Consider the following 72089-nt stretch of genomic DNA (forward strand, 5'->3'; position numbering starts at 1 on the left):
AATTACATTATCATGTTTTATAGAAAAGAGATTCGGAAGAAAATAATAATAAAATGCCAAAGCATTAAAAATATTATTTTCCTTATAGCAAACTCTACTCTAATGTATATACGTGGTAGTATAAGAGTTTTCAAAACTTAGGGTTAAAATTACTGTGTGAGTTGTAAAATAAATAGGATATTTTGACATTTCAAATTAAAAGTAATTTAGGTAATGATTAATTTAAAATATTTTAAATAACTAGTTTCTTTTTATCCCTAGGTAATAATTAGGTTTTTCTGTTTATACATGCAATGCATGTGTAAATTAAAATATATTAATTATTTTATATTTTAATAAAATTTATGAATAATATGAATAAATTTTGTAATTGTATTCTTAATTATTTAAAATATTGCTTTTATGTTTTAAAAATTTAATAGTATTTTATTTTTATTTTTATTTTTATTTTTAAACCTGTAAGCAAATATTTTAATTTTAAATTTTTAAGTGTTATAATATGTGTTTTAACAATAGTTTTAAAACTATTTTTAACTTTTAAATTTTTAAAGTTGATTGCTATTTTTATTTTGCAATTCCAGAAGTAGTTTATATTAGTTTAAAGAATTATTTACTTTGAAATTTAATTAATTTATAAATTTTAATATTATTTTAAAATTATGTTTTTAATTTCTTTATAGTTTTATAACATATTTAAATACATTTAACAATATTTTTATACCCATTTTTTAAAATTGATAATGTTATTAGTTTAATATTTACATAAATATTTTAATAATAATTCTAGTTTAAAATATATTTCATTAACAAATATTTACATATATACATGTTTTGATGCCACTCAATGGGCAAATTATATCAAGAATTATATAATTTCCTGATTTTTCTTAATCAAGAAAATGTTCTTTTCAATAACATCATATTTGTTATTAGATCTAAGGTAAGTCTTGTCTCTTCTCTTCTCATATTAATCAAGCTAAGTTTATAAGATTTTAGTAAATGTATATGTTGACGCTGTTTGCTGAATAGTTATATTTGTTACATTTGTACTTGTAACTGCCCGAGTTTTATAATTTGTTGATAATCTTTTAATTCGAAATAATTGGACCATCACTTAGTTGATATTGTGGATGTATGTTGGCTCATATATACATATCGCTTTTATGAAGATTGGATTGATCTGGATCAAACAAATTGAATTCTCCATTTTGTGGAGATTGGCTTAAAGACATATTTTGAAGATTTTAGATTTATCCTAGACTTTACTAGGATATTGATAGTCCTATTTTATTGGTTATTTCAGTGAGGATTAATATCGTGATCGAGTTATATATCAACAAGTCAAAAAATGTTTATAAATTTCAGACTTGTATAAGTTAAAGGTAATGAGAGTTTTAACATTTAATCTATTGGGAACCTGGTTTAGAGAATGCATTTTTGTAAGTAAAACAAATGTAACAGACCAATTTTCAGAGGTGTCGGAAACAGTGGTTCGAGACCACTAAACCCGACGAGTGAGTTTAAAAATTTTATTATTTATTATTTATTATTTATGAGTTCAATATGAATTTAGGAAAATTTTTGAATTAATGATTTGTGTTTTCGAAAGAATTATTAAGTTAAATGATTTCGAAAACGAGGTATCGATACCTCGATTTCATAAATCGAGCCGTAAATATTTTTATAAATATTTAAGGAGTGTCATTGAGTTAGTATTAAATTTTTGTTAAAAAATTTTAACATTTTGATAGTTAATTAATTAAAAAGAACTAAATTGAAAAAGGTGCAAATTTTGCTAAAGTGATAAAATAGCCTAAATGTTAGATGAGGGAGGATTTAAAAGGTAAATTAGCCCAAATATGATGGCTAAAGGGGCATTAGCAAGAAAAAAAATCAGGAAATTAGGTGAAATAAAGGTTAAATTAGAAATTTTGTAAACTTTAATAAATAAAACAACAATTAAAAGAAATCTAGACAATTATTCATGAATTTTCAGCCAAAAAAGCCATAGAAGAGTCCCTCTAAGCTGGTTTTTCATATTTTTGCTACAAGTGAGTTCAGTTCTTGCCTTTTTCTTGTAATTTTTGTGCTTTTAAGACTTTTACAATTAGGTCCAACTAGTTATTTCATTAGTTTTTGATTCTATGGGTAATTTTGAAAGTTATCATTGATGAGTTCTGGATGTTTATGATGAATCAACATTGGATTTGAAGCTTTAATTTTATTATATGACGATTTTATCAAGAAATTTCAATAGAAATTGATTTTTAGGACCTAATTTAAAAAAGATTAAATATTAGGGTTTGGCATTAAGTTTTGTTTATCAAAGGCTGTGAAATAGCTTAGAATACTTAAATAAATTGTCAATTGTGAAAAATTAGCTCAATTGATAGGATATTTGGTGAGGGATTAAACTGTAAAAATTGTAAAAGTTGGCTAATTGTGTAATTTTGAAAAATTGAGGGGTATTAATTTTGAATTAAATTGAAATTGAAATATATGCTAATGAATGAATAATTTTACATTATAAATCAAGAGTCCGTAGATCAACGAGAAAAAGAGAAATTAGCATAATTGTCCTTAACTACTACAAACTTACAATTCAACCCAAGTAAGTTCCTAAGGTTAAAATTTCATGATTATTTATTAATTTATGAATGATATAATTTATTTATTCATATTTTTATTATTTAAATTTAAATTACTTGTTAAAATATGAAATATGAAATGAATGTTTAAAACAAGTAGAACGCATGATAGAGTACAATCGTTTTATAGCAAAGGATGAATTGACGGATAAGACCATGGTTGAACCATGGCAGTGTTTATATGTAAGACCATAGTTGGGCTATAGCATTAATGTAAAGGATGAATTGACGAATAAGACCATAACTAGGTTATGGCATTATGAATGTAAGACCATGGTTAGACCATGACAATGTTTATATGTAAGACCATAGCTGGGCTATGACACGCTAATAATAAAACCATAACTGGGTTATAGCACTAGAATGTAAGACCATGGCTGGACCATGACAATGCATGTGTAAGACAATAATTGGACTATGACACAAAGAAAACAATGTACTTATATCCGTAAGTCGTTCCTCGATTTAGTAAGAATTGGTCAAAGACCTATGTGAATGAATTGAAAGATATATTGATTATTAATGATATTGATTTGAAGGAAGTGTGTTCATTGACTTATGTTGTATTTGACAAGGAGAATATATATTTTTTTACAATTTAGTTTATTGTATTAAGTTCGGTAAGATCAATGTTTAACCTATTGAACTTACTAAGCTTCAATAAGCTTACTTGTGTGTTTAATATTCTTGTAGATTAACGTGTGGTCAGAAGATCGGATCAACACATCAAGCCACACTATCTAAATTAATCCGGTAGTTTTTGAAACGTAAATTTTGGTTTATATGGCATGTATAGGGTTGGATTGAAAAAGAACTAAATTGAAGTATGGTTGAGAATGGTATATATATAATTGTATGCAAGTAAATAGTAGTAGATTTTGGTAAATTAATTAAATGAGTTATATTGGTAAGTTTCGGTAAATGAGTTTTGTAATGTTATGTTATGTATAAAACATGATTTTGGCTTGTGTTGATTGCTTGTTTAAAGCTATTTGATGTATTGAAATATTGTGTATAGGTTGATATTAAAAATGGTGAGAAAAGTGACCTTAAAATGCCCTATTTTCATTCACACGGGCAGAAACACGGGCGTGTGTCTCAGCCATGTGTGACACATAGCCTGGCACATAGGCTTGTGGTCTGGCCGTGTGTCTCCTACACCTTAAAATTTTAAAACAGAATGCCTAGGTTTTTACACACGGCCTAGCACATAGGTGTGTAGCTTGGCATGTAACCCCTACACATTGCACACAGCTTAGCACACGAACGTATGATTAGCTGTGTGACCCAAGTCAAAGAGTTACACAGGTAAGGACTCAGGCTGGGACATGGCTGTGTGCCTCTCATTGAATGCCCACACAGCCTAAGACACGAGCGTATATTGGGCCTGGGTATTCGGTTTAGTTCCAATTCACTTGTAAGGTGTATATTAGGCCTCGAGAGCCCATCTTAGGGACAATATGAGCATTATATAATTGAATTTTGACATGTATAGTAAAAGTTGTGAAATGTCGGTATTTAATTTGTAAAGTTCGATAATGCTTTGTAACCCTGTTCTGGTGACGGATAAAGGTTAGGGGTGTTACATTTATTGGTATCAAAGCTTCGGTTTAGTCGATTCCCAGAATGAACGTAATGTGTAAAGTGTCAAGAAACACATGCCATATAAATCTGTGATAGTGTGATGTGTATAATCTAATTTAACCCTTATTTTTCTTATAGATTGTAAAGATGTCAGATAGATCTGAACATGCTGAACATGATAAGGCTAATAGTAGAGCGCAGACTTTTGAGTACGGGACAAGTAATAACATCCCAATTTCTCCAATGCAAGAACAAGAACTTAAAAATTTATTCTATAGGTTTATGAACCAATGGTTTAATGAATTTATGCAAGAAAGAAATCAGACTTAGCAACCTCCTCCCCCTACTATACCACCCGAACTGCCTCTAGCTGCACTTCCACCTCTTCCGGTAACTGAATCTAGTAAGTGTACTCCTATCAAAAACTCAGAAAGTTTGAGGCCAAAGAATTTTGGGGTAGGTCAAATGATGATCCAGTTGAAGCCAAATATTGGCTTCGGAATACAGAAAGAGTTTTTGAAAAAACAGCTTCTTCCCCAGATGATTATTTGGGATGTTGTTTCCTTACTGAAAGAGGAAGCATGTAGTTGGTGGATGATTATAGTGGCTGTGGTGCCGAAAGAGAAAATCACTTGGAAATTCTTTCAGAAGAATTTAAAAAGAAATATGTTGGCAAGAGGTATCTAGACAAAAAGAAAAGGGAATTTCTTGACCTGCGCCAAGGAAACAGATCGGTAGTTGAGTACGAAAGAGAATTTGTATACATTAATAAATATGCCCAGAAAATTGTACCAACTGAAGAAGAAATGTGTATTCGATTTTAAGAAGGACTGAATGATGAAATTAGAATGATGATTGCGGGTACGAAAATATGAGAATTTGTTGTTCTATCAGATCGTGCCCAGAAAATGGAAGAGGTGTACAAGAGAAAAATGCAGAGAGATAAACGGAATAGAGAATCTTATAAAAAGAAGCTCCTCCAAATCATTTTCAGCATTTCCAGTTAAAAAGTCGAGAGATGATTTTAGTCGAGCCATTCCAATGCCGGAACAATCAAATAAAAATAAAGTAACTCAACCTGATCATGGGATATCTACTAGACCTACAGCTTGTGTGGGTAGTGTGCAAAATATTCCTAAGCCCAAATGTAAATATTGTGGGAAAAATCACATCGGTAAATGTAGAGGTAAGGCAGGAGCTTGTTACAAATTCGGGGCCACTGACCATTTTATTTGAAATTGTCCTCAGCTACAAAAAGAGGAGGAAGAACAAAAAGAAAAACAAATAGCCACTTCCCAAAGAAGTAAACATTCAAGTTAAAGCAGTGCTACTAGGGCTACTCGTTCAAATATGAGAGATAAGACTGCTCGGTTAAAGACTAAAGTGCTGACATGTACTTATGCTATCCGAACAAGGGAAGAAGCTACAGGTCCAGACGTAATTGTTGGTACATTCTATCTTTTTGATGTTACTGTATATGCATTGATTGACACTGGGTCTACACATTCTTATGTTTGCACTACATTAGCATCAGAAAATACATTGTCTGTTAAACCTACTGATTATGATGTTCAAGTCATTAATCCATTGGGCCAAAGTGTAATAGTTAATTTAGCGTGTCATGATTGTTCACTAAAAATAAAAGGTTTTAAATTCCCTATTGATTTGATGTTGTTACCCTTTCAGGAATTTGATGTTATTCTGGGAATAGATTGGTTGACAAAGTATGATGCTGTAGTAAATTGTAGAGAAAAATTGATTAATCTGAAATGTCAGACAGATGAAATGATTACTGTTGAGTTTGAGAATCCAAAAGAAATTGTTAGAATTATTTCAACTTTTTCAACTCAGAGACTAATGTGCAAAGGTAATAATGCTTTTTTAGCCTACATTCTTGATACCTAGGATTCTGAATCAAAGCTAGAACAGTTACCAGTTGTTAATGAGTTTACTGATGTGTTTCCTGAGAAATTACCGGGTTAACCACCTGATCATGAAATTGAATTTGTAATTGATGTAATTCCGAGGATAGCTCCGATATCAGTAACCCCATACAAAATGGCACCAGTTGAGTTAAAGGAATTAAAGACACAGTTGCAAGAGTGATTAGACAAAGGGTTCATCAGGCCCAGTATGTCTCCTTGGGGTGCACCTGTCTTATTTGTGAAAAAGAAAGATGGTTCTTTAAGGTTATGTATAGACTACAGACAACTAAACAAGGTCACAATTAAAAATAAATATCCTTTGCCCCGTATCGACGACTTATTTGATGTGCTGCAGTATTTTTGAAGATAGACCTCAGATCTGGGTATTATTAGTTGAAGTTCAAAGAGTGTGATGTACCAAAGACAGCTTTTAGAACTCGATATGGTCACTATGGGCTTCTGGTAATGCCATTTGGTTTGACTAATGCTCCTGCTACTTTCATGGATTTAATGAATCAGATTTTTCAACCTTATTTGGATAGATTTGTGGTTGTGTTTATTGATGATATACTGATTTATTCCAAGACAAAATCTGAGCATGCACAACACTTGAGAATTGTGCTACAGACTTTGAGGGAGAAACAGTTGTATGCAAAGTTTAATAAATGTGAATTCTGGCTTCATGAGGTTGGATTTCTGGGTCATATTATGTCAGCTGAAGGGATTCGAGTGGATTCGAGCAAAGTAGCTGCAGTGGTGAATTGGAAAACTCCAAAGAATATAACATAAGTACGAATTTTTCTGGGTTTAGCAGGATATTACCGCCGATTTGTCAAGAAATTTTCGATGATTGCTTCGTTGATGACTCGATTACTACAGAAAAATATTGAGTGTTTGTGGTTTGATGAGTGTCAATAGAGGTTTGATCAGTTGAAGAAAATGTTAACAGAAGCTCCAGTATTGACTCAACCAAAATCGGGTGTACCGTATGTTGTATATAGTGATGTGTCTTTTATTGGACTGGGTTGTATACTAATGCAGTCGGGAAAAGTAGTGGCCTATGCTTGTAAGCTCAATTAAGATTCAGATTGATTGTGTATTTTAATATTTAAGTATTTATGATATGATTGGATATTTGAATGATTTATTTATGGTATCCTTGATCATAATTACTTGTAAAAAGTTAGAAAAAGGTCCCTATTTAATCTCGGGCTGACTCTAAAGCATTCATATACTTGTATAAGACCCGAGAAAAAATGTTCATGTTATTTAATGTTGTATTATTGATAAGATTGCATGATTGATGAAGTGATATGATGTTTTTTCTGTGAATTTATTTGTAGTTGCTCCGACAACGAATGTGACACTTTGTTATTTAGACCCGACGATCGGATCGAGTAAGGGGCAATGTACTATTAATTCAATAACACAACAAAGTAATATTGATGCTATTGATGTTGTCCACAGTTCAATTGTTGATATTGCGAACATTGTCGGAGCCTAATGATAGCCTTGCTAATCCTGCTTGTGATTATTTTATTAGTATTGTTGAGAATGAGTTCAATCTGTTAGTACTAATTTTGTTGAGGGAACTGACTTACTTTCTACTAAGGCCACTCAAGAAGTTGAGGATGAGGTTGCGATGACCGCAGTTACAATTGCAGCTATCATGACTCTTGTTGAAAGAAGAAGAAAACGATCTGCTACTGCCAAAGAAATCAAAGAAGCCTATACTTCTAAAAGGAACACCATTTTTTTTATTTTTATATATGTTTCAAATCATTACTTTTATATATATATATATATTAAAATTAGTATCAAATTGCGATTATTTATTAATTTTAATGGTTAACTTTAAATATTTATGACAAAATCGACACAATATATAAAATTTGAAGGTTAAATTTATTATTATATCGATTTTTAATTGTCACGCTACCCTCTCGTCGAACACTTAATAACGCTTAACGAAAATAGATAAAAAAAAATTCGACTAATTGAATGAATATTTTAAAATTTTAGAAATTAAGTGAAAAAAAATTCAATGTATAATTAAATGACCTACAATGTATACGCAATAAAAAATAAACACCTAAAAGATAAATATATTTATAAATGTTTTGATGTCTGATTATATCGAGAATCATACAAATTCCTGATTTTTTTAAAAATTAAGAATCAGCGTCCTTAATTGTGATGAGAATAAAATCTCTTTTCCTTATTTAAAAATATCTTTTCTTTTATTTAAAAGGAATAAAGAGAAACTCAATGTTTGTTATTGAATCGAGAGGGAGGCAGTGAAGGTAAGTGTCTTCTCTTCTCCTATCTTTATAGTTTGATTATCGTTTTGCCTTTTATTGTTTTTTTCTCCTTGTTTATTACAGTTAATTAATATGATTTTGGTGAAAAAAAAACCATGAACATTCATGCTTCACTTGATTTAGTTTGGTGGGAAAAAAAAAAACAGATTTAACAGACCATAATCAAAGATGAATCCGATTTGTTTTTTCCACTTTAGTTACCGATTAGGTTTAATGCTCGAACAACAATGTCATGTTAGAAAACATGAAGATTCATGGTTTACAGTGTCTTAATATGCATGTTTCTCTTGATTTTTTTTTTTTAAATTTCTTGGTTCCTGTTTAGATATGGCTCGTAGAAAACTGAAAATGAAACTTATAGAGAAGGAGAAGGCTCGAGCTGCAACGCTTAAGAAGCGATTGCAGAGCTTGAAAAAAAAGGCTCATGAATTCTCCACCCTTTGTGATGTGGAGGCATGCATGATCGTCTTCGAACCCGAATTGAAGGACAGTCCTTCTAGGGTTGAAGTTTGGCCTTCGGATCCTGTTCAAGTTGAGACCATCATTGGCAGATACAACACTATGGCTGCTTCGGGTTCCCAAAAGAAGACTTTTAGTATTTCCAATTTCTTCGACATGTGCCGGAGACAAGCTCGTGACGAAGTCGCACAAGTCTGCAAGGCTAATTTCAAGGCCAAGTTTCCAACATGGGATGATCGTATCGACAATTTCTCCCCTGAGCATATTGCGTCGTGTCTTACTAAACTTGATTCGAACATTGAAGTTGTTAAGAGGAAGATCATGTTGATGAAGGGAGATGATGAGCAGAAGTTGTTGCGATCTGAATCGAGGACGCTAGGTGGTTTTGGTGCTCGATCGACACTGAGTTCTTCTGATAATTACATCCCTGCTGCAGCCTTACATCTTTGGAATCGAAACCTTTTGGATAATAACATTCAAACTCATACCCCTTTGGAGATTGTTAACCATTTTGATCACATCCAAGACATTCCTCGAAAGAACTCGGAGTTCGGAGTTATCAGAGATCAGCCGCCTCTTCCTACTAGACCTCTTGACATGCAACTACCTTCCTTTTCCCCTGCTGATGAGGCATTGGTGAAGCTTTCCCTCAGCTTGAATCCCATTGAGAAATCATTAAGGATGTCGATGATGAATGATCTTGGTTTTGGAGTTCGATCAGGAATTGCATCTAGCAGCAAAAACAGTTTTCCGAACAATGCTATGTACAATCCTCCGCCATCGTATTCCATATGTCACGATCCAAGATTCGGGATGCCAAGCAATGATGTAATGTTCGATTCAGCATCAATTCCGGTTCTTCATGATCCGAGGTCAAATGGCATGCAAAACAATGTGATGTTGAAGGAGCCTAAGTCAGCATCGGAAACTTGCTTTTATGCTCCATCGATGCGACCCGAGGTAGCTACGTATAACCAGCAACAGTTGATGATGCCGCATGTGTTTTCGCAAATGCCTCCTCCTGAGTTCACTGATTTCTACCATGACATCAATCAGCATGAGATGATCAACAAGAAACAAAGGTTCTAGCCCTAGGGCTTTTTTTTTAAGTGTTCCGAGTAATTTAGAATCATTAGAATCGTTACAAACTTAGGCGTTTAGACTTGGGCTTTACTCTTCTTCTTTTTTTCATTCGGACTTCTCTCTATTTGGACTGTTTTATTTGGTTTTATAAATAAAATAGACATTGGAAAATAATGACTTTTTTCACTAGATATGTTGAATAGTCGAGTTATCTTTTGAAATCCACACAAAATTTGGAAGAGTTTGACAAAAACATTAGATTCGAAAAACATGTTTGGACTTATTATATATGGCTGAAACATTCAAGACTTCCAACATTACTCAACTTAGTTGATTTTTAATTATGGAATATATTATTTCATTTTATTTTTAGGATTAATTATGAATTTCGTTTCTGAATTTGAGAAGTTAATTCATTTTAATTTATCAAGATTAGTCAACAGTTTAGCAAGTTATTAGTTTTCATAAAATAGCTAGGGCTAAATTTTACAAATTGAAACAGCTAACTTCTCAGGTTTGATAAAGCAGTGCATCACATAAATTAAATATATGAAAATAGGTAGAGTTGTAATCGGCCCTAACTCAAGTCCTAGATTAGGGCTTAAGTAAGTTGGGCCATGTTGCCCATCAATGCAATTTTCTCTTGGTAATTGGTGGAGATTAAGTTGTTTAATTCTTGATATGACCACTACAAAATTATAATCTCCCTGCAAATCCTCAGTAGGACAAATATTATATAATCCAGTTTGACCTTGTCGGTTTTCTGAAACCTATAATCCACGAAACTCAAAATTAATAAAATAATTAAAAGAGATGGAGCCTTAACGGTCACTGCAATTCATTATGCATTTCTCAATGTTGTTATTCCCATATTCTAATGGATATGAATCCTAGAAAAACATATAAATTTAATTTCATTTCCACGTCTATCACTTTTCCCTGTTACCCATTCCCATCTGCTCAAGAAATTTTGGGGTCTTTTGTCATCATCTACATTTATCGGCTTCAGCTTCTTTTTTTCCTCCATTGCCATGACTTGAACGTTTGAAAATCCCCCACGTGGAGATAGAACCCACCTTTAAAAGGAAAAAAACTACAATCGACTGAGCTTCCCACACACCAAAACCCAATGTGCAAAAAAGGAAATAAAAAAGCAAAACCAGGTTTTTCTTTTTTCTTTTTTTTTTTTACAGAGTGTACATCTCGGGGTCTACAATTTGAACGGCTATATTTTTCAATGAGCCACGTGACGTGAAGAATCCAGGGCAGAACCTTGGCGCCAAACACCCATGTGGGTCCCCAACGGTTGTTGTCGTGTTTCGGACCTCTTCAACTCCGGTTTTGGCTGCTTCTGGTTTTTATTTTCCCTAAATCCACCTGAATTGGACATAGATCTGATCAGAATCAATTTGTGTTGACTAGTCTTGACGTTGGGACAATTTTTTTAGATCTGAGCCGAGTTGCACTAGTTTTTCGAGTTGATTCCATCAATTTAATTTTGAATTGTTTCAAGTTGACATCAAATGTGATTCAAAGTTAATCCAAATTTCGAGTTCAAAAAATTGATTGGAAAGAAATAGTAGCAAAACTTGTGAAAGTAGGAAGAATTTAACTGAACAAAAGAAAATTCACCTTGCTTTTACATTTTTCTCTCTGAAACTGAAAAAATGGATAAAAGTTTTCATGAGACAGGAAAAAGTAACGAAAAAAAGAGAAATCGGAATTGGGTGGTGTTTATGCCGGTGAAGGTTTAGAGGTGGGATCCGCTGATGAAGGAATATCAGGGCCCACACGACAACCTTCAAGCATGAACACAACATCGGACATGGCTGGTCGATCAAGAGGATCTGGAGCAGTGCAAAGTAACCCTACTTTGATCCCTAGCAGAAATTCTTCCCATTCTGATGATTCTGGGTCAAGCTCAAGCAACCCTGGTTCTAAAAGTTCAGCTATTTGGCCTCTTTGAAGCTGCTTCTTCACCCATTTAACAATGTCTTCATCCTCTGTGAACATAAGTGCTCTCTTCCCTGTGAGTAGTTCAAGCATCACAATGCCAAAGCTGTAGACATCTGACTCTTTGGTGGCTTCCCCTCTTAGAACAGCCTCTGGGGATACATAACCCAATGTGCCAACCGATGTTGAAGTGGAAGCTTCGGCTGGGGTTGTTATTGTGAGTCGGTCCAAGCCGAAATCCGACAAGTGTGCTTCGAAATCGGCATCGAACAGCACGTTTTGGGGCTTGACATCTCCATGAACCATGTTGGATGCGTGTAGGAAGGCTAAACCGCGGGCAATGCCTAGAGCAATTAGGTGGCGCATTGGCCAATTTAGGACATGACCATCTTGGTGGGATGCCTCTTGGAGGAGTGTTGCAAGGTTGCCATTAGGCATGTAATCGTATACCAGCAGCCTTAAGTCTGGTGGCCCTGCGTAGTAGCCACGGAGAACAGTCAAGTTTCGGTGCTTCACTTTGCCTACAAATTCAGCTTCTTTTCTAAACATGTTTTCATCAAGCGATCCATCTGGTAGGCGACGAATAGAAAGCACCATTCCGTCATTGTAACAAGCCTTGAAAACTAACCCATACCGGCTTCTGCTGAGCACATTCTCTTCAGCAAATTGCCTAGTTGCTTCAATCGTTTCCGCTAGTGTGATCTTGTTATTGAACATAACAAGCTTTGGCCCTCCATTGTCAGTGCTGCCACGGCCCCTACTTGATCCTGAACTTGCCCTTGCAGGGCTCCGTTTCTTCTCCCCAGCAGCTGCTTTGAGCTTCTTGCGCCATCTAAATAGACTGAAGACATAGAAACAACAACATAATAACAAGAGACAAGCAGCACATACTACCACCACAATCACCACAATCAACCTTTTCCTCTTGCCCTTATCGTTTACATCCCCACACTCTCGATCCAATGGCTTCCCACATAAGTCGCGGTTTTCAGCAAATACTGATGGATTGTCAAATCTAAAACCCAGAGTAACTGGAACCTCCCCTGATAGGTCATTCCTCGAGACATTGAAGTAGATCAATGCCGAAATAAGACCGAGATTAGAAGGAATCCCTCCACTCAAGTTATTAGAAGAAAGATCAAGCATGGTGAGATTCGATAACTTGGAAAGAGAATCCGGTATGCTACCCGAAAGCTGATTAGCATCCAGTAACAAAGTGGTCAATGATGAGCATTTGGAAATTTCCTCTGGGATTTGTCCTGTTAAGTTATTACCACCCAAATCTAGCAAATTCAACTGCGATAGCCGAGAGAAATCAGTAGGAATGTGACCTGTCAAAGAATTTGATCCAAGCTCAAGAACTTCGAGCCCGGTGCAGTTTCCAATCTCGGGTGGGATCACCCCAGTTATGTGATTATTAGACAATGAAAGAACAACCAATGAATGAAGAAAGCTTAAAGTTTCTGGTATCTGACCGGAAAATGAATTGGAACTAAGATTCACATAACGCAAACTCGTCAAGCTACCAAACCCTTCAGGAACATCCCCAGATAACATATTTTCTTGCAAAGCAATGACTTGAAGATTAGGTAAACCCGAAAGCTCAATTGGCAACTTGCCAGAGAGGTTCTGCTTGCTTAAATCAAGTGTAGTTAGCTTGAACAAATTGCCGAAACTTGCCGGCATCTTCCCTGAAAACCCGTTAGCACTTAGATTCAAAACAGCAATCCTACTCAAGTTCCCAATGCTTGCAGGAATCTCACCATAAAACTTGTTCCCACTTAAGTCCAACGTACTCAAATTGCTCAACCCCATGATCTCCTCTGGCAAGCTTCCAGTCAAGTTATTATGTCCCAAATTCAAGGTTTCAAGCTCCGTAAAATTACCAAAACTCCCCGGAACCGAACCTGAAAACAGGTTTCCCCCAAGAGAAAGCACTTTTAAACCAGTCATATCACCTAAAAAAGCAGGAATATCACCAGAAAAACGATTTCCTCCAAGATCAAGAACATGCAATGAACCACATTGCCTAATCTCAATGGGAACCGTCCCAGTAAAAGAATTATTAGCCATTTTCAGCTCTTCCAATCTAGACAAATTCCCAACATGGACTGGAATCTCACCTGAAAACAAGTTATCAGAAACATCCAACACCGATAATGTCGTCAGACGAGTAAGCCATAGAGGAAATACCCCACCAATCTGATTCCCGGAAAGATCCAAAACCCGTAAAACGCTATAGCATTTCTCTGATTCAGGACCAACAACATGCGTAAACAAATTAAACCCCAGTTGAACAATCCGAATGGAAGGCGGATAAACAGTAATGTTACAGAACAACGAAACCGGCACCGTTCCTGACAGATTGTTATGAGAAAGCGAAACAACTTGAAGCTTAGGAAGAGCTCCAATGGCTGCTGGGATAACCCCACCAAGCAAATTGCCCTCAGCACTAAAATGGACAAGTGAAGAGCAGTTGGCTAAAGCAGAAGGTAAAGTCCCTTGTAAAAGATTATAATCAAGCCAGAGATACTGAAGCTGTTGAAGCTCACCAAAGGTAGCGGGAATCTGACCGGAAAAATGGTTATACGAGAGGTTAATAAGTTGAAGCTGTGATAAATTAGCGATGCTAGTAGGAATTGAACCGGAAAATGAGTTGGAAGAAAGATCAAGATACTTGATATTCCGTGGGAGATCTCCTGAGATTTCACCCGATAAATGGTTTTGAGCTAAATTTAAAACGGCTAAATCAGTGAGATTACTTAACCCGGAGGGCAGCGTCCCGGTGAGTGAGTTGTACTGCAAGAAAACAGCGCGTAGAAGCTTGCATTGCGAGAGAGTAGAAGGTATGGTGCCGTTGAAGGAGTTGGAACGAAGGCTGAGTCTGGTGAGGAACTTGAGGTCAGAGAGACGGTCAGTGAGTCTTCCACTGAGTTGAAGCTGAGGTAGACGTAGCTCGGTGACTCGGTTGTTGGAACATGCAACTCCCTGCCAGTCGCAGGGAGCTGCAGGAGTTGATGGATCCCACCAGTTCAAAGCTCCAAGCGGGTCATAGAGATTAAGCTTGAAAGATGTTAAGGCTTGGATCTCAACTTGGTTCGTTTCGGCTTGGGACAAAAACGGTGAGCAAAGAAGCAATGAAAGGAAAAAAATGAGACCTTTAGTCATTGGCTAACAATGGCAAAGCTTGGTTTTTTTTTTTTTTTGCCCCCAAAAAGAAGAAAAAAAACTGAGTCTTCAACTAAAGGGTGTAAAGGTGTAGTAAGAAACCAAAGAAGGGAGCGTCTATTACTATTAACAAAGGTGTTGGTTTCGCCATATGATTTGTGGCAGAGAGCAGAGTGTGTTTGCAGGAGGAGCAGTCAGCAGCAGCTGAGAGAGAGCCACGCGAGAAGAAAGAACATAGATACTTATGCTGATGCCCTCTCTTTCTCTAAGAAGGGGGAATATGGGTTCCCCAAAACACTTTGAATAAGCACTTTTTTTGAAACATCAAGTGGTGGGGGTTAGTAAAAAAAGGGGGGGGGGGTTTACCCTTTTGAACCTCATATTGATATGATGTTGGACAAAATCATTGAGCCCTGTGTGATCTTATCTTTGCACTGTTGTAATCTTCCTTTTATTTTGTCATGTATCAAACTGTTATTTTAATAGGTCTTCTTTTATGGAATTTCAGAATTTATTTCCCATTTTGCAAAAATCTGTTGTATCAAATAGGAATGTTCTCAAAACTAAGAATTTTAACTGTACTGGTTGTATATGACTTTCAGCTTTGCTCTTTTATCTATTGTAGATTTGTTTCCAGATGCCTTTGAAGCCTTTTTAATCCTTTCATCGACTCCTCTCCTTTTCTTTCTTCTCCTTTGACATTTTGCTGTTACCTTTACTCCAATTTTTTTTTTCATTTTCAGCTTTAGCCTTTCACTTTTCACTGTTTGATTCAAAGGTGAAGATGTTAAAATGGGATTGGCATATTTCTAAGTGTCACGCATGCTTTTCAATTGGAATAGGAAGCTAAGTACGCGTTGTGTGTAAATTTGAGAAGAAAGTAAAAGTTAAGCCCACCAGACAAAAAAAGGCTATCACCACTGTGGGCCACATCCTTTGGCAGTCCCCCGCATTAATTGCATGATGAAAAAAAGTAGGCTATTGATTGGCCGAAAGAACTTGGAATGTGGGCAATATGAGAATATTTTGGTGCCAAATTTGAATTAATTTTTTGTTTAGGAGGGAGCTGGTTTAAAAGCCTAATGCCCTAACAAGGACTTGTTTAAAAGCTTCACATGTCAAGGAAAGAGAAAAATATGATGGAACCCATTGTTTAATCTCCTTTATTTATCAAAATCACTTTACTATATGATATTCAACATGCTAAAAAGTTCGAATTCCAATCATATTTATGATGTGCTTTCTTCATCTCCATATTCAATTTACTTCTGCAATCAATGGTGAGAGGTGCACCAGAAAGCTGCTGTGGGCATTTTTACCACTATCTGCCAAATAAATGACTTGTTTTTTTTATCTTCCTAACCCAACAAATTTGAAGTGGTGTATCAACAGCCACACTTAATGAGATTTGTACCTATTATTCCATCCCATAATAACCCATCAGGTCCACTGATGAACTTGTGAGTTTTGCCTTGCCTGCTTATTATTGGAACATCACAAGTGATTGCTTATTGGATAACCATTGTTTGATTGTATTCGGTCACAACACCTATAAGATAGACATAGCACTGCATTTCAAACCATAGGATCTCTTGTTGGTACATTTTCCTGGTGTAAAGTTGAGGCCAAGCATTTCCTTAAAGGTCTTCTCCGGGTCTGTAAGGCCAACCAGCTTTGCAACAATGGCAGCGCTCTCAGTAATGTGATCCATGTCTTTACTGTCAAACCACAGGCAGTGAGCCAACTGCAGCCTCCTATGTTTAGTGTTCAATCCAATGCCCCATTTGAGAAAGAGATTCTTTCTTTCTGCTTTGGAGAATCTCTTGTTCATCTGCCGGCTCAGCATATGCCTTTCTCGACGTAGAGCCTTCAAGCTGTTTAGAACATATATGTAGAGATAATTAAGTTGTTTTGGATTAGAAGCATGTTGACAATGCACAAAAAGATTCTATGAACTTGTAGTTGGATACAATAAGCACATACGTATACCTTGCAGCACGGGTAAGGACTCGTCCGTTTTCAACTGTTTGATTACCATGGGAAATTACATTGTTGAGGAAGGACAGCCTTCGATGTTCCACCTCCATGTATATATAATCTTTTGGATCTCCCTTAAATAGCATTAAAAAGTAGGTCCGGTGGACCAGTGTCACATTGCAAGCATGCCAAAGTTCAATGATCTCTCTTTGAAGCCTCGTAAATTCTGAAGACCATGTTCTAGGGCTCCCATAATAATCTGAAATTGGGTCCAACCCAATGTCTGTAACAGTCTTTCCATGTAAAACGGGCTCCGTCACCTGTACCTGTCATGCATGAACAATATCACATTCAGAATGCAATTCTAAACAAGTTTGCTTGATAAGTACCCTTAATTATTAATATATAAAAAAATAATGGTTAATATTAGCACCAATGTCCCATTTCGATCATGTAAACAGGGATTGATAAACGAAATCGAACACTCACCGCCTGATTAGCAAGTTTCTTCTCATGCTTAAGATTAGACGTTTCATCTGTAGCACTTGTCAAAGAACTTTGAGATTCATTTATTGATATCTGGGCTTTAACCTTGTACACACTAGTACTCGTTGCAGAAGTTTGCGACCCATTTCTAGACAAACCTTTGTTCTGAAGATCATACTTCAATGCAGAGAGTTTCCTCCGGATACTCTCTGGTCTTCCAGTGAAATATTTCTCATTTCCTATTGGAGGTGTGCTCTCATCCTTTTCTACCCTCTCAATCCACTTGGAGGTCAAATCAGTCATGAGACGTGCTTTACAACTTCTATTCCTAGTTAATTGTAAGCTTCTATGGCTAGATATTTCTTCTTGCTGACGCCATAAGCATGGTTTTTCAGGAGATGGAATAGCAACATCCAGATGGTTGCTACTGTTTTTCCAGTGCAGTGAACTGGATTCTCGCTTTAATCTAGCTTCATTGCCTACATCAATCAATCCTGAAATAGCTGAGTTTTCCCTTGGAGATGACATATTATAATTTTGATAAATCTTTTGGCTAGATACCGATAAATTTGAGTTTGAATATGTATTCGTACTTGATCTTCCCGAGTCAATGCAACGGACTTCCTTGCAAACTGCCTCCGAGTTTTCATCGACATGGTAACCATTCTCCTCCAGGCGATGATTAATTGCAACAAAATTAGGAATTTTAGGTGACAACCGTGGTGAAGAACTATGATGCGGTATTTTCAGTTTGAAGTCAGGAAGCTGGAGGAAGCTCTCTTCAGAACTATAGCTTTGTCTATCTGGAGGGCTGGACCTAAGACCAACAGCCAAAGCATGTCTTGCCATGATTGAACTTTCATAGTCCCATGAATTTTGCACTTGCAGTTTGGGGTACTGAGGATCTGGATCTGCGGCCTGGTGAAAGGAAGGTTGGAACTAAAGTTTCAATTCCAAAATGAACTTAAAGAGGCATTAATTGGTTTAATAATCTACACATACCCATATTGTCACTGGCCTTTCATCTGCAGGACTTCCATTGTTAACCATTTGCCGTAGATCCTCAACCTCAGACTGAGCATAGTCTATTTGCTGAGTCAGTAGGATTACCTGTTTCTTTAGCTGCATGAAACATGTAGGAAAAGTGAATGATTTATGGACTAAGCTAAAGGGTTGAAAAGACATGTTAATTCAGAATTATTCATCACCTTTTCAATCTCAAGGTCTTTCTCTCTCAGCAGCACAGCAGAATCGAAGGAAATAGAAGCTGTTCCTGCACTTTTCAACTCGTTCTCTAATCTAGCCAATTCCCTTTGCAATTGCTTCACTAATGCTTTATCGGACATGACCACGTTGACTTGTGCATTGGTAGTCACTTCTTTGGCACAACTTGCAAACAAGAGGGTGTTTCTTGATTGTTCAACATGGCTTCGTGCTGGACTCATGGTACAAATTATAGCAGTTCTAGCATTGCCTCCTAGTGAAGACTGAAGAATACGTGTCAGCTTTGAATCTCGGAAAGGAATGTGCCCATTTCTTCCCTTGCTGCAAATTTATAAGAATATATGCCAATTATTACCTGTTTCATGCTTGAGGTTCAATATGTAATATAAACATTAAGAAGGGTAAAACTGAGGATAGGAGAACCAGAATCGGAATTCATAAACAACAGGCACATGCATGCAGAGATGAAAAGAAAAGAAAGCACGTGGTGTGTATTTGTAAGCTTTCTGATATATATTAGATGCTATTTTTGGCTCAATGTTGTGAAAAATGATCAGTTACATCAAACTGATCATGTATGGTCAAACCGAAGGATAGAAACCGATGAAATTTATTGGCTTTCCACAAAACATGATGTCATCAAAAAGCTAACCTCAGCTTACGGATAACAGTTCCAAGTGTTAATAAACTGCGATTTATATGGCAACCTTCTTTCAACCTTGCACCAGCTGATAATGACTGAGACGCACGCTCACTTCCAGCGAGATCAACAAAACTCTAGACAAAATAGAATGAAAACGTCAGTTGCCTCTCCAATATCTTTCAACAAATAAATCTTTGACTGAAAAGATAAAGTATATTGTTTCATACCACAGTGGCTGCAAGCATGCTTGACTTGTCATTGCCTAAACACTCTCGTGCAGAACTTTCTATTGTCTGATGGGAGGCACATAGGCATATGATATTTTAAAAAAATTGATAATTAAAAATAAACATCATATCATTGTGAAGTGAAGAGAAGTGAACAATATATAAAAAGTCTAGCAATGAAACACAAAGCTTACCACTCTCAGAATTTGATGGGACCTAGAGCTTGCCTCATTCAGAGAAGTCTCTCCAATTTGTCTTTGAGCTGCCAATGTACACCAACAATTGCTTAACTATGCAGTCATCAGATACTGAAACGAAGGTCGGTTAAAATAATTCTTTCACCTTCACACACAGATAGAAGCCCTTTAAAGTGATTCCAGTCCCGCAGAGTTTCTTCAGTGAGTTTCTCAACAACTATCCCTCTCTATCAAATTTGCCGGTGTTAGTAAAATAGTCCATAAGATAACCAGTTCCTCATTAAAAAAAGGATGTAACTCACTTCAGGATCATCTAGAAGTCTAAGAGGAGTGCTATCTGCACTAAGGAGGTCCCTGACAGATTCATTGTAAATCTCAATAGCAGAAAACTTCAGGACGAACTCTCTTTCCTTGTGCTGCATGGAAGTACAGTTCGCTTTTTTGTCAAAAATGGAATACAAAGGAAAAGCATAACCCCTAGTTAGCAACAAGAACCACTGTGCCTTCATTACCCTTTGTATGTAGTCATATATATCTGCCATTGCATACTCAGTAATTCCAGTCATCGTATATGTCTTTCCGCTGCTTGTTTGCCCATATGCAAAAACACTTGCTGAAAAAGTAGTTTATGTTAAGGAAATTAAACAAGGGACTAGGAAGTTATGTGGAGAAACAAAAGAGCTTACAAGAAGTATACAAAAGGAAATGAAAAGAAACGAAAAGCACTCACAGTTTATACCACTGACAACTGAAAGAACAACCTCCTTTGCTCCTGTTTCATAAACTTGCCTATTGGGGCAATCGGAGCCAAAAACATTGTCTAAAATCCGCAAGCAGACCCGTGAATTGAGAAGAAAAAAAAAATTAGAAGACTATATGAAGCTGTTGATGTCAATTCCATACATGATAACATAGTAAAACAAATATTGTCTATCATCCTGACAAGAATCAAGCCTTCATAGTAACAAACGCCAAGTTCACCTTACTTTCATTCATAAGAAAGCCAAGCAATCTTGCTATAGCCACTCTTGAGACATTGCAATTACAGCCTGAAACCTTAAAGTGGTGATACAATATCATCATAGCAGACTGGTAGTCAGTGACAAATATCATAAAGGAATTGCAAACATTGTTTTCTCAGACCTAACCTCTCATTTTGGGGGTTGGTGCCACTCAAGGGCTTCTGAACTAAAACTGAAGAAATTTGGTTCTAATGCAATCAAATTTATCATAGAGCAGCTAATATTAACCTTAAACATGATTAACAGCAACTGCAGAAGTTTGGTTCCAAATGTTAGTGACTTCCTCAGATATTTCAAGAAATTAAGAGACATTTTCAAAATATGTTTTCCCATAGGACTAAGGACAGGCTGAGTAAAGCAATAAAATTTACATAAAACTGAAATCTAAAGCCTTACCAAATGTATAAGCGGTAGGGTACATGGATCTCTCAGAAACCGACAGTTTGCTCCTGTATATGATAGTGTTATCATTGATGCATTCCCAGTCTGATACATCATGCCTAACAATTTCCTTCTCACTGAGCGGCCGCAGTCGAACTGAAACAAAAATTCTCTCTTGACACTCTGTTGGCTCTTGCATTTGCTCCTCCTCTCCACCATCCACCCCCATCTCTCACCTTCCCACTCCAAAATATGCTAAAAAGTAATACCATGAAATGGAAAAGTTCAATACATTGAGACTTCCATCAATGCCTCTTTACTTCAGCTCTCTACCACATATTCTACTGAGCCATCATTTTCTGCAATCAAAAGACTAAATCATCGGTTAGTGCTAAAAATTCACCCAAATTTTTGCTCAGAATCAAGTCTCAACCCAGAAACTAAACCGCCCCATTTCTTTATCTGCCTCTTTTTGGTTCAAAAATATCAAAGTAGACACAGATTCTATCCTTAATAGTTGGCTACAGCAACAATTCCTTTAAGACAAGAAAAATACAACCATTTTACTTAATTAGTTAATTTGGGTTTTAATTTAATTAATACAAAAATTTGGACTTTTCTGAGATGGTCCCCTTGTACAGCCAGTCAAAGTCGATATTCTCATGTTTACGCGATTTAAATACAGAATATTTTTGGAGGTAAGTAAAAAAACACAAACAAACATGAAGTTAAAAGTAAATATTTTGAGAAACAATTAAGTTTTTTTACATTGAGAAATCGTGGTCTTTTCCAAGAAATGTTTGATCTTTCCTCCCAAATTTGGTAACTTCATTAAATATCACCATTTTTTTTTTCTCTTCTCTGCCTGTTCCGGTTTTGTCTGTATTTAACCCTGTCAGAAAACAACAAAATCCAGTAGTAACTTAATCCAAGTTCCAAATAAGGAGCACAATAAACAAAAATTAATATTGTGGAAACCATCCCTCCATTTAAAAATATTTAAAAAAAAAGGAAATCAACTTTTTGAAAAACAAAACACGGAGTCGCCACTGATTTTTTGTTTTGGTGTGATCGGATCACCTAAAAATGAGGTTAGTTTAATAAAATATTTTTGGTTTATTAAAACAACAATTTTGGTCTACGAATTTTTGAGAACACGGGTTCGGGAGTCGGTTACGCATGAAGAAGGATTAGCACCTCACTACGCCCAAAATTAATACCGAATCGATTAAATACTATTCTTATGTCTAAATTAAAAGTTTTTGAGATGTGGTTCTTTTTATAACGTTTGAGTAACCCGAGTTGGTTGCCAAAATTTCTTGTTTCGATGTCCGAAAGTTTATAATTCGAGGATTACAGAAGGATGCTCAACTATTTAGTCCAACGAAAAACCGAAACCTAGCACAGTATGGCACAATTCCTCGAATTTCCAAACATTGCCCATTGCCTTACCTTAGAAAATAAGAGTGAAATTCCGAATGGATCCTTGATAGTTTTGAGCAAATGAAAAAGCGCAACCCAGCACGATAGGGCTCGATTCTCAAATTGCCAAACATCGAACATCACCTTCGTTTTGAAAGGTTTTTAATAATTATGAATAAAGACCTAAAGGAATACTCGATTGTTTTGAACAAACGAGAAATCACAACCCAGCACGATAAGGCATGATTCCCGAATTGTGAAACACCGAGTATTGCCCTCATTTTAAAGGATTTTTAGAAGAGCCGAGTGAAATTTTGAAGGGATATTTGATTATTTTAAACAATCGAGAAATTGCTACCCAACACGTTAGGGCACAATCCCGCGAATTGCCAAATATCACATATCGCCTTCGTTTTAGGGATTTTAAAAGACACGAGCGAAATTTTAAAGTGATATTTGATTATTTTGAGCAAATGCGAAATTGCAACCCAACACGTTAGGGCACGATTCCGCGAATTGCCAAACATCAAATCTCATCTTCGTTTAAGGGATTTTAAAAGATATGAATGAAATTTCGAAGGGAAATTCGATTATTTTGAGCAAATGCGAAATTGCAACCCAACACGTTAGGGCACGATTCCGCGAATTGCCGAACATCAAATTTCATCTTCGTTTTGAAGAATTTTTGGATGAATACTTAAAAATATATTAATTCGATTTGAAATAAGATGACATTGATCGTAAAAAATTGGGTTTTAGAACCACATTTCGAAAATCAAAAGGAAAACAATGGATGGGGTAATATGTACATGCGAGACGCAATGCTTAGTGAATGAAAATATTAATCAATTAGCAGAACAAGTAATTAAATATAATTAATCTAAAAATTACGACCTAACTTCAATCATGTATGAATAATAATTAACAAAGCCATATGAAACAATGAATAAAATGCAACGGCAGTATACATGGCATAATAAAATTATTAGAGGCACAAAATAAAATGCAAATCAAAGAAGCAACATGGTATAAAACTATTTCACAATAATGACGAATAAATGGACGTGTAAAATATAAGTTGGCGGCTACATGATGATTTAGAAACTATATATATATAATATAAAAGAATAATAGTGAAGATACATGACAAGACATAATACACAAAATAGATTTATAAAACATATGTACATATAAGTTTATATAAAAAAATGAGATTAATAATAAGATACATATACATTTTTAAAATAGTTTCAGATATACATAATTATTAAATTATATGTTATGGAATAAATATTTTAATAACATACAAAATGTTGAAGAGTATTAGCTTAAAATGACAATTTTCATAAAAAATTTAAAATATGCATCAAAGATGAAAAGATTGCAAGAAAAATGCGTAATAAAACAAAATCTTAGAAACATAATGAATTTACACATCGCATATATATATAACTTTAAAAGTAATTATTAGTAAAACGTGCAATACATACAAAATTAATTTGATTTTATTGTAAGTTGTACGATAGATTTAAAAGCATACCTATATAGAAAGAAAACCATATGCGTAAAATACGCAAGTTTAATAATGTATAGATTAAATATAGTATCCACAATGCATATACATATAATGATAATAGCTTAAACGATATTACATAGGATTATATGATACAATACGAGAATAAATTTAGAAAGGAGTCATGCGTAAAATAATGTAAGGTTAGTTAATATATACATGCATTAAAATTAATTTTAATACAAAGTATACGTACATATATAGAGATAGATAAATAATATTGAATAGAATATTAAAGAAACACATGTTCAAACATTAAACATATTGCAAAATAATAAGTTATACTAATAGGAGATTAAATTAAAATTGGATTAAAACAAGAGGGGTAATGTGAGAATAAAGCAGTAACAATAAGAGGACCAGTATGCAACACTCGCAAATGCGCAGGGACTCAAACTGGAAATAATCCAGTCCCCAAAATACGAAGCTCAGGCAATGACCCATATGCAAACGAATGTAAATTGTTGGGAATAAATTTAAAAAAACATGAAGCACAAATGTGAGCTGATTGAAATGTGGCGCGAAAGGAGAGGGACTACTATTGCAAATAGCCCTCAGTGACCACACACGCGTATCTAGACCGTATACGGGTCGGGTCATCGGGCCGTAACTCCTTGGACACTGTCGTTTTGAGACCATCAATTTGGCCTAAAACGGTGGCGTATAGAGGTCCCTTATAGCCACCGTAACCAACCCCAAAATGTTTGCAACCATTCACAGAAAAAAAAAAAAACCTAAGACGCTCTCTCAATCCTTCACCGACCAACAGCCTTTTGAAGGTTTGTTCCTCTGCCCCTCCTTTTGACTCGTACGAGAGTCAATCAAGGCCTCCTCGAGTCGAAAGATTCGTGAGTCTTGCTCGTAGACCCCGAATCGTCACTTGGTCTCAATCGTGGTGAGACAAGTGTGGATTCGAAGGCATCAAACGCAGGTAAGTGTCGTTTCCCTTTTTATCTTTACATTCAATAAAAAAAAGGGTAAATGAACAGGTAGGAGAAAAATAAGGGATGATAATCGCGAGTAAATCACCTTCTTTTTGCTGTGTATTGCTTCTGTTTTTTTTTGAAAAAAGGAACCCCCTTATAATATGAAATCATCGGCTTTATAGCCAAACGTTCAAAAAAGAAATAAAAGAATATAATTTCGTTCTTTTTTCGTATTGGCCATTGTTGTTGTTGTCGTTTGTCTATCTCTTTGCAGGTACAAGTGCGTGGCATGTGTACGAGGGCATGTGCTGGTGTACGGGGTGTGGGCATGGGGCCAGGAGGTGTGTCTTTGAAATTGGGGTCAGCTTGGTGAAGGTCATGCAGAGAAAAAAGAACCCTAGGATTTTGGGGTTGTAATTTTCTGAGCCTATCGGGCTTGTATTTGGGTCTCTGGGTCATTTAGGGTATTGGGCTAAGTTATTGGGCTTGTGACTTGGTTTTAATTTTAGGTCTAGGTTATGTAATTGGTTTGGGCCAAGTACCGATTTGGTTTGTAAAAAAAAATAAAAAAATATTAATGGACTATTATAATTTTATTTGTTTTATGTTTATGGTTTTATGTTTATCCGGGCCGGGCAAATTTGACCCACTACAACTGCCCCTCTTTGCTCATTGTCGTGGAAAGAGAATAGAGCAAAGACTATAAATGGGCCAATTTTGCCAGGGCTCGCTGAGCTTCGACTTCTTGGTGCTTCTTTTCTTCAAGTAGCTTCAATATGCTCCACTGCAACTTCGTGGAGACATGGTTCGTGACGTTTTATCCCGCTCTCATCGCAACTTCGAGAGATAAGGATTGTGACTTTGATTTTGCTCCACCGCAACTTGGGAGACAAAATCTTGCAATCTTCAGCCTGTTGCCCTACTACTTAGGGGGTTAAGGCTCGTTTTCTCTGATCTACTCCACTGGAGACGAGATCTGCAATCGTCATTCTACTCCACTACAACTTTAGGAGCTAGGGTGATGGCTTAAATCTACTTCACTGCAACATCAAGAAGCAAAGATTCGTCGTCTTCGATCTGTTCCACTGCAACTTCAGGAAAATGAGATCTAAAATTTCAACCTACTCCACTACAACTTGAGGGAGCTAGGCTAGTGACTTAAATCTGCTTCGCTGCAACTTCAGGAAGCCAAGATTCATCGTCTTCGATCTGTTCCACTGCAACTTCAGGGAAATGAGATCTAAAATTTCAACCTACTCCACTACAACTTTAGGGAGCTAGGTTAGTGACTTAAATCTGCTTCACTGCAACTTCAAGAAGCCAAAATTCGTCGTCTTCGGTCTTCTAAAGACATGACTTGTAGGATTGGTTTCCGGTATCTGTGTATGCTAAGTAATTAGGGTGCCATGATCAAAATGAATCCAATGTCCCTGACTATACGTGGTGTTTATGTCAAATAACTAGAATGTTATTATCAAAATGAATCAAGTGCTCCTAACTAAATGAATGATTATGAATGTAGAATTATTATGAGAGTGATTCCTTTTTAAACGCTTAAGGTATCATTGCTCATAATTCGTCCGGGTTCTATCATTGATGTGCTATCGCGTTTTCCTGCTTAGCTGTTATCTTTGACAGAAAATTTGAAGAAATAGTCCTAATTTGGGACTACTCTTTTTCCAATGTTTTTCAACTTTGACCCTGGTTAGTTCTGACTAGTGGCCCTATTTCAGGTCCTTGCACTATTTAGAGACTTTTCCAGAGTAATATGCATAGCATCTTTTTGTAAATATTACATGTCCAAAAATCACGATTTCAACAAAAATGCTCGAAAGAGGTTACCATAATGGACAATATGAAATTTTATTAAACAAAATTTGATGTGAATACATAGGATAACGAATCTGATAAGGTGCAAAAAATGAGAAAAAGGTGCCCCAGATATCGCAGCACGAGTTTCACTATTCTAATTTCTTAAAGACTCCTTCAAACCAAATGTGTATTCAGGAGATTCTGCGTATTTTGTTGATGCTCCAAGGTGTACTGTTCTTCTATCTTGTTGTTTTTGGAAGGACAAGACTACCATATGCCCCATATTCAAAATTTGAGCTGCCCGTTTTCAGGTTTTCAACTCAAAAGCCCTTTTGGTTTCAAAGTGCCCTTTGCGGGTTTTCACCTTGGCCTCTCTGCTCTTCTTTTTTTTTTTTTTAGATTTCAGAGCGCCCTTTGCGGGTTTTCACTCTGGCCTCTCTTTCTTTAGGTAAAATACTTCTTGACCGAATCCGAGTTTACAGGATTGGGCAAGTTTCTACTGTCCATCTCAGCTAGAATCAATGCTCCTCCAGAGAAAGCTTTCTTCACCACGTAAGGCCCTTCCCAATTAGGCATCCATTTCCCTCGAAAATATTTCTGTATGGGAAGGATCTTTTTCAAAACCAGGTCTCCATCGTAGAATTCTCTAGGGCGAACCTTTTTGTCATAAGCCATCATCATTCGCTTTTGGTACATCTGGCCATGACGAATAGCTTTTAGTCTTCTTTCTCGATCAAGTTCAATTGGTCATATCGAGACTGGACCCACTCAGCTTCGTCCAATTTTAGTTCCAACAACAATCGGAGGGATGGAATCTCAACTTTGATGGGCAAAACTGTTTCCATTCCGTAGACCAGGGAGAAAGGGGTTGCCCCGGTTGAAGTTCTGACTGATGTTCGATACGCAAAGAGGGCAAACGGTAACTTCTCATGCCACTCCCTGTAGGTCTCAGTCATCTTCCCCATAATCTTCTTAATGTTTTTATTGGCTGCTTCCACCGCCCCATTAATCTTCGGGCGATATGGTGACGAGTTGTGGTGTCTGATTTTGAATTGACTGCAGATTTCCGCTATCGTACTATTGTTCAAGTTTAATGCATTGTCAGATATAATCCTTTCCGGTATTCCATATCGACATATAATTTCCTTTTTTAGAAACTTGCTCACTGCCGACTTTGTCACACTAGCATACGAAGCGGCTTCTATCCATTTGGTGAAATAGTCGATAACCACAAAGATGAAACGATGCCCATTGGAACCTTTCGGCGATATTGGTCCAATCACATCCATGCCCCACATAGAGAATGGCTATGGAGAAACCATGACATACAGCGGTGAAGGAGGCATATGAATTTTGTCTCCGTAGATTTGACACTTATGGCATCTCTTAGCGTAGTTGGCACAGTCTCCTTCCATGGTGGACCAATAGTACCCGAATCTCATAATTTACCTGGCCATTGTAAAGCCATTAGCGTGTGTCCCACAGACACTTTCATGGACTTCTTCCAAAATTTTCTTAGCCTCTACAGCGTCTACACATCTTAGTAGCACTTGATCCTTTCTTCTTTTGTACAGGATTTCCCCATCTAAGACATAGTCAATGGCAAATCTTCTTAGCGTTCTTTTGTCATTCTCGCTTGCCTGGTCTGGGTACTCACAATTCTTCACGTATTGCCATATATCGTGATACCAAGGGTGATCATCTTTCTCTTCATCTTCTTCAATATTGTAACAATGGGCCGAAACTTCATAAATGCTCATCCGGATGGGTTTAACATCTTCTTGTTTGTTCACCTTGATCATGGAGGCTAGGGTAGCCAATGCATCAGCCATTTGATTTTCCTCTCGTGGAAGGTAGTGGAAGGTAATGTCATCAAACTCTTTAACCAATTCAAGGACCAGCTTCCGATAATCGATTAACTTGGGGTCTCTGGTCTCCCATTCTCTCTTGAGTTGATAAATCACTAGTGCAGAATCCCCAAACACCTTTAGCACCTTAATCTTGCGATCTATGGCTGCGCGGATACCCATTATGCACGCTTCGTATTCTGCCATGTTATTCGTACAATCAAAATCCAATTTACTAGTGAATGGATAATGATCTCCATTTGGGGATACCAAGACGGCCCCGACTCTATTGCCCACAGCATTTGATGCCCCATCGAAGTTCAATTTCCAAGGAAGTTCTTCCAGAGCACCTTCTTCAGTGGTAGCAACACACATTAGGTCTTCATTCGGGAAGTTGAAGTTCAAAGGCTCGTAGTCTTCCAAAGCTCTACTGGCAAGAAAATCTGCTATTGCACTTCCTTTTACCGCTTTGTGGTTCACATAGACTATGTCGAATTCAAAAAGCAGAATCTGCCATCGGGCCATCCTTCCATTCAAAGCTGTTGACTCCATCATGTACTTCAAGGGGTCCAATTTTGAGATGAGCCAAGTGGTGTGATACAACATATACTGCCTCAGCCTTCGGGTTGTCCAAATCAAGGCATAACACAACTTCTCTATCGGTGGGTACCCTGTCTCACATTCTATGAACTTTTTACTAAGATAGTAAATGGCCTTCTCTTTCTTTCCTGACTCATCATGCTGACCTAATACGCATCCCATGGAGTTTCTGAATACTGCCAAATACAGTATCAACAACTTATCAGGGTTAGGTGGCATCAGCACCGGGGCGTTGGATAAGTACTGTTTGACCTTGTTGAAAGCCCTTTGGCATTCTTCATCCCATTCACCTAGGTTATGTTTCTTGAGGAAGCGAAAGACAATGTCACATTTCTCGGTCAGTTGTGAAATGAATCGAGCAATGTAATTTAATCTTCCTAGAAAGCCTCGAACTTCTTTCTGAGTGCGCGGCGGGGATAGCTCTTGTATGGCTTTGACTTTGTCTGGATCAATCTCAATCCCTTTCTCGCTAACCATGAATCCGAGTAACTTTCCAGACTTGGCTCCGAAGGTATATTTGGCGGGGTTGAGTTTTAACTGAAACTTTCTCAACCTCAAGAACAATTTTCTCAGAATTTGTATGTGCTCCTTCTCTGTTCGGGATTTAGTTATCATGTCATTGACATAGACCTCGATTTCTTTATGCATCATGTCGTAAAAAAGGGTTACCATGGCTCTTTGATAAGTTGCCCCTGCATTCTTCAGTCCAAACGGCATCACCTTGTAGCAGAACGTGCCCCACATGGTTACAAATATGGTTTTCTCCATATCTTCAGGATGCATCTTGATCTGGTTATATCCAGAAAAACCATCCATAAATGAAAACAGTGAGTGTCCTGCCGTGTTGTCCACTAGGGTGTCGATATGAGACAGTGGAAAATTATCTTTCAAGCTGGCCTTATTCAAATCTCTGTAGTCCACACACATTCCCACTTTTTCATCTTTCTTAGGGACGGAGACGATGTTGGCTACCCAATCTGAGTATTTTACCACCTTCAGGAATCTGGCGTCGAACTGCTTTCGAACCTCTTCTTTTATTTTTAGCAAGACATCGGGCCTCATTCTTCGGAGTTTTTGCTGAACTGGCTTACACTCTTCTTTTATGGGGAGTCAGTGCACCACGATGTCAGTGTCTAACCCGGGCATATCTTGGTATGACCATGCGAAGACATCTTTGAATTCTTGAAGTAATTCAATGAGGTCTCGTTTCATCTCCGTAGTGATACATGTTCCGATCTTCACCTCTTGTCCTTCCTCTAAGCTCACAATTTCAACTGATTCTTTGTGAGGTAGGATTTGTTTCTTGTCTTGTTCTACCATCCTCAACAAATCAAGAGATAGGTTACAGCCTTGGTTATCTTCAAAATTCTGAGAATCATCCATACACACATCTTGTTCGAAAGGAAATTCTAAGTCGCTAGCAATGTCATTCGTATCATTAACATCCGGGGACCTGTTATGAGGATGAAGGTAGATACAAAAAATCAAAAGAATTCGAAACATTTGTTTACGTGGTATGATTATGAATGACGAATGAAAGAATATTTAGAAAAATGTTTCAAGAATAAAAGAATCCCAAAGTAATCATTTGTATGGTTATGAATGAAATTGAGAGGACGAGAGAACATTTGCTCAAAAATGATAATAACCGTGCATTTTATTAAAATAACGTTTTTAAACATCGGCCTATTTCACAAAAGATTCTTATTACTCCTAGGCCTAGAGCAATAAGTGTGTTTTAGACATTACTCTAAATTCGTTCTAAAAACTACAGGAATCTCTTCCGTAGTCCAGTTGTCCAGAACACTTCCAGGTGTGTAGGGGCCAATGCCCGACAAATTTTCTCTTCCGATCTCCTCTTCGCATATGACGTTGATGTTCAAGCTTTCCAAACTTTCTTCTATAGCTCCCGTCATCGACGTGTCTCTCTCGGGATGAGTGATTCCCCCAGACACAAATGTTTTCGATATATGGGGGAATATTATTGGTTCCCACTTGATTTCCTCCCCCGTTAACCGTGCTCTTCTTCTTTCCTACTTCTTTTCTAGCTCTCTTCTCTGTTGTTTGACATCCGGCTTAAATCCTAAGCCGAAATGGTCTCTCTTATCTTTCAGCATTGGCGTTTCAATCCTTCCTTGTAGATGTCTCCCAAGTCCTCTTCCGGGTAGGACCCCTTTTCCAATCGTCAACTGGAGGCTCATCCTCATGGTTTTGGACAATTTTGGCACCAAAATTTTACTTCCCTCGGCAATGAACGTTGCATTAACAAATTCCAAAGATCGAAATGAGCATTCGATTACTTCGTCATCTGTCTCCAAATAGGGTGTGTTATTGCTCATAGTCGCAATTATATCCTCCTCAGCCTTGATCGTTATCAACCTCTCTTCCGATACTAGCTTTAATTTTTGATGCAATGAGGAAGGTACTGCCCCAACTAAATGAATCCAGGGCCTCCCCAACAAGCAATTGTATGAGGGCTTGATGTCCATTACGAGGAAATCCACCTCATACGTGTTTGGCACAATCTAAAGAGGTACCTCGATTCTGCCCATCACCTTTCTCTCCGTGCCATCGAATGCCTTCACAATGTTCTGGCACTCCTTCATGTGAGAGCTGTCTATAGGTAATCTATTTAGCGTGGTCAATGGCAGGACGTTCAGAGCTGATCTACTGTTAATCAGTATGCCTGGCAGCATATACCCTTTACAGCGTGTGGTGATATGCAGAGCTTTAGTCGACCCCATGCCCCCAAGTGGTATCTCATCGTCATTAAAGAAGATATAGTTGTCGGCACTGATGTTGCTAACCAAGCGGTCCAACTTGTTAATGGAGATATCATCGGCAACATATGTCTCATTTGAGACCTTTATTAGTGAGTTACGATGAACTTCCGAGCTTAGAAGTAAGGTCAACACCGAAATACGGGCTGGTTGTTTACGTAGCTGTTCCACCACACTGTATTCACTGTGCTTTAGGAATTTTAAAAACTCCTTGGCCACCTCTTCGTTAACTGGCTCGTTAACAGGTTTGGTTGTTTTTTCTTTCATTTTCTCGGCCATTGGGGCTTTTCCTTTTATGGGTTGTACCTCCTCGTTTGCTGCATTGTAACGTTTCCCGCTATGTGTATAGAAGCCCTTGTCTTGACCCTCTTTTAAAGCATCCCCGGGGCTTTCCTTTCCCGGCATCGTCACACTGCAATCATAATTCCATGGGACCTTTTTGCTGTCTTTGTAGGGGAAGACTGCAAGTCTTTGGATTATGACCCTTGGTGGCATTTGTACTCTAACTTCATTATTTTTGGGTCTTGATATGATCACCACGGGATAGTTAGGTGTTTGATTCTGCGCCTTCGATTCTCTTTCCGATGCACATATATCTCCCTCTATGGGGTCTTCGGCCTCTTCATAAAATTCCATTTCATTATTGTTCATCATGTTTTGTACTAGGGCCCTGAACTCCATGCAATCTTGGATTTCATGCCCCACCTCGTCGTGAAACTCACAGTAGTTTCTCTCTTCTTTGGATCATTCCTTCGAATCCAATGCGATCAATCCTCTCTTGGCCATCTCCTTCCATACCTGCCTCAACGGGGTCCTGACTTCTGCCACCTCATACTTGGTCTTCTTGTTCAAGCCTTCAATTATCCCATTCACTCCTTGGTCGGTATGATTGGGGAGTGGGTTTCTTACTATATTGGGCGTGGCTAGGTCATCAAATCTCACAATCCCCACCTTAATGAGTCTTTCGACTACTTTCTTGAACGCAGTGCAATTCTCGATCGAGTGTCTAGTAATTCCTGCGTGGTATTCACATTGGGCGTTTGTGTCATACCATTTGGGATACGGAGGCTGCAGTGGCTCCAGGTAAAAAGGGGATACTACATGAGCATTGAACAGGTTCCGGTACAACTCCCTATACGTCATGGGTATAGGGGTGAATTGTGGCCTTTTTGTGTTCTTCCTCGCATTGGATTATTGTCTTACAGAGCTTTATTGATTGGTAGTCACCTTTTTGGGTTGATTTACAGTAATTGACTTGGACTGCCCCTTGTTGAATGTGCTCGTGTTGTTCACTACATTGTCTCTTTTTCTCGGGGCTGACTTCCTAGCACTCTCTCCTGATTCTATCTTGTCGCTCCTTATAGCATTCTCGATCATTTCCCCCGTCATCACTATGTTAGAGAAGCTTTTGGTGGCGTTTCCTAATATATGCGTGATAAAAGGGGCTTTCAAGTTGTTAATAAAGAGCATTGTCGTCTCTTTTTCTAGAAGTGGTGGCTGAACTTGTATGGCCACCTCTCTCCACCTTTGTGCATACTGTCTGAAGCTTTTATTTGACTTTTTCTCCATATTCTGGAGAGTGATTCTGTCGGGGGTCATGTCCGTTACATGACTGTATTGCTTCATAAAGGCCTGAGCCAGGTCCTTCCATGAGTTAATTTTAGCTCGGCTTAACTGGTTGTACCACTCAGACGCCGCCCCGACCAGACTATCTTGAAAGCAGTGGATTAATAGCTGGTCATTGTTAACATATCCCGTCATTCGCCTGCAGAACATAGTGATGTGGGCTTCAGGGCAGCTCGTTCCATTGTATTTCTCGAATTCGGGCATTTTGAACTTAGGGGGAAGGACTAAGTCTGGGACTAGACTCAGGTCTTTGGCATCAATCCCTTGATGATGATCCGTACTTTCCATGGCTTTGAATTTCTCCTCGAGCCATCTACACCGTTCTTCCAATTATTTTTGCGAATCCATCCTCGCCTTTTCTTCTTCAGCAATTTCATCCAAGTCGGGAACGGGCGGATAGTTCGGGTTATTGACAAAGTTAGAGCCTGAGCCGGTTTGGAAATTCATCGATATTAAAGCTTCGACTTGAACCTGCTGGGTCATGATCGTGACAGATGGTTTCGGTAAATTAATCTCGGGCTTCATCAGTACTTGTGTCGAAGTGAAGCCAGGGGGTATTGGAGATCCTCATTAGTTTCCTCAACTTGGTCCATGGGGCCCTTTCCCTTATCCATTCCTCCTGACAGCAATTTGGATAACTGGGATATCATTTCTCTCTGGGACTCCATCATTTGCTCCTTCATCTCTCGCTGAATCTTGGCTAGCTGCTCTTGCATTTGTGACTGCATTTGTTCTTGCATTTCTTTTTGCATCTGCTCCAATTTCTCGAGTCTCTTATCCATTGATTTTTTCCTTGTACCGTAGGGGTGTGTGGTTGGTTGGTTTTCGTTGGTTTCCAGGTTACTGAAATAATTTTTAATTAATTAGAAAACTCTTATGGCCTTTACTGCATAATGATATGATGTAATGCAAATGCATGAATGCAAAGGAGGCATCAATTTTGATTCAATTGCCCTTAGAAAATTTCACTTGAAAATAAAATCTTTTAAATAAAGTCGAGTTACAAATAAAATTTTGTTTTAACACTCAAAGTCCTAATTTTTATAAGCAACGAAGCCAGCTCTTGTCCGCGATCTGGCTCCAACTCGTACTTCACGCTCAGTGTGTCCGCCTGAACAGCTAAAGTTTGTAAGTAGTTTGCTACCTCCCGAATCTGGGTTATGGCTTCCCCTATAAAGTAATCTCTGTTTCTGACTTGGTTTTGCGCGTGGTGAAGCTGCCCTTTCCAACGATCCTCGTTTGCCTCAAAAAACTAGATCCGCATCTCACAGTTTTGCATTGACGCCTCTAACTCTTCTATTTTTCCTTTCATTTTCTTCTATCTTGTTCAAGCTTGCCCTCAATTCCATCGCGGTGTTGTGGTTTCGGTATTGATGCAAAGACTTCTCGAGTTCTGCCACTCTAGCCCTTAATTCCCCTGGCTCATTTCTGCTTTTCGACAGACTCTTCTCCAAATCTTCGTTCTGTGCCTGAGCTTCTCGGAATTTCCTTTCCCACTGGTCGGTATTAGCCTTTTCTTCTCGAATTTCATGGCGCCATTGTTCGGAAGTTTTAGCTAAACCCGCAGTCCTCATAGATGGCGCAGCTTCTTGTAGTCTGTCTTCAAGCTGTCTAGATCCTCCTCAACCTTAGTTTTTCCTTTTCTCCACTTCTCAGCCTCTAACCTCTGAACATCAGTGTCTAATCTCAGGTGCATTTTCTCTTCCTCCAATTGTTCGATCTTCTTTCCAAGCTCCAAACTTTTTTTCTCGAAATCTTGCCTTATAATTTCCAATTCTGATGGGGCGACTTGCAATTGTTCCCCGATAGGTCTAGCATTCTCCAAACTTGGCCTCGGAATATTATCATTAATCTTTTTCTTAAACCACTCGCTATACTCGGGCGTTACCATGGAACCGACGGCTAACCTCTTCATCCAACAAGTTTACTTCCAAGCATCCGATAACTCCCGAACTCTCTTCTTATAGTGAGCACCTTTAAACGAGAATTCATTCTGAGTAAGTCCGTAGGTCGTGGGTACAAACTGCCTCAACTTGTATTGTCTTAAGGCTATCAAAGGAGTATACCCGGTAGCTCCCCAAATTTCTAACAATGGCACCCAATCGAAGTTACCACATCGGTATATGATCTCGTCAGGGACCATCCAATAAGCTCTCCACTCGATATCCCCCTCATTGAGGTTTTGAAGAATATCCATCCACTTCTCCTTCGAGATGTCCTCTCTCCTCTGTATAGCTGCCTCTTCTTTTAAAAGGGAATAACCTTCAGAAAAGACTCGATAGAAAACCTTGTCTACCTTCCAAAAGTGCCCATGAAACCATACCATCAATAGTTGAGCACATTCAATAAATCACCCCTCGTCTGTCTTCCGACATGAGCTCAAAGATCTGAATGTTTTTGCCAATATTGCTGGTACCGGTGTAATTCCCTTTTCAAGGCGATCGAACAAGTTGATGACCACCTCGTCCACGTGCCTCAAAGCCTTAGGAAAGAGCACTAATCCGTAGATGCTTAAGGCAAATATATCGACCCTCTTTCTTTCATCTGGATGAGTCAAGATCAAATCTCGCAAATTCTCTCAAGGGATACATTTGCTATCTCTTTTTTGCTGAATTCGAGCAGTTACCCAAGGCTCACTCATCCCAGAAATGCCCATCAGTTTCTTCAGGAAAGCCTGATTACTGAAAACCCGAGCATAAGTCTTCCGGACCTGAATCTTTGGACACCTAAGCAACGTAGTGTATTCCTCCATGGTAGGTACCAAATCCACTTCTCCAAAAGTAAAACACTTGTACGCAGAATTCCAAAACTGCACCAAGGCTCGGAACAAATGCTTATCCACTCTAATGTCTAGCAGGTAGGATATGTCACCATAGCTTTGGTAAAACGACTGCTTGATCCCTTCATCCCAACTAGCCCAAATGTCTCTCAACTCTTGCAGCTCATTCTGTACTACATTGACGCGAGTGAAATCCTGTAGCTCCGATACATGCCCTTCTACCAAACTATCCCCTCTCTTTGATTGTAGCCTCTCTGACCATGCATGAACGACAGCATTATCCTCGACTTTACTAAGAAATTCATTCTCCATGTCAAACTTTCTAACTTAGTAATTGAATACGGATTAACATCTCCTTTAGTATGCAATGTCATGCAAAAGAGACAATCAAAACAAAACACCGGTTAGTATCAAATAATAGCAACAAAATGCAAGCACATAAACAATAATTATAGCGCATATACGGGTAAGTACTAAGGCTCGACACGGCTCTACCCAAGGATAGCTCCTAAGGTTCTCTATATGTGGTTTAGTTCTAGGGATAAGGTACCCGAACCAGCAGATTCCTCAATCCTTACCCATTATAGGCTCATATAGATCGAGTTCGGTTCGGGGGGATACATTTCCCTATGACCATGCGGAGATGAAAATCTCACGAAATCATAGGTACGGATGTACCCCGGAAGCAATCCACTAGCCCATGCGGAGGTGAAAACCTCACGAAAGCGTAGTTTCTTACTCCCACTTAGAAGGTGTGACCACAGTGGTCATGCAATGAAATGCAGTGCTATTCTACAAGACCCGCACAAACATACAATCAAATGCAATCGAAAGATACATGATTTTTAAAACAGATTTTGATTTTTGACAAAAAGATAGCTGATAATCGATTTTTATGGCTCGACTCAAGTTTAGTCCCCAACGGAGTCGCCAAGCTGTCGAAACCATCCCTCCATTTAAAAATATTTAAAAAAAAGGGGGGAAATCGACTTTTTGAAAAACAAAACACGGAGTCGCCACCGATCTTTTGTTTTGGTGTGATCGGATCATCTAAAAATGAGGTTAGCTTAATAAAACATTTTTGGTTTATTAAAACAATGATTTTAGTCTACGAACTTTTGAGAACATGGGTTCGGGAGTCGGCTACGCATGAGGAAGGATTAGCACCCTCACTACGCCCAAAATTGGTACTGAATCGATTAAATACTATCCTTATGTCTAAATTAAAAGTTTTTGAAATGTGGTTCTTTTTATAACGTTTGAGTAACCAGAGTTGGTTGCCAAAATTTCTTATTTCGATGTCTGAAATTTTACAATTTGAGGATTACAGAAGGATGCTCAACTATTTAGTCCAACGAAAAACCGAAACCTAACACAGTAGGGCACGATTCCTCGAATTTCCAAACATTGCCCATTGCCTTACCTTAGAAAATAAGAGTGAAATTCCGAAGGGATCCTTGATAGTTTTGAGCAAATGAAAAAGCGCAACCCAGCACGATAGGGCTCGATTCTCAAATTGCCAAACATCGAACATCACCTTCGTTTTGAAAGGTTTTTAATAATTATGAATAAAGACCTAAAGGAATACTCGATTGTTTTGAACAAACGAGAAATCACAACCCAGCACGATAAGGCATGATTCTCGAATTGTGAAACATTGAGTATTGCCCTCATTTTAAAGGATTTTTAGAAGAGCCGAGTGAAATTTTGAAGGGATATTTGATTATTTTAAAAAATCGAGAAATTGTTACCCAACACGTTAAGGCACGATCCCGCGAATTGCCAAATATCACATATCACCTTCGTTTTAGGGATTTTAAAAGACACGAGCAAAATTTTAAAGTGATATTTGATTATTTTGAGCAAATGCGAAATTACAACCCAACACGTTAGGGCACGATTCTGTGAATTGCCAAACATCAAATCTCATCTTCGTTTAAGGGATTTTAAAAGATATGAATGAAATTTCGAAGGGAAATTTGATTACTTTGAGCAAATGCGAAATTGCAACCCAACACGTTAGGGCACGATTCCGCGAATTGCCGAACATCAAATTTCGTCTTCGTTTTGAAGAATTTTTGGATGAATACTTAAAAACATATTAATTCGATTCGAAATAAGATGACATTGATCGTAAAAAATTGGGTTTTAGAACCACATTTCGAAAATCAAAAGGAAAACAATGGATGGGGTAATATGTACATGCGAGACGCAATGCTTAGCGAATGAAAATATTAATCAATTAGCAGAACAAGTAATTAAATATAATTAATCTAAAAATTACGACCTAACTTCAATCATGTATGAATAATAATTAACAAGGCCATATGAAACAATGAATAAAATGCAACGGCAGTATACATGGCATAATAAAATTATTAGAGGCACAAAATAAAATGCAAATCAAAGAAGCAACATGGTATAAAACTATTTCACAATAATGACGAATAAATGGATGTGTAAAATATAAGTTGGCCGGCTAGAAACTTTATATATATAATATAAAAGAATAATAGTGAAGATACATGACAAGACATAATACACAAAATAGATTTATAAAACATATGTACACATAAGTTTATATAAAAAATGAGATTAATAATAAGATACATATACATTTTTAAAATAGTTTCATATATACATAATTATTAAACTATATGTTATGGAATAAATATTTTAATAACATACAAAATGTTGAAGAATATTAGCTTAAAATGACAATTTTCATAAAAAATTTAAAATATGCATCAAAGATGAAAATATTGCAAGAAAAATGCGTAATAAAACAAAATCTTAGAAACATAATGAATTTACATATCGTATATATATATAAATTTAAAAGTAATTATTCGTAAAAACGTGCAATACATACAAAATTAATTTGATTTTATTGTAAGTTGTACGATAGATTTAAAAGCATACCTATATAGAAAGAAAACCATATGCGTAAAATACACAAGTTTAATAATGTATAGATTAAATATAGTATCCACAATGCATATACATATAATGATAATAGCTTAAACGATATTACATAGGATTATATGATACAATACGAGAATAAATTTAGAAAGGAGTCATGCGTAAAATAATATAAGGTTAGTTAATATATACATGCATTAAAATTAATTTTAATACAAAGTATACGTACATATATAGAGATAGATAAATAATATTGAATAGAATATTAAAGAAACACATGTTCAAACATTAAACATATTGCAAAATAATAAGTTATACTAATAGGAGATTAAATTAAAATTGGATTAAAACAAGAGGGGTAATGTGAGAATAAAGCAGTAACAATAAGATGACCAGTATGCAACACCTGCAAATGCGCAGGGACTCAAACTGGAAATAATCCAGTCCCCAAAACGCGAAGCTCAGGCGAGGACCCATATGCAAACGAATGTAAATTGCTAGGAATAAATTTAAAAAAACATGAAGCACAAATGTGAGTTGATTGAAATGTGGCGCGAAAGGAAAGGGACTGCTATTGCAAATAGCCCTCAGTGACCACACACGCGGATCTAGACCGTATGCGGGTCGGGTCATCGGGCCGTAACTCCTTGGACACTGTCGTTTTGAGACCATCAATTTGGCCTAAAACGGTGGCGTATAGAGGTCCTTTATAGCCACCGAAGCCAACCCCAAAATGTTTGCAACCATTCACAAAAAAAAAAAACCTAAGACGCTCTCTCAATCCTTCGCCGACCAACAGCCTTTTGAAGGTCTGTTCCTCTGCCCCTCCTACTCATACGAGAGTCAATCAAGGACTCATCGAGTCGAAAGATTCGTGAGTCTTGCTCGTAGACCCCGAATCGTCACTTGGTCTCAATCGTGGTGAGACAAGCGTGGATTCGAAGGCATCAAACGCAGGTAAGTGTCGTTTCCCTTTTTTATCTTTACATTCAATCAAAAAAAAAAAGGGTAAATGAACAGGTAGGAGAAAAATAAGGGATGATAATCGCGAGTAAATCACCTTCTTTTTGCTGTGTATTGCTTCTGTTTTTATTTTTTTTGAAAAAAGGAACCCCCTTACAATATGAAATCATCGACTTTATAGCCGAATGTTCAAAAAAGAAATAAAAGAATACAATTTCGTTCTTTTTTCGTATTGGCCATTGTTGTTGTTGTCGTTTTGTCTATCTCTTTGCAGGTACAAGTGCGTGGCGTGTGTACGAGGGTGTGTGCTGGCGTACGGGGTGTGGGCATGGCGCCAGGAGGAGTGTATGGCACTGGGGGCTACTGGTGAAGGCTGCGGCACAGGAGAAAAAGAACCCTAAGATTCTGGGGTTGTAATTTTCTGAGCTTATCGGGCCTGTATTTGGGTCTTTGGGTCATTTAGGGTATTAGGCTAAGTTATTAGGCTTGTGACTTGGTTTTAATTTTAGGTCTAGGTTATGTAATTGGTTTGGGCCATGTACCGATTTGGTTTATAAAAATATATATATATATATATATATATATATATATATATACATATATATATATATTTATGGACTGTTATAATTTTATTTGTTTTATGTTTATGATTTTTTGTTTATCCGGGCCGTGCAAGTTTGACCCACTACAAATATCATTTCTACAAACATGGAAATTACAGCAAAACAATCCAACCCATTTTTTTATCCATATTTACCTGAGTCATTTACATTACCAGTTAACTGCCCAGACTGGCAATTTGCATGTACATATGGCAGAATGAAGGAAATAGAGAGTAAAAAAGAAAAAAGAATAAAATTTGTAGTCTTAGCTCTCTTTTAAGAAGAAATTAAAGTAGGGGTCATAATGCAATGAGTTAGTGAGATGTTGAAGCCGTTATGGTCTCTACTTCTCTGTTTAGTTTATTTAATTAGCCTTTGATTTTCTTTCTTCTTTTTGGAAAATGAAAAGGTAACTGATAACAGAGGTTGAATTTTTTTAAACAATGATAACAGAGGTTGATGAGATTATAGTTTTGACCATAAAAGGTGTACCTAATTTGCTTGACAACCAAGTCTTACCTTGCATTAATTTATTGCTCAAGAATTCCAGATGAAACTAGCTTTTCTAAATCCTAAAAAATATAATTATTAATAATGATAAATTGTACATAAGCTAGATTTGTGTATTTAGATGGTGCTAAATACAATATGATTAATGGATCTTGGATGGGTTCTAACTTGGTATTTGAATTAAAGTCGAATTAAATTATATATTTTTATAATAGTAAAAATGTAATTTTATTATTATAATAATCTATTCTTTTATAATTTTAAAAGATTAAAATATAATTTATCATTATTAGTTTAAAATTTTATAAATTATAAAGAGTAAAATTTTTATTTTAGTAGAATATTGTTATTATTTATGTAATATTAAATCAAAATACTATCGAGCTCTTGTTTACTTAAAATGTGTAAATTAGTCTCAGTATATTATATCAAGAAGTAAATTTATGATTTTTATTAAAATGTATAAATCTATTTTTTTGTTAACAACTCGGTGAGTAATGAATAATTAAACAATTACATATGATATTTTATATACATCTCATTCTAACACATAGAAATTAGTTTTTAACCGTAAAAATAAATGAAATTTTTAATTAAAAAAGTTAATTTACTTTTTCATATAATAGAGAGGTAAAATATGATCCTACAACAACATCCATAGTAATCTTTCTTTCGGCAGTTTTTCTTCCCCGCTAGCTTTGTAGTATAATACATTACTTATCCTCTCCAAACCAAAAGTTGAAAACAATGGCAGGCAAAAGCTGTTAAAAGACAGAAAGCATGGGGATCCTTTCTTACCAAAGCCAAGGAGATTAATAATTAGGAACACCCCATGTGGTAAGAAAGCAATTGCTTTTACATAGTCTTCATTCAACACATGAATGGGAGGCCAATGCATGTGCATGAACAAAATAAAATTTGTTGCCAAAAAACCTTAAATTTTGCACCTTTTCATTCCCCCAAAACAGCCCCTTTTCTCTCTCTCTAGATATGGGAAATGATTTTTTTTCATATTTTATTTCTTGAAATACAATTTGACCCCCCACAAAAGAAAAACATATGGGTGGAATGTTCTATAAGGCCAAACGTTTTGAACTATGGACCAATGAAACAAAGGAGATTTATTGAAGAAAACCATGAAAAGAGTTCAATGGACGTATGTGTGTATTCACGCTTTGCTTTGCTTATTTTCCCATAAGTTCCTAACTTTCAAAAATTACCAAAGCCCCAGGAAAACAAAGTGTCGGTGTGTCATGTTCTTATCATTATTTTTGTGGAGAGAAACTTAGATTAGAGGATAGCTTTTTTTCTTTAGAATTTTCAACGTAAGAAGATAACACCAGAGCTGTTCCTTTCTTAAAGAAATGAAATTAGTGGTCAAATTTTATAATTTCACGAGACTTGAACTCTGATTTATGATGTCAATGAATAATTTTACTATTCTAACTATGACTTTGTCGATAATATTTAATTATATGCTTATATTTATTTCTTGAAACCTTTTTAAATGCAATGCAAACTTCATAACCCCACTGACAGGATGGAAATAGTTTCGATGCACTTCATCAAAATCACACCATTGGAAGGTTTTTGGACATTTAGTATGAAAACATTGTAACAACTATACAGATTTGACAACAATACTTTCTTAATAATTGGGTTACCTGTATCATTAATTTATTCAGAAGAAAATAAAAATGGACCCTGTAGGAAAGCACTGTGTAAGGATAAACCTGGTTTGAAGTTTTGTCTAAGACCTTGATTGTCTGAATTTTAAGAAGGGGTCCCTACTCTTCAAGCTCTAAAACCCTACAGTCTTGGTTGTATTTGCTTTTGTTTTGGGCTTTTGGCATAGCAATCAAAGAAAAATACAGGAAAAGAAGTTCAAAAACCGAAGTAGAACCACTGAACCTGTTTTGATTTCACAAGAGGTAAACACCCATCATCCAACAAGGCCTGAAAATAAAGTAGCTGCGCTGGTTGATTCCTTGGGAATCTTAGTTAGTGAACCACATGCCTATTTGATAGCAAGGTATATAGTGGACAAAGGACCAACAGTAGGGTAGCAAATGCAAATGAAGCCTGAATTTACAAGGCATTTGAATTAAGATTTGTTTCTTCATATCAAACTCCTTGAGAGATATTTGTGACTCAACCAACAGCTGTTGTTTTCCATACTTCATAATATCAGATACCTTAAACTGTATTTCTCAGTGCAGGTTTATTATATAAGTTTCGAATGAATCTCCAATCTTTTGGCATCATAGTCAATTACTAATGTTTTGTTCTTAGTGTAAACAATATCTCTGTAGATGTTCAGTTTTATGGTGATGCAGGTTAGGTACATGTTGAATTGTATTCTCTTTAATCTGAATTAGACATGAAGATGAGTATGGTTAAGTAGGTTTTTGATGTATCCATTTTTGGGCACAAATAAATAGAGTTTGCCTCTCATCTTAGCTAATTACCTTAGAAATATCTTCAACACTGACTTGTGTCTGAAAGGGCTAACACAACAAGCTAAACCAAAAAGCTTATTTTTCTCTTGGAACTTGTTTTCTAGTCAATTTCACATAAATGGTTATGTAGAAAATGATCAACTGATGATTTTGACACTATCGCTCAACTGCAACCAATTCATCCTATGGAGAATCACATACTGTTTCTATTAAATCTTTCAGAACCTTGAGTAAAACTTTAGTTTCAAGTAGTGATGGTCGTGAAACTAATTAAAAATTCGACTTAAGGCAAGCGCAGCTATCGAACAGTAGTATAGTTATGGTGAGATCGGAAATCTCGTATCCACGAGGACTAAAAGTACTAGTAATTGCTATCTTTTTTTTTATCTAGCCTAAGAATTAAAGGATGTTTTTAAACTAAACTAATTTTCTAATTTAACTAAGATTACGACAGAGATGAAAGTTGGAAAATACTTTAGAAAAAACCAATGGAGAAGACAATACCCAAGAAAGGATCCACCTAGACTTCACTTATTACCTTGACTTATTCCGTAGAAATTCCTGATTTATGTTATTATCCTTTTCGAGACTAAAAACAACTAACTCTAGGTTAATTAATTGAAATCTCTTTCTAATTAAAACCCTTATTGTTGCATTAACTCGATCTATGGATTCCCTTATTAGATTTGACTCTAATTCGACAGATTTATGTTGTCCTATCTCTAGGATTGCATGTAACTCCGCTTAATTATGAATGATCTACCCTTAAACAGGGACTTTTGTTCCACTGAATAAGCACATCAAGAACCTGAATTAATATCCTGGAATATTAAAGCAAGGGTTAAAACTCACAATTAAGAATAAGAACAAATATTTATCATATAAATCAAAGAGTAATAAGATTTGTCTTAGATTTCATCTCCCTTAGGTATTTAAGGGGTTTAGTTCATAATAATAATGGAAAACATCTCAAAGTTTGGAAAACAACAAAACATAAAGAACCCCAAGAACTTCTAGGAAATTGGATGAAAATCTTCAGTCTTGATGTAGATCCTACCTCCGAGGTGATTCTGATGGCTATTTGCGAGTATATTCTGCCTCCAACTCTGCGTGTCCCCCCTATCCTCTTCTAGGGTGTCTATATAGGCTCTAGAATGCTTTAAAACCCTCAAAAGTGCCTTTTTCCCAGTAGAACTAGGCTTGGGCTCGGCAGGGACACGGCCGTGTGCGACGCCCGTGTGAAGGTGCTCAGGCCGTGTGCAATACTGAGTTGGTTCTTAGTCGACACGGCCATGACACACGGGCTTGTGGTTTACCTGTGTGGAAGTGCCTGGGCCATATAAAACACTGTTTTAAGCCCAATTTGTCCGTTTTTGGCCCGTTTCTCGCTCCTTTTGCTATCCGAAGCTCTCCTGAGTATAAAATATGAAATTAAAGGATTAGGAGCATCGGATTCACTAAAACCAAGAAAAAATCATTCATAAATATGTCAAGTATGGGGTAAAAATATGTATAAATTACGGTTTATCAAATATCCCCACACTTAAGCATTTGCTTGCCCTCAAGCAAAATCCTCATCTCACAATCAAAATAAATTCTTCTCAACTAATAATTCTCATCAATAATGTTTCAAAATAATCCACAAGCAGTCACACATTGAAAATTTAACGAAAAGAACATTAAAGTTTCAAATAGTCAAAGTTGAGCATTTCAATCATAAAATTATAGGCATCCCCCTTTATCTAACTAATTATCTTTAATTCCAAATTGACATTGACATCCTCACTAAAGGTTACTCAAATCACTCAATATGTTTAAGGTTCAATGATTAAACACTCATTAGTCAAACATAAAAAGTTATTACCATAGGCTTGCATGAAAATCAGATCTCCACCACTATAAATGAGATGATACACAAATCAAAAGGTCTTTGAAGGGTTGTAACGGGGCTTTGGGTTAAGGCGTGGATAAAGGCTGAAAAAGAAACGGTTAGAATCGAGATTAACTTAATAAATTACCTAACTGGAAAAATAACTAACATTAATAAACATGAGCTTCTTCTCAAAATATGGAATTAAAAACTTAAGCTCAAAAACAATGAATTACTACCAATATGTATGTATGTATGTATGTATGTATATTTTTTTTAAGAATAAAAAAAATATTTATATAAGAGAGAATTATATGATTCGAATGAAATAACATAGTTAGTCAATTAACCAATTCAAATCTCGACAAAAAGGGAGTCAATAAAATGAGAAAAATTCTCAACGAATCAAAAAGTATGATAAAAGGGTTAAATTTTATGGTAAATTAAAAAAATAGTTTGTTAAGCTCAAGGGGGTTCACTAAGGGTCAATTGTGTAGGTAGGCTTTTTGTGGGAGAAAATTTGGGTTAAAACCTAAGTGCCTTTATCATTTTAGTATATCAAATCAATGGTGTGGTCTCGACATGTATAATCGATGCAAGTTCTAGAATAACAAATCAATGTTGACATACTGATAATTAATAAAATCAGTGAGCACGAAGGACATATGCTCTAAAAGGCTCAAAATCTCACAGAAATTATGGGTATTTGATGTCAATCCTGTAAATTTAAAGCTTCAAGATAATACCTCAATTCAGGGAAACAACCTAGCAATTTTAATTCTCAAAAGTTTCAACTTATCGTACTTGATTCTCTAATGTCTTAAAGTTTAAACAATCAATGCACAGTTACCTATGATTTAATTCAAAACATATCAATAAAAATCATAGATCAATCAAAATTTACTCTAATAATGATATGAGAAAATTATTTGAGAACAAGCTTAAAAATTCAATGATTTTCTGATAATCACATAGATAACCTCCCCACACTTAAGATGTACATTGTCCTCAATGTACAAAGATAGTTAATAAAAATATAAGCATAATATCAGAAGAGAGGGGGAAAAGTGAAACTGCCCTGAAAATTTGGATGAGACCCTTGAAGTAGCAAGAGCAAGAATTGTAGAGGAAGTCAAATAAGAGGCATGATTCTGAGGTACTAAAAAAAACACCATTGTGGAAGAGAATTAGGGGATAATATGATAATAATCATAAAGATAAGCAGAGTTTAAAATATAAAACCATAAGTCTTCGAAAAATAAATAAGACACAATAAAGTTTAAATAAAAATAAAAGTAAAAATAAAAATAATAGTAAAATAAAGGGACTTAAAAGTCCTCATCATTAGAGTCGTGAGCCGGTAGCGCTGGAGAAGAAATATGGAGGTGGTGACAAATCTGTTGGAGAGTGGCATCGATGCTGTCGAATCGCTCGAAACACTGCTGCTCAAAACTAGTGAATCGCTTGGATAAGTCTGTCAAAGTGGCAGCAGGAGGTCGGTGACGCGGTGGTGGTGGTGAAGGTGGGTCCTCGTGAGAGGGAGGGACATTGTCAGTAATGTCTTCTGGCTCATCCTAGTCTGCCGACTAGACGAGTCTATACTGAGGTGGGCCGACTCCACGGCATCGCTCTATCTTCCGCATGTGGATCATACTAGAAATTTCCTTCAGAGACATCTATCCAACTAATATGAGTGTCGATGACATCTTTGGAGTGTTGAAAAGAGGCCGAAGTGTCGAGCGTGGCAAGTCACGTAAGGGCCAAGGCAGATGGGGCCCCTCCTATGACGATCCGTCTAGTGGCGAAAGGTGAGGGCGATAAAATACACCAAGTCAAATACATGGCCAATCGCCATGCTCCATAGAAAGTACGCGTCGGTGGCGCTAACTACTCCGGTGCTCTCACTCCTCCTAGTCAAAGTGTGGGCCAAGATGGCGTGAATGTAGCGTAGTGCTGGAGGGAGAGAAGTCGCTTTCGAGTGACTCGCATTATAGGAAACCGTGCTCACCGTAAGGTCGGTCCAACAGTAAGATGAAAAATAGTGTATGTGATGATGAAGCTGTAGGAAATTTTGTAAAGCCATGAACTTCTCCGTGTAGAGACCCAAAGCAGCTCTAAATTCGGGTACACTCATACGCTTGACAAGTCCACAAGTCGAAAAACGATAGTATCAGCCTCGTCATATGTGTTCATCACGTGCTGTAGGTGAAAAGTAGTACAGAACTCTAATATCAACTCCGAATATGTAGGCTCGATGATTGCAAAGAACCGATCCTATGGCGCGGTATCAAGATGGAAGCGAATAAAGTGAGCAAGTTGGACCTGCTCCAAAGCGGCCCAGTCAATACATTAGTCCACTCCTAATGGTCGTACTCGTAGAAGCTGAAACAGGTCGTCTTGTAGGCCTGACGAGAACCGAAGTAGAGGGTGGCGAGCTTCGGTCGAGGCGTTTGAGAAGGTTGCGCCAAGACTCTTGCGCTTTTTCAAAGCGGGAACTACAGTCTTTTTACCTCATGAGTTTTTCATTATATGCCTGCAAGAGTAACCGAATCTAAATAAGAACACATCTAGACAATAAAATAGCAAGTGAAGAACGATATAGACAAATTATGGATCTAACTATATTAAAAGAATTAAGTAGCTACTAAATAAATTTTCAACTTATATTGACTAATATGATAAACTAAATATGAGCCTTCTAAGAAAATAGCAGACTTAATGGAATGATCCTAAACTAACCAGTAACATAAACATGAACTCAATGGCATAAAAAAGTAAGGCTAAAGTAAGAACAAAAGATGAATAAAAGGCATAGCATAATACTTCTAATAATAATAATAACAATGATAACAAAAAAAAAAACAAATATAAAAATAAAAATAAATAATGAAAATTATGGAGGATTTGGTAAAGAGAGCGTGACTGACGGTGGTGGTGGCCGGTCGTCAGAGGATCGTGGTTAGAGGTGGTGGCGCTGACGGTGGAGAACAGGGTGAGACATAAGCATGGGAGGTCAGGCCGTGCGGCGTACTGGTAGAAGTGGGTAGAAAGAAAAAATAAAAGAAAGGAAAGGGAAGAAATGAGGGGGAAAGAAAGAAAGAGAAAGGGGGAGATAGGGGAGGAGGGGGTTTGACCGATGGTGCTGGAGGCCGAAAATGGGCGTCGGCGTGGGGGAAATGCTGCGGCGGCTAAGGGGGGAAAGGGTTGGTGAAGAAGAAGAAGAAAAAAATTAGGGTTTGGAAGGTTTAAAAAGGGACACGTCCGTGTGAGACCCGTGTTGGGCCACACGGCCGTGTCACACACCCATGTGGATCTCGTCCAACCCGTGCTTATCACGAAATTTGAATATGTAATCGTCACACGGCCTAGGGACACACTCTCGTGGCTGTCCTGTGTGGTTCACATGATCTTATCGCACGGCCGTGTGCGGTGTTGTTCGCGTCTCTCACGCCCATGTGGCACCCTACACGCCCGTGTGTCCCAACACATTACTGTGTGCATTGCCTATGTGGCTCCTTGACTTATTTGAAATTTAAAAACTTCACTCTAGTTTTCACACGCCCTTGGACATACCCGTGTGTCTAGGCCATGTGTTTCACATGGCCGCATCGTATGCCGTGTTGATTAAATTTATGGCTATGTGGCTCGATACTTGGGGAATTTTTAGCCCTGTTTCCATACGGCCAAGGACACGCCCGTGTGTCCAGGCCGTGTAGGCCACTGTACATACACAAAAACACTAAAAATAGCTAAAATAAACGAATTAGTGGTGTTAATATTCAGTTTGCCTCCCGAAAAGTACTTATTTAGAGTTTAAGCTCAACTTACCTCTCATTCACATGATTATAGTGGATTAAGAAGTTAAAACTCATCACTTCTGCTATCAATTCTATTATCTTTATAAAGTTTAAGTTGAGTAATATTCACATTGAAAATGCCAAATTGAGAATGATTTACCTTGACTGTACCGTATGGGAAAACATTCAGTACCGTGAAGGGAGTCGCTCCGTTTGTATTAAGCTCTAAGGTAGCAATTCGGGGGTCCTTTTCATCTAATAATACTTTATCCCCAGCCTTAAATTTCGCTGTTTCATTCCTATGCTTATCAAGGTGTCGCTTTGATTCATCATATACTTTTGGTTTCTCATTGACATGTGTTTGCCATTCGTCTAGTTCATCGATCTGAAGCCTTCGTTCTTCATGAATCGCTCTATTTTTGTTGCATAGATTAAACTAGAGCTCCATCACGTTCTTCTTAGGAGAGTCCTGCAAAAAAGGTTTAGTTGCAACATTATTCAAGTTAATAGAACTTAAACAATCGTCTCGATTACTAGATATTTTAGCAAAATCACGAGCTTGAAGTTTAATCGTATCATCACTTACACGAAGTATCAATTCACCTGTGCCAACATCAATGATAGTTCTAGCAGTTGCTAAAAAGGGTCTTCCTAAAATTAAAGGCACGTCATTGTCTTCTTCCATGTCTAGAACAACAAAATCAATTGGGAATATAAATTTATCGATTTTAACAAGTACGTCTTCAATAATACCCCTAGGAAATCTGATTGTTTTATCTGCTAATTGAATGCTCATCCTAGTTTGTTTGGGTTTCTCAAGACCTAGTTGTTTAAACATTTTATAGGGCATGACATTAATACTTTCCCCTAAATCAGCCAAAGCATTGTTAACATTTAAACTACCAATTAAATAAGGGATCGTAAAACTTCCTGGATCTTTCAATTTATTGGGTAGCTTATTTTGTAAAATGGCTGAGCAAGCTGCGTTCAACTCCACATGTGACGCCTCATCCAACTTCCACTTATTTGCTAAAATCTTCTTTAAAATTTAACTGCGTTTGACATCTGCAAAAGAGTTTCAATAAACGGTAAGTTAATATGTAATTTCTTTAATAATTTAAGGAATTTACCAAATTGTTTGTCCAAGTGGTCTTTCCTTGTCTCCGTAGGGTATGACACACGAGGTTTATATCCTCTACTTACTGGTTTTTGCTCACTGTGGTCCACCTCATCCTTACATTTACTTACCACAAGTCATTGCTTCAGTTTTGGTTGAAGTTTAACTAACCCTTCTTCATCTCGTATAGTAATCGTATTAAGTTGCTCCCTTGGGTTAGTTTCAGTATTACTCGGTAAGCTACCTTGTGGTCGCTCGAAAATTAACTTAACAAGTTGTCCTATTTGAGTTCCGAGCCCTTGAATCGACGCTTGTTGATTTTTAAGAGCTGTCTCGGTATTCTAAAAATGAGTTTCTAACACCGAGATGAATTTCGTTAGCATCTCCTCAAGGTTTAGCTTCTTTTCCTGCTGGTAAGGTGGTTGTTGAAAACTTGGGGGATGTTGCGGCCTTTGATTTCCTTGCCTATCCACGAGAAATTGGATAGTTCCTCCAACCTGCATTATAAGTGTTACTGTATGGGTTATTTTGAGGTCTAGAATTATTATTACCCATATATTGAACTTATTCCTCCTCAGTGCTAGGGTTGAAGGTTGGATAATCTATGTGTACTCCTCCTCCACTTGAATCACACCTCATCACTGGATGTACCTGAGTAGAACCATACAAACCGTCAATCTTTTTATTTAAAAGTTCTACCTGGTTAGATAGCATAGTAACCAGATCGAGGTTGAAAACACCAGCATTTTTTGTTGGCTTCGTTCTCATAACTTGCCACTGATAGTTATTCAGTGACATCTCTTCAATAAATTCATAAGCCTCTTCAGGTGTTTTGTTGTTCAATGTTCCACCGGCGGCTACGTCGATAAGTTGCTTTGTTGAGGGGTTCACACCGTTGTAAAAAGTCTGAACCTGCAGCCATAGAGGTAACCCATGGTGAGGGCACCTTCTTAATAAGTCTTATATCTCTCCCATGTATCATAAAGAGTTTTTAGATCCATCTACATAAAATAAGAGATATCATTCCTCAATTTAGCCATTTTAGCCGGTGGAAAGTATTTTAGTAAAAAAATTTCGGTCATTTGTTCCCAAGTTGTGATTGACCCTTGAGGTAATAAGTTCAACCACTGTTTAGCTTTGTTCCTCAAAGAAAATGGAAACATCCGAAGGCGAATGGCATCGTCAGAAACGCCATTGATCTTAAAAGTGTCGTAGAGTTCCAGAAAATTTACCAAATGAGTGTTTAGATCCTCGTCCTGCAAATCATCAAACTGAACAAATTGTTGTATCATTTGAATCATGTTAGGTTTCAGTTCAAAATTATTTGCAGTAATAGCAGGTCTAACTATACTCGAGTCAGCTCATGTTAAAGTAGGTTTTGCATAATCATACATAGTACGAGGAGCAAGATTCTAATTTACTGGGTCTGCAATAGCCACAGGAGGTAATTGATTATTTTGATTATCGGCCATCTCCCGGTTGTGGTTTGAATATCGTCCTCTTGTCCTTTCTCTATGTATCATAGGCTTCGCCTTACTTCTCTTCGGTTTCTGCGAGCTGTACTTTCGATCTCACTATCAAAAAGTAGAGGTCCTGACGGGTTTCTTCTAGTCATAAACTATAAAAACCTGCCAGAAGTAAATAAAAGAAAATTTAGTAATTTAAGCAAAAATAAAATCAAATTGAAAAAAAATAAAAAAATGGCTAAAGTAATAAAAATTAAGCGTTCCTAGTTTATTAGTCTCCGGCAACGGCGCCAAAAACTTGATGATCGTGAAACTAACTAAAAATTCGACTTAAGGCAAGCGCACCTATCGAACAGTAGTATAGTTATGGTGAGACCGGAAATATCGTATCCTCGAGGACTAAAAGTACTAGTAATTACTATCTTTTTTTTATCTAGCTTAAGAATTAAAGGATATTTTTAAACTAAACTAATTTTCTAATTTAACTAAGATTACGATAGAGATGAAAGTTGGAAAATACTTTAGAAAAAACCAATGGAGAAGACAATACCCAAGAAAGGATCCACCTAGACTTCACTTATTACCTTGACTTATTCCATAGAAATCCCTGATTTATGTTATTGTCCTTTTCGAGGCTAAAAACAACTAACTCTGGGTTAATTAATTGAAACCTCTTTCTAATTAAAACTCTTATTGTTGCGTTAACTCGATCTATGGATTCCCTTATTAGATTTAACTCTAATCTGGCAGATTTATGTCGTCCTATCTCTACGATTGCATGTAACTCCGCTTAATTATGAATGATCTACCCTTAAACAGGGACTTTTGTTCCACTGAATAAGCACATCAAGAACCTGAATTAATATCCTGGAATATTAAAGCAAGGGTTAAAACTCACAATTAAGAATAAGAACAAATATTTATCATATAAATCAAAGAGTAATAAGATTCGTCTTAGGTTTCATCTCCCTTAGGTATTTAGGGGGTTTAGTTCATAATAATAATAGAAAACATCTCAAAGTTTGGAAAACAACAAAACATAAAGAACCCCAAGAACTTCTAGGAAATTGGATGAAAATTTTTAGTCTTGATGTAGATCCTGGCTCCGAAGTGATTCCGATGGCTATTCACGAGTATATTCTGCCTCCAACTCTGTGTGTCCCCCCTAATCCTTTTTTAGGGTGTTTATATAGGCTTTAGAATGCTTTAAAACCCTTAAAAGTACCCTTTTTCAAGTGGAACTAGGCTTGGGCTCGGCAGGGACACGACCGTGTGCCATGCCCGTGTGAAGGTGCTCAGGCCGTGTGCAATACTGAGTTGGTTCTTAGTCGATACAGTCATGACAAACGGGCGTGTGGTTTGCCCGTGTGCCTTACACGGGCGTGTGCTTTACCCGTGTAGAAGTGCCTAGGCCATGTGAAACACTATTTTAAGCCCAATTTGCCCGTTTTTGGCCCGTTTCTCGCTCCTTTTGCTATCCTAAGCTCTCTTGAGTATAAAATATGAAATTAAAGGATTAGGAGCATCAAATTCACTAAAACCAAGAAAAAATCATTCATAAATATGCCAAGCATGGGGTAAAAATATGTATAAATTATGGTTTATCAAGTAGTAGCTAGTTAGTAGGAAGTGATATCACTGTCAGTATATGTGAGAGAGCTGCAAGACATAGAAAAGATATCTCATTACTGTGGTTGAAGATGAAGGGAACAGAGTTGATCCTGTCTTCATCCATGATCCAGACAGGTACATGGTAGAGCTCTACAACAGTTGGAATCTTCCAATCCTTCCTCCTCCTTCCAGACCATTCAAGCTAAGGCTAAGCAGGTTCAACAAGGCTATTGTATTACATGCTGCAATTGTTTTACAGGTCTTTTATGACTTAGTTCCATGAAGAAATTTGTATTGATAATAGTACTTACTAAGTTTGTGATATTGGGTTGTGATTATATATGCATACCCTGTAATCCTAGACGAGGCTTCTCATTGTATTAACTTGGAAGCATTGCCATTGATATAGATCAAAAGGATGAAAGAAATAATCAGCAAGAACTATAAGATTTGACATATTAGGCCTTGGCTTTAGTTAGGCTTGCCACTATTCTTTTCTGTGAAATGTCAAATTTGCAGCATCTGATGCTTTTCTTTTTTTCTTTTTCTTTTTACAAAATTTCCAAATAAAACCAGTACTGTTTGTTCTTTTTTTCAAAGAGTGTTGCTTACAAGTAAAAGTCATGGTTGTTTCGTATATTACCAACCACAACCATTCATCTGATGCCACAAAAATTTTCAAATGAATTTAGTTGTGATCTCATTTTATGTGGCTGATGAAAATGCGGACATCACAATCAAAAAAGGAAGAAGAAATGGACACCACATGAGCAATGAGCATATACAAAACCTTGACAAAAAAGCCAAGAAAATATCTTTGAACTGAAACCTGCTGTTGAGATTAATTTCTGCTTTAATTTTGATTCATTAAAGTCAATTATATTTATTAAAAAAAAACCATTTTCAATTGTTCAACATGTTTGCCTTTCATGGTTCAGTGAAAAACAAGACAATGGCCTTTACCAGTAGAATGGTTTTTGTGAAGAAAAGTCTGAATTCAAGCAAATTGTCCCAGGTCCACCTATGGCTATGCTTGATAGATGAAAGCAGTCTAAGCCCCCAAAACATAAGATTTCATTAGCCCTATCATATCTCATATTTGAGAAGCTAGTAATACTATAACCACGAGGGAGAGATAAAAGAAGATGCTTTGTACGAACCAGAAGCAGCAAAAAGAAAGAAACTAAACCAAAGTTAACTAGAAAGAAGAAAAAATAAACTTGGGTCCCATGGCAGATAAGTGACTGGTCAGCAAAGATTGAAGCCAGAGACGTTCTCAACTTCCTCAACACATAAAAGCCAAGACTTTTGTTTGAAAAACATGTGGTGTCCATCCATCAAATGCCAATTGAATCAAAACTCAAGTTGACAAAAGAAAACACCCTCTCCCGGTCCACCCCATCATTCATTTCTTATGTTTTTGTTGCCTTGCCTGTTTATTCAATCCCTACATTTTCCCCCACCCTTTTCTTTAATGAGTAATTCGAATATTTAAAAGAAAAAAAAAACATCTTTTTCCCCTCTTATCACCAATCCTAGTCCTTACCATCATCATCATTATCACCAACCAACCTCAACAACAACAACAGCTGCCTCTGCCTATCATTTTCATTTGATTATAAAAACAATTTGTTTCCATTTGTTTTTATTTTCTGTAGTTGGGTTCTTTTGTTTTCTGGGGCATGTTATTAATTTATAATATTATTATGTGAAAAAAGAAGATGAATATTTTTGCTATTGCGAGAGGATGAGAGTGAGAGAGAATTATGCGAACCATTTGCGACGCTTGTGAAAGTGCTGCTGCTATCGTCTTCTGTGCTGCCGATGAGGCTGCTCTTTGCGGTGCTTGTGATGAAAAGGTTGGTTCTTTCCTTCATTCTCCTCACTTTCTTTCCCCATGTAATCATACACTTTGGAGGTCTGTTTTAGCTGTTTACTGGACCCATTTAAGAATTTTTTGGTCTGTTCTTTGTAGGAGGCAGGATTTTTACAACAGTTACTTCATATTTGGCTTTTTTATTAAACCAACTAAAGGCCTTTCTTTTGTTCTTCAGGATTGATATACATACACATATGTAAATATACTCTTCTTTACCACTTCTAGCATAAGCAATTGTGCAGGCTAACCTTTCTATAAATTCTCTTCTAGAAATCCAAAACTTGATGAATAGTCTTAGTCAAGCAATAGTTTGAGTCTTTTCTTTTTCATGTAGAAGGGTGGAGATTGTAATTTTTATAAAAAATAGATGGGTATATTAGATTTTATTTCTTCTCAAAATGTTCTTGTGCATTGTTATAGCTTGACCTGCAAAATCAAACCTTTTGTTTTGAAGTGAAATTTTGATTGATGTGCCAGGTCCATTTGTGCAATAAGCTTGCCGGCCGGCATGTCCGGGTGGGTCTGGCAAACCCCAGTGATGTTCCTCGCTGCGATATATGTGAAAATGCACCTGGTAATATGCAGGTGTCTTTTTGTCTTGTGCTGTTTGATTATAGAGCTGTTGATTTATCAGATTTCTTAACAAGTTTCCGGAACTTATGTTCATTCCTTGAACCGTGCATGTAGCTTTCTTTTACTGTGAGATAGATGGAACATCCCTTTGTTTACAATGTGATATGATTGTACATGTTGGAGGTAAAAGAACTCATGGAAGATATCTTGTCTTAAGGCAGAGAGTAGAGGTTTGTCACTTAAATCTCTGAAGGTAATTGGGTCGTATATTCCTCCTGGAGTTAAAAATGTTCCCTGGGAATTTTTTTTTTTTTTTTTCAGTTTCCAGGGTATAAACCTGGTAATATAGAGGATCCAGCTTCACAGCCTTTGGATCCCAGTGAGACCATGAGAGGCCAAAATCATGCAGCTAAACGGACAGTGGGAGAGAACCAACAAAATGACAAGGCCTCTCCTGTTCTAAGGATGGATGCTAATGCTGATGGTCATCTTGAAACGGGTACTAAAATGATAGACTTGAATATGAAGCCGCACCGAATACATGGGCAAGCCTCAAACAATCAGGTTAGAGCTCTACTGTTATGCAAGTTCCTCCTGTTCTTTCACTGCATTTGAAACACATGATCTTGTTTGTTCAACATATTCAGGGGCAATGTCTATAACCGGTCATTAAGAAACGAGATGATTCGGTAGATGTGTTGGTATTGAAACACTCTAATTTTCATTTTATATGTGCGGTAGGCATGCGATTGTTTCGATGCATGAAAAGACATAAAACCTATATGTAAGACTTAACCTGTCAAATCAGATTATAGCATCAACCTGAGAAGTTAGATATGAAAACATGGCAAAAGGATGCTAAAGATATTTCTGAAGTTCACTCATCTGTACCTTAAAGAATAATTAGAGCATACAAGTGCTTTTGTTTCATTTAGTTCATTCATTAAACATTTTATTGTTGACAAATATTTCGTCTTGATTTTCGAGTTGAACTGAAAGATTACACCAAGGAATGGTAAATTTCTGAAGTTCACAATGTTATATGAACAATAGCCTATAGCGATATTAGCTTCGACCCTTCATTTTCCTTCAAGTACATAGAAAAACTTCAAAAACTCGTATATAGGTATATAGTACATCAAAATTGTTTTCTTCAGCTTGCAAAGCTGAGCTCTGATGCCTGGTTCCGTTTTTGGTCTAAAGGAACAATAATTCACTGTTGTCGGCAGCTGTGATATGATGATAAGGCGACCTGGTTCTCGGTTAAATTTTATTTGGAAGCCTGGAAGGCCTCGTTTCATGCTTATGTTACAGCTCCGTAGCTGCTGGATTTATCATCTCCTGGTGTAGCTTCTATAGAATAGTTTTCTTTTTCCAGACAGCTTTCATAGTTCATACTGCAAAGCAAAAGAATGTAACCGTTCTTTTGTAAGTTTTGTTTTGTTTTTCCCTGTATTTCTTAAACCACTTGGGAGAAAGAATGCTTGAGATTATGCTTAAAAAGTAATGCTATGCCCGGTACTACCTAGAGAATCTGTTACTTACAACCTGAATTCCTTTCCTATATGTGGTGGCCAGTAAATTTAGTTTCGATTGGTTAGATCTGTACTTTAAAAAAAATTGTGGATTTATAATCTTTCTACTTTTTAAATTTTAAAATTTCAATCCTCATCCGTCCATTGATAATTGTTAAATTTTTTAAGTTATGTTATTTATGTGTAATATTATGTCATATTGTTATTTTTACATATTACATATTAAAAACTCAATTAGTGAATTACCAAATGATTACCAAATATCGTTTATGTCAAGTTTTAAATTTCATAATTTAAAAATATAGGGACTTAGAATAATACAATCAGAAAATAATGACTAAATCTACAACTGTATACATAGTATAAGACTAGTAACTAAAAAGTTTAACAAAAACGTATTTAACTACTTCCATTTGAGTCAAGATTAAAATTTCAAAATTCGAAAAGTATAAGGGTTAATATTGACCAATTTGAAAGGTACAAGGACTAAAATTAATCAATTAAAGTATAAAAATTAAATCTATAACTTTTATAAAGTCTATTTTATCAGTAATATTAAACACTTGAATCTTAAAACAAACTTTTTAAAGACAATCTTGGTAAACTAACCCTAAATTTGTTTATGTGGTAAAAGTAAGTCGGATTCTTGTATTTGAATTCACCTTACCTAAATTATTAGCAGTAGTTTTACTTTTTCGGAATCTTAATGCGAAATCTGTCATAATTTTACCCATTTTAAATCACTTAATCTAATTTTGTTAATCCAAAACGAAAAAAATAAAATTTATTACTGTATCTAACTCTTCAAATTTTTAGACTCCCCAAACATAGTTTCAACTGTATTCATTTATTTATAAGTGATTTTTTTCAATTTTATTACTTTAATTTTTCAATTAACTAATTGTTATTATAAATAGGTTTTTAGATTCATTAATTATCTTCGGATTGAAAAAGTTAGGGTTTTGTATATTGTTATTGTTTTAACTTTTTCTATATTTTTATTGTTTTTATTATTTGGATAATTTAATTCATCCTTAAAAGATAATTTAATAAAATATGCTTTTAGTTAATTTTATGTTCTATCAATTAACTAGTAATATATTACATTACCGTAAAATATACCGAATAAGGTTTTTAGAGTTTCGATTTGCTTTCTGTTTAATTCGATATTAAGATAGAGATGTTTAGGCATATGTTTGAACAGAGGTGGACAAAACCCGGGTAGTAAACAAATAAGAGAATAAGAGAAATAGATACGTAAACTTTGTTAGCGCAGTTCGGATTTACTATTCCTATTTTACGGAGCTTTACTCAGTGGATAGTTCTTATTCAACAATCATTTGGATCACCTATTAGTTTATGCATAATCTACCTTATACAAAGAAGTAATTGCAGCTCCAACTTTAGCACCCCTCACCCGTTCCAAACGACCAATACGAATAGGATATGCTACCAAAGCATATACGAGTAAGAAATCTTGAATTTATTTAAAGATTGAAAGTTTAAAACACTTTTATAAAATAATTAAACATGTTTTAGATGAATTGAAATTTTAAAATAATTTAAAATTATTTAGAATTTATTTAGAGGTGACCATAACCAAAATGAGCCCCAGAAAATAAAAATAAAAAAAAATGAAAAATTGCAAGGTTGCTATAGGGGTGCAATGTCATGACAAGGAACATTTGACATCGCGACATGAATTGTTGAGTTAATGAGGTCATGATGAGGTGAATTGCGAAGTTGCAATGCTGCCTTTGTAGTTGCGACGCTACAGCTTCATGGTCGCAACGTGATTCATTGTGTTCACCCCAAAATACTTGAATTGTTTTGCAAAGTCCCTCTATTCATGGTATGCATAAAATCTACTTAAAGAATTCTCCATTACATATAAAAACTACTAGAAAACACTTTAAAATCACAACCAATGATCTCAGAAGTAAAGTATTCATGCATATCATCGATTAAACAAAAGAAGAATAGTATAGTGAAATACCAAGTAGAGCTTCCAAATTCACATTTAGATAACATTCATCACAGAAATCAAGTAATATGAAATTAACATATTTTAAATGTAAACAACCTACCACAATTAAAAATACATCATTCTCGTACTCTTAGAAATCTTAATGATAGTGTGATGTCTCAAATTTGACTTGGCTTCAAAAATCTACGAATTAACAATCTACACGGAAAAATAACAATGTGTAAGCATAATTGCTTAGTAAGTCCAAATGAAAATTACCATACTTTCCTTGCCTCCTTGTAAGAGTTAGCTAAATTAATAGTTACTCATTGGTCAAAGATAAACACGATATAAAATAAGAATTATTGAGATAGTTTCTAAAATAAAAATGACAAGTAACATCATATAAGCACATTTCATAAAGAGATGGTCAACTTCAATCATCTTATAAATAAAAGTAACAAGCATCTTTTAATTCAATTCATTTCATAAATCTCATTAATTCATTTTTATCCTTCGTACTTACAAATGTGTAATTTTTGTATCTTACTAGACATCTTTAAATTCATTCATCTTATTAAGCCCTTCGTAACCTCAGTAAAATGAGACTTGGACACTTGGGAATTTCATCCCACACAACCAAATAAGTATATAATCATTGCACAAATGTGCATTTTCAACCCACACAACCAAAATATTATTGGATTTGGTGTCCTAAGTGTAGTATATTCATTTTGCATACTTGTATTTTTCGAACAAATTAGTTTAATAATATTTATTAATTACAGTAGTATCACTTGTATATTATCTTCAAAGTTTTTGTATGCAAAGCAAAATAGAAGCAAATATTGGCTCATTGATTATCTAATGTTTAACTAATATTAAGCGGTATTACGTAGTCCGATTATAATACAAAAAGATTGTAACGCCCCTTACCCGTGTCCGACACCGAGACAAGATTCGAGGCATTACCGGACTTAGACGCAAGTAAACATATAAAATCGGACCATAAAATTTTGTTTAAATTAAATTCATTCATACATATGCAAATTTTCCCTTTATATGGGCCCTTGAGGCCCAAAATATACATTAGATGTGGTTTGGGACTAAACCGAGAACTTTCGAAACTTTTGTGACACTTAGAAAATTTTCTTGTTTTGAAGGGTCACACGCCTGTATGGGTAGGTCGTGTGGTCACACACGCCCGTGTGGCTTGGGACACGCCCGTATCCTCAACCCGTGTAACTCTTTGTTTATGACTTCATCAACTAAATAGGGTCACACGGCCAAGTCACACGCCCGTGTGCTTAGACCGTGTGGCGAATTAAATTTCAAAAATCAATTGCAGACTTCACATGGCCTGGGCACACACCCATGTCCTTAGGCCGTGTCCTTCACACGATTGAGACATACAGCCGTGTCTCTGCCCGTGTATTTACTACTAGGCATTCTGTTTTACCTAATTAGGGTGCAGGGGACACACAGCCAGATCACACGCCCATGGGGTAAACCGTGTGTCATACACGGTCTAGACACACGCCCGTGTGCCTACCCGTGTGGACAACTTTGAGGCTATTTTCCAAGCCTTTTGTCACCCTCAATAACACATGTACAGTTACACATCTCAATGACATCCTACATGGCATAAAGGAGCACTTACACATTCATAAATATGGCTCATACATATCAACTTCTTATCAATTTATACTTGCTTAAGACTTCATATTTTATTTAGACCAAGCTTACCAAATCACATGCAATATGAAATATCAATTTACTTCCATTTCATACATTCATGCCTTATTGTTATTATGTCATTTACTCACATTTCCATCATCAAGCATCCATGATCATATCCACAATTCATCCATGCCAAATGAATTTAACCACAACATGAGTGACTATAGCACATGTATGTATGTATGAATAGGATTACATCCCCATAATTAATATGGGCCATATCTCATAGCCATAGCACATATATGCATGTATGAATAGGATTACATCCCCATAATTAATATGGGCCATATCTCATGGCCATATACAAAATGAATCATCAAATCATTATAAGCCAACACATTTGGCTACACAAATATGACATATGACAAAAAGACCAAGTCCCTATACATGCCATACTCAAAATTCTAAAATTTACTATACCCAAAAAATTAGTTTGATATTGTGAATCGAGCTCTGACATCTTTCAATCCCCGAGCTAGCTTGGCGATACTATAAGAAAATAAAAAGGAAAGGGAGTAAGCATAAAGCTTAGTAAGTCTGCATGTAAATAATTAACAACATTAACCATGCAATATTATACACATAACGCAATACTATTTATTACAATGTCATAAAGTATCATAGGTACATTTTAAGTCATGCCATTTACATAATGTACAATAAAACTCATGATCATAATTCATTCATTCACTTCCGAGGTCTCATCAATTCATAATCTCAATGTTTATGAGCTTTGTGTACGTATCTGTATACTTTCAACATGATCATACCTTGTCATCTCTTTAACATAATCGTTGGATTACCCGTTGAACCACTTGGAATACTAAAGGATACTCGAGAACTCTCATACACATGGTAGGGTGCCAATGTCATATCCCGGATATGGTTTTACATGGGATTACATCGATGCCAATGCCATGTTCCAGACATGGTCTTACATGGGATCACATATCGATGCCGATTGCCCAGCTATGGTCTTACACGAAGTTACATATCGATGCCAAAGCCATGTCCTAGACATGGTCTTACATGGGATCGCACATAACCCTAATGTCATGACATTTGTATCCTAACTATTCCTAAGGTTCAACGGGGTTTTGAGTTATCGAACTTCGTCGAATCGTCATCGAGTCATCATTAATTAATTCCAAAAAAAATTATAAAATTCATGCAATATTAAAGCATTAAATACATAATAATGTAACGTTGCATTATTTACACACGAACTTACCTCGGTACCAAAATATGGCTAACTATTCGATTTAGTCCACAACTTGTTTTTTCCTCTGTTTAGGTCCAGACTCCATTTTTCTTGATCTATAATAACAAAATTCACTTATTTAATTATCAAATTTTTAAAATCATTCCATAAATCATAATTTGAAAAAATTATAATTTTTCCCCTAAACTTTCACATAAATTACAAATTAGCCCCTAGGCTCATAAAATGAAATGTGTTCATTTTCTTTGTTACCTAAGCCTAGCCGAACTTATAACATGCTCATAGCAGCCAACATTTCTCATTAAAACATACATCTTACCACTCATTTTGCATCTTTTACAAATAGGTCCTTTTCATGCATTCCATCAAAAAATACTTAGTAAAAAATGTTAACTACACATCAAACTTTCATATTCCTCCATTAAACATCAAAATACATGCATATCACACATGGGTCAAATTTCAAACATGAACCTTACTTCAAAATATGGCTATAAATAGGTAAATCGGGTTACGAGGGTTTCAAAAATGTAAAGAGTATTAAAAACGGGGCTAAGATACACTTACTATTGAGCTTGAAAGTTAACAAAACCCTAGCTATGGATCCTTGAGATTTTGGCCAAGGTAGGAGAAGATGGACACAATTTTTGACTTATTTTCCCTTTTTATTCTTTTATTAACCAAATGACAAAAAATGCCCTTAAGGCATTTCTTTCAAATTTTTCCTATTCATGCCTATTTTTTTCCATAAAAATAGAAATTAGGAAAATTACTATTTAAAGACCTCTAATTAATAATCCTTAGCAATTTCATGCTTAAATCTTCTAGAACTGACATTTTGCAACTTTTGCAATTTAGTCCTAAATGTCAAATTGGACACTTTATCAATAGAATTTCTTTATGAAACTTTCACACAAGCATGCAATCATATCATATACCTCATAAGAATCATAAAATAATTATTTCTACTTCAGATTTGTGGTCTCAAAACCACTATTCTGACGAGGCCCTAATTCGGGATGTTACAAAGATAGCTTGTATTAGTAGATGAACCTAAACATGTCCTTTGCCTGATCGAAAATGAGCAAACCGGTTGAAAGACTAATATATAGTCTATCAAATCCAATTTGGGAGATGTTTTGTCTTAAACATAGGAACGGATGACTCCTAAAAGATAGAGACATAGATTTGACTGATTAGACTGACAATACATTGAACAAAACCCAAGTAGAATAAATCCTAGATTTGTTTATGTATTTATTCACTTGTAACGTTCATAATGTAGCATACCTTAATTTTGAGTGAATGATGGATTGGGTATGCATGACTTGTATACTTTGATGTAAGTAAAAGCCTAAGTTTAAATAGATAAGGAACTGAAAGTTGGTGCATTAACTATACGACTTCTACAGTATGTAGCGTCATTCACAAAAATGGAATTCATAATCCAACTAATGGGTAAATGATATCCTTTCATCAGTATTACATGATAGATGAAAGTAAATATGGTCACGGGTCGTTTGTCTTTGTGATAAACGACTTGATTATTATTAAATAGTAATTGACTTTTCATTAAGGAAGATATAATGGCTACCATGAGATATAATAATGTCATATTAGGAGAATAGATTTATCCCTAAAAGATTAAGGATATCCTATAAGGGTAACACACTCATGACAAGGTCATTGGACGATCATTAATTAAGTAGCTTTCGTAATTGTATGTGATCACGATACTATAGTGGAATGATTTCATGACTAAATAAATTTATAATTAATGGGCGAAAAGTTAGAACTTAATAATAAATTATTTAAGCCCTAATTACATATATCCAATCGGGCCCTTCACTAGCTTGTTGAAACAAAAAATGAATTGCATTTAGAACTAGAATAAAAATGGATGAAAATGATGAAGTTAGAGAAATGAGTTTGTGAATGTATTTTCTCTCTGAGTATAGAAATGATTTGTGAATTAATTTAAGTTTTTTGAATTATTAATTAATTAATTGAAGTTTAAAAATTAAATTAAATTAATTAGTGTAACACCCCTAACCCATACCTATCACCGAAAAAGGGTTTCAAAGTATTACTGAAACATTCAGAATATTTTACAGATAATTCTTATAAATTACTATTCATTTACCGAGATCATTCAAAACATCCATTAATTGGACCCTCGAGGTCCAATACGAGTATTAGAATCAAGTCGAGACTTAATCGGAAACTCATAAAATTTTTCACGACATTTCAAAAATTTTCCAATGTACAGGGCTCACATGCCCGTGTGGTCTAGGGACACGTCCGTGTGGTTAGGCCGTGTACTACACACGCCCGTGTCCCTAACCCGTGTAACTCTCTGAATTTTAAAGTATGACGAAATTAAAGTCACACAGCCAAGTCACACGCCTGTGTGCTACGCCGTGTGGCAAATTTCATTCTCGAAATTTAGGTACAGTTTTCACATGGCCATGTAACACACTCGTGTTCAAGGCCGTGTCAACCACACAGCTAAGAAAAATGCCCGTGTCTTTGTCCGTGTGCCGAATTTTGAGCATTTTGTTTCTCATTTGTAAGATGTAAGGAACACACGACCAGACTACATGCCCATGGGACAAGCCGTGTGTCACACACGACCAAGGCACACGCCCGTGTATCTGCCTGTGTGGACAAAATAAGACCGTTTCCTAGCCTCATTTGTCACCCGAGACTTACCATTTTCCTACACCACAACTCACAAGCATATATCCACCAATCCAACATCATATTCACATAAAATTTGCCATCAATCTTATGGTATTATCTCATGCATCAAAGGATATAAACTTACTCTTAACATAAACTTATATGCTAACATAGTTCCAAAAAACTAACACATAATAAGCACTTATGTGATTACCAAAATATTACTTCAAAAATAGCCAACTCAGACCATCACTAGCCACTTTAATAGCTAGTTTACAAAACCACAATTACAAGCCATCATTGGCCAAATAAGTTTATACATGCCATTATACCAAAATGAGATTTTTAATTATACCAAAATGAGATAGTGGATAGTGTGATGACTACTCCGACTGACTTCCAACCTTCGCGAGCTTTGAGCACGATAAAACAGGGAAAATTAAACGGAGTAAGCATTTTATACTTAGTAAGTTCGTATAACAGAAAATAAACTTACCGGTCATATTTATTAATACAAGCATACATCAATTTACATTCCATCAATTTTGGGTAAGTTACCTAACACATACACTTATTCAACAAGTTAGTCACATAATCTCATATGAATATCAAGTAAACATAGATGAACTCATCACATTACAAGCTTCCATTATTTTCATCTTTCCACACTTTAAGAGCCATTTCCGTTGAACTATTGAAATCTCGACGGATGTTCGAGTAATATACACATGTGCAAAAGTACCCATTAGGGTACATAATAAAAAGGCACACTCTTGAGCTGTACATTTTACAGTAGGATTACCAGTCCAAGCTAAATCCTATCCGTAGCATATGCTCTAGTGAGCTTAATATGGATTACCCGTCCGGGCTAAATCCAATTTATAACCTAAGCGCAAAAGGGCTTACATTAGAATTACACGTCCGGGCTAAATTCTATTTGCAACTTATACATTATTATTCTTAATCCATCGAAATTCAACATTCAACCGAAAATGACAATTTGTCCATTTTTCAAAACTTATGACTATTTCGTTATGTGTAACATCTCATTCATATCAACACAATCATACAATTCAATTTAAGCATATTAACATACATATTTAAGTTACACGAACTTACCTTGAAAATGATTTGTATTTGAATTTCAACTAATCCGAAACCTTTTGCTTTCCTCGATCTAGTTCTGTGGTTGGTCTTTTCGGATCTATATTGGTAATTTTAACTATTAATCTATCACATTTCATATACATTTGTATCCTATTACATCCTAGGAAAAATTACCATTTTGCCCCTATATTTTTCAAAAAGTTTGATTTCGTCCCTAGGCTCGGAAAATGAAATTCATGAAATTTAAGCTTCTTTCCAAGCCTAGCTGAAATTTATATATTACAATTACAACACATACATTTCAAAATTTTAGAATTTTCCATGGGTTTTACCACTTTTTAATTTTAGTCCCTAAATCAAGTTTTCATCAAAAAGTGCTTTGTAAAAGTTGTTTATCTATAAATAACTTTTCATTTTCTACCACAAATTTCTAATTTTTAGCATATTCATCCATGACCCAAATTTCATACCTTGATAACTTTTCAAATAAATCCCCTAAATAGAAAGATTAGGCTATCATGATTTCAAAAAATATAGAAATTACTAAAAACGGGCCTTGATTTCATACATTATTGAGCTTGAAAAGTTTTCTTCCTCTCTCCTAGGGTTTCCATAGAAAAACTAGGGAAGATGATATGAAATTAGATGATTAGATGATTTTTTTCTTTTTAATTAATTATCATCTATTAATTTTATTAATTTCTAATTTAGTCCCTACCCTTTTTCTAATTTTTCCATAGATGAGTCATTAAAATATCTACTAACTACTCTTCAATGTCTAATAACCACAAAAGGACCTTAAGTTTTGAACTCCATAGCTATTTGATACCTATACCTACTAGAACCCAACTTTTGCATTTTATGCAATTTAGTCTTTTCCCTAATTAAACACACAATCGGTAAAATTTACGTACCAAAATTTTCATGTGACCTTCCTATCATAATGTCAACCATAAAATAAAATAAAATAAAATAAATTTATTTTTGACTCGAATTTGTGGTTCCGAAACCATAGTTCCGATCTCACCTAAAATGGACTGTTACAATTAGTCATTGTGAATCCATTGAATATGGAAATTAAATATATTTCCTCATAAATTATTCTATGGTAAAGTAACATGACTTTAACAAAATTAGAATTAGGTTGAGAAAATTATTTAATTGGAAAATTAAATAAATAAAGAAAAATTTATTTTGAAAAATAGAAAATATATATTAGGTTGGATTAAATTATAAATTGTTGAGTTAAATATCCAAGAAACACATATAATTGGTCTCGATACAGGAGAGACTCAAATCCTTTTATCATAAGAGAGATGAGCGTCATCTCTAGTATTATTTACTAAGGTGTGCCATCCACCCCATTCTACTTAGAGTAGAATAATATTTTCTATTAAATAAATATTATTTGTATTTGCATAAAGCACAGGTATTTTTCGAGAAAAAGCTTATTACTATAAATATTACAAACCGGTTCGATTTTCAAATTTTTAATTTTTTACTGTGACAAAAAATTATTTTCTAAACCAGATTTTTCCAACAAATATAGCACTACTAGTGCTCCAACCCACACAACAAATGTTCTCAAAAGAACATTCCTTTAACTCAGATCAAATGTCAAGTCAAAGTAACAATACCAATCTCTAAGTCTCCACATAACCCATACGTGCACTAATAATTCCTATTGGCATGCCAATCGTATTCTAAACCTTCTATCAAATTTATACCCAATCAAAATATTAATGAAACATTTCCAAGAGTCTTAAAAGTCTCATAACTTATTATGAGCCTGTTCATGCCATTCAATCTCATAACATTAATTAAAAAAAACACATTTAACTTTCAACCATTCTTAGCATATCATTAACATTACACATTTTTTATATATTGTAATCAATCACATATATAATTATATTTCGTACATACACATGTACTTACATTTATATTTCATGTTTAAACTCATGTTTCCATCAATCAATTAACCTTTTCCTAACTCACCCTAAACACAAATGTCATATTGTTCTTAATTAATCTTTTAATGTATTAAATAATATATTATTAAGCTAAACAACACCTACAACAAAGTAACTATAGTAAGTTCCATAAGAACTTACCCAAAATCAACAAAAAGAATGGAAAACTCCCCACTTTCTATTTCATTCCACAACTTTTTCCTGGCATTTGTTGAGAGCCTCTTTCTCTATTAAATTTTTATCACCAAATAAACAAGCATATTATTAGATCTCATAACAACTCATAAAGACAACATTAAATGACCATTTAAATGACTCAACTAACTTAATAATGTTCATAAATACAAAATAGGGTATCAAAATGATGTAAAATCACAAAAATTCACCTTAAATTTCACTTTCATACTCAACCCATTTTTCTTTCATGAAAGCTCAAAATCATAAGTGTGTGAATGATGAGGTTGATGAGGTTTTTTGGTTCTATTATGGTTTCTAAAAGGTGATTTTGCAGCAAAAAAAAAAAAGAAAAGTGGCAAAAGATTGCAAAAAAAAAAGTAGAAAAAAGAAAAAGAAAAAAGAAGCAGCTTATGAAAAATATAAAAGAAAAAAGAAGAAGCTTTCTTCTTGTTTCTCTTCTTTGGTCGGCTGAAACAAGCTAGTATGGTTGGTAAAATTGCAATTTAAGGCTCATTTCATGATCAATTGTTTCAAAAATCATCTCATCACCCACATCAACATATAAACTTTAATAGTCTATCATATTTTGGTTTCGTATGACCAAAATACCTTTAGGAGCAAAATTATCATTTTGCCCCTTAACTCATCTTTTTATTCGGTCGAGTTCGAAACTTTAAAATAGCTCAAAGTGCTTCTCAATGGCCATTTTAATAGTCTAAAAATAATTATAACTAATAAAATCAAATTTCTTATCTAATTTATAGATAAAGTCATCGAAAAAAATTCTCATACGGTTTACCGAAAAATTTTAGGGCGTTATCCCAACAATGAACTTAATTAGCATAAATCACGCACCCTAAATAAGCTCATTTACAATCAATAGTATATTTTTAAGAAAACTTAATAAGAGTGCAAAAAAAAAAAAAAGCCTAACAACAAATACAAAACAATGTAACACCAACACTCTCCAAAAGGCTTATCGAATCAAGCATATGTGCTACCTATTCATAGGCAAAATATGAAAACTCCTCTAATAATATTTTATAGAGATAAATTCATCAATTTAATGAATATAATCTTGGATAAACCCTCAAATATTTATCCTAAAATAAAGTCTTATCAACCAAGATAAATTAACAACTTAATAACCAAATAAATAACTTAAAAGATAAGTATAAGCCTTATGGGATAAGGCATGTCGATCTCCAATCTCTTCAATAGCCAAATTCAATTACCATTTCTTTTGACGAGCTAAAACATGTTCTAGACATTATTTTCTTATAGAGAAACCAATCATGAAGGTCAAAGTAAAAAATTCGACATCTAACTTAACTTGAGTTGTCCTAGAGTCATTATTCAGACTGCTCTTTAAAGATCTGTTTTGACGTCTATTTAAACATAGGAATGAACAAGAGCGATTCAACAAGTTGTTTGATCATAAGTTGAATCATTAGTAATTGGACAGCTAAAGTCCTAACAATCTCTCCCTTTGGCTTTTTGACAAAACATAAGCAAATGATCAAAACTCTCCCTATCACCATGCATAAGACAAAGATATCTAGGGAAAAACAACTTCATAGTAGCAACAAAACAACAAACTTCTTATCATTCATTCATCTCAAATGCATAAACATAGATCATACCATACCAAAATCAACAAACTTACACCCCTTAACCTATGCTCTCATTGCTTGTTTGCCTCAATTTTATTTAAGGGGATGAGGTGCTACATCTTCAACAATAGAGATGGTAGCTTGTGGAACAACAAGTACCTTTTCTATGAAGGAGTATGTTTAATATTTGAAATACCCTCAAAATGATCAACATAAGATGCAACATCATACTTCAGACGAGCATAGCCAAAAAGTTCTTCACCATCATATATATGTACTTCTTACGAGATTCTCCTTTCAATGAGTACCCATTCAACAAAGAAAAAAAAGGGTCAACTACTAAAATAGTCACTTTTATTTGCCTCAGGTTACATTTTAGTCACTTATGTTTGAAATGTTATGATTTAGTCACTTACGTTATCGTATTGTAACATTTTAGTCACTGAGCTGTTAATTATCGTTAATGATGAAACGGTAAGCTGACATGGCAAGTTAAATCATCATTTCAAACAAAAATTTTAGGTTAAATTATACAATTGGTCCCTATATTTTTTTTGAGAAATTTATGTTTTTTTTCTTTTACATTCTTTTAACATTCCTTTTCTTTTCTTATTTTCCATTCTCTTGTCAGAAAGTGTAAATAGAAAGATTAACTTGTCAGTAAGAAGAGGATTATTGAGTTAAATATGAGGGTGAATAGTTTTTTTCTTAAAAAAAGAAAGGAAAGATGATGACAAGTGTAGTGTCAAAGCAAAATCTTGAGAAGCAAATAGGGAATCAAATGGGATGCATGGCTAGTTTCCTTCATATCTTTGATCGTCACTAGCTTCTTTCTGAAAAATGCCTTTACTCCGCTAAACGCCTCCCTCATGTGGAAACACTGGTTGGTTTCTATTTCTCATATCCGTCTTTTTTTTTAACATTAGTTTGTATTGTTTTATTAACTTTTTTTTAATTTGTTTCAGGCGAGTGAAAAGAAAACGGATCAAGTGAAGACTAATGAGACACCAACAATATCGAGAGAATTAGAGAAGTAGCCACAAAGTCGAGCAGCAGTGTCACCAGACCATTCGAAGCAATATTCGGTTACATCAGAGCTCTGATCTCTGGCATCGAAACTTTCCACACCTACTGATAATTAGAGCAAGTCACCTTTCCCCTTTCCCATTTTTGAGTACAAAGAAGGTAGCACGAGGTCGCCATGAAAATTCTTCAAGAAAGCTCCAAGGCTCTCTCTAGATAGTAGAGCCATCGCTGATGCCAAAGAAAGCCTTAAGCCTCGGGAGATCTGTACGAATGCCTCCATATTATCTGCGAACCAATGCGAAGATGAGGTGGACGATAATGATAAACAACGACGGTCACCAAGCATAATTTGCAAGGCTCATGGGATTGGAATCGTTACCAGATTAGAATCTCGAACCGAACGGAAAAGCTCAACACAAAAAAAAAATATATATATATATATAGGGGGTAATTGAATAATTTAATCTAAAATTTTCATTTGAAATGATGATTTAATACACCACATCAGCTTAATGACAATTAACGACTCAGTGACTAAAATATTACAACACAATAACATAAGTGACTAAAATGTAGCATTTTAAATATAAATGACTAAAATGTAATTTGATACAAA

The 72089-nt window shown here is 35.8% G+C and overlaps 4 protein-coding genes, 1 long non-coding RNA gene and 1 other non-coding gene across 9 annotated transcripts; 3 read left to right on the plus strand and 3 right to left on the minus strand.

Moving 5' to 3' along the window:
• The first annotated feature begins 8456 nt into the window (after positions 1-8456).
• LOC108471957 (agamous-like MADS-box protein AGL81) lies at positions 8457-10026 on the plus strand. Its single transcript, XM_017773494.1, has 2 exons — positions 8457-8460; positions 8804-10026. Exon 2 carries the CDS (start codon positions 8806-8808, stop codon positions 10024-10026), a length of 1221 nt encoding a protein of 406 aa, XP_017628983.1. The 5' UTR covers positions 8457-8460; positions 8804-8805.
• An 815-nt stretch (positions 10027-10841) lies between these two features.
• Positions 10842-11324, minus strand: LOC128284266 (uncharacterized). Its single transcript, XR_008274655.1, has 2 exons — positions 11293-11324; positions 10842-11096 (listed from the first exon to the last, which is right to left on the minus strand). It is a non-coding gene; the product is annotated as an uncharacterized LOC128284266 (long non-coding RNA).
• A 285-nt stretch (positions 11325-11609) lies between these two features.
• LOC108470513 (probable LRR receptor-like serine/threonine-protein kinase At4g36180) lies at positions 11610-15754 on the minus strand. The gene has a single exon (XM_017771856.2). It carries the CDS (start codon positions 15139-15141, stop codon positions 11755-11757), a length of 3387 nt encoding a protein of 1128 aa, XP_017627345.1. The 5' UTR covers positions 15142-15754; the 3' UTR covers positions 11610-11754.
• An 867-nt stretch (positions 15755-16621) lies between these two features.
• Positions 16622-21970, minus strand: LOC108473995 (kinesin-like protein KIN-7H). Of its 4 annotated transcripts, none has more exons than XM_053021136.1 (14): positions 21314-21939; positions 20626-20715; positions 20408-20508; positions 20198-20311; positions 20041-20122; positions 19893-19960; positions 19699-19764; positions 19481-19605; positions 18813-19149; positions 18607-18726; positions 18198-18522; positions 17608-18083; positions 17125-17444; positions 16622-17015 (listed from the first exon to the last, which is right to left on the minus strand). In XM_053021136.1, the coding sequence occupies exons 1-14, from the start codon at positions 21525-21527 to the stop codon at positions 16691-16693; spliced, it is 2763 nt and encodes a 920-aa protein (XP_052877096.1). In that variant the 5' UTR covers positions 21528-21939; the 3' UTR covers positions 16622-16690. The 4 variants fall into 4 exon arrangements, with proteins under 4 accessions (XP_052877096.1, XP_017631331.1, XP_017631330.1 ...); XM_017775842.2 differs by having other exon boundaries at positions 17131-17444; positions 21314-21937; XM_017775841.2 differs by having other exon boundaries at positions 17131-17444; positions 17608-18522; positions 21314-21970.
• Positions 21971-51831: 29861 nt separating this feature from the next.
• Positions 51832-51937, plus strand: LOC128284946 (small nucleolar RNA R71). The gene has a single exon (XR_008275363.1). It is a non-coding gene; the product is annotated as a small nucleolar RNA R71 (small nucleolar RNA).
• A 3140-nt stretch (positions 51938-55077) lies between these two features.
• On the plus strand, positions 55078-57979 carry LOC108471292 (B-box zinc finger protein 18-like). Its single transcript, XM_017772931.2, has 5 exons — positions 55078-55839; positions 56337-56433; positions 56547-56662; positions 56754-56996; positions 57636-57979. Exons 1-5 carry the CDS (start codon positions 55747-55749, stop codon positions 57642-57644), a joined length of 558 nt encoding a protein of 185 aa, XP_017628420.1. The 5' UTR covers positions 55078-55746; the 3' UTR covers positions 57645-57979.
• Positions 57980-72089: the final 14110 nt, after the last annotated feature.

This window comes from Gossypium arboreum, chromosome 11 (genome assembly GCF_025698485.1).
Source record: "Gossypium arboreum isolate Shixiya-1 chromosome 11, ASM2569848v2, whole genome shotgun sequence".
Lineage (NCBI taxonomy): Eukaryota > Viridiplantae > Streptophyta > Magnoliopsida > Malvales > Malvaceae > Gossypium > Gossypium arboreum.

Coding starts and splice junctions, on each gene's coding strand:
- LOC108471957 (XM_017773494.1), top strand. CDS start 8,806: ATGGCTCGTAGAAAACTGAAAATGAAACTTATAGAGAAGGAGAAGGCT.
- LOC108470513 (XM_017771856.2), bottom strand. CDS start 15,141: ATGACTAAAGGTCTCATTTTTTTCCTTTCATTGCTTCTTTGCTCACCG.
- LOC108473995 (XM_053021135.1), bottom strand. CDS start 21,527: ATGGGGGTGGATGGTGGAGAGGAGGAGCAAATGCAAGAGCCAACAGAG. Junction 19,765..19,892: donor CCCATCAAATTCTGAGAGTG/GTAAGCTTTGTG, acceptor GCCTCCCATCAG/ACAATAGAAAGTTCTGCACG. Junction 18,727..18,812: donor AAGACCTTGAGATTGAAAAG/GTGATGAATAAT, acceptor TGTTTCATGCAG/CTAAAGAAACAGGTAATCCT.
- LOC108471292 (XM_017772931.2), top strand. CDS start 55,747: ATGCGAACCATTTGCGACGCTTGTGAAAGTGCTGCTGCTATCGTCTTC. Junction 56,434..56,546: donor TATATGTGAAAATGCACCTG/GTAATATGCAGG, acceptor CCGTGCATGTAG/CTTTCTTTTACTGTGAGATA. Junction 56,663..56,753: donor TCTTAAGGCAGAGAGTAGAG/GTTTGTCACTTA, acceptor TTTTTTTTTCAG/TTTCCAGGGTATAAACCTGG.